At 45.2% G+C, this 71868-nt stretch overlaps 2 protein-coding genes and 1 long non-coding RNA gene across 4 annotated transcripts; 2 read left to right on the plus strand and 1 right to left on the minus strand.

Moving 5' to 3' along the window:
* Positions 1-23947: 23947 nt before the first annotated feature.
* AKR1B1 (aldo-keto reductase family 1 member B) lies at positions 23948-42349 on the minus strand. The gene is made up of 10 exons (XM_006042327.4): positions 42192-42349; positions 32335-32502; positions 31552-31668; positions 30370-30447; positions 29937-30059; positions 29349-29455; positions 28949-29030; positions 28331-28414; positions 26403-26485; positions 23948-24368 (listed from the first exon to the last, which is right to left on the minus strand). The coding sequence occupies exons 1-10, from the start codon at positions 42255-42257 to the stop codon at positions 24326-24328; spliced, it is 951 nt and encodes a 316-aa protein (XP_006042389.1). The 5' UTR covers positions 42258-42349; the 3' UTR covers positions 23948-24325.
* Positions 37514-38217, plus strand: LOC102392661 (C-type lectin domain family 4 member A-like). The gene has a single exon (XM_025291550.2). The coding sequence runs from the start codon at positions 37514-37516 to the stop codon at positions 38126-38128; it is 615 nt and encodes a 204-aa protein (XP_025147335.2). The 3' UTR covers positions 38129-38217.
* LOC112586544 lies at positions 41717-52613 on the plus strand. Of its 2 annotated transcripts, XR_003111045.3 has the most exons (4): positions 41717-41962; positions 47409-47611; positions 51989-52210; positions 52554-52613. It is a non-coding gene; the product is annotated as an uncharacterized LOC112586544 (long non-coding RNA). The 2 variants fall into 2 exon arrangements; XR_006552938.2 differs by lacking the exon at positions 52554-52613 and having other exon boundaries at positions 47409-47836; positions 51989-52498.
* Positions 52614-71868: the final 19255 nt, after the last annotated feature.

Raw genomic sequence — 71868 nt, forward strand, 5'->3', positions numbered from 1 at the left:
AGGAGCAGAGAGGAAATTCCTTGCTCTTGGGATGTTGGAGTGGATGCTTTCTATATGGATGTTGTTTTGGGGGTGTGGGTGTTTTTTATTATTGAGTTAAAAGAGATCTTTATCCAGGATGCAAGTTGCTTACCATGTAATTTGTAAATACTTCCTCCTGCTATGTGGGTTGTTTTTCACTTTATTTTATGATCAGAGTCTACATGGATGTTTGATTCATTTCCAGTCAAGGGCTGACCCTGGAGTTGCAGGGAACTCCTAAACCAAGGGGAACAGTAGCATCTAGGGTTCACTGTAGTGCTTGGTACATAGTGTGATGTAATGACTGCCGGCAGTTCAGACACAGGCTGGGGGAGCCGGCACTGGGCCCAGACCAGGAAGATAGGGAGGCACGCACCAAAGCCCAGTTCCAGCCTGGGGGCAGCCCAACCCAGGTCCATTTGGACCCAGAGATCCAGGCGGGTTCCATCGTGGAAGGAGGACCAGAGGTTGGGGATGGGGTGGAGGGGTCCACTGTGTAGGTTGCTTTCTCCTTGGCTCTCAGGTTTGTTCCTGGATGGCAGTTAGGCTTGGAGAACATTTTCCAAGTGTGGCTCCCATGCCCCGACCTCCATCAGCATCAGCACCATCTGATTCCAGAGCTGCACTCGGATTTCTGGGAGGAGCCCTGGAGCTTGAAAAACACTGGGTTCTAGGGGTTCATAATTCCCTCTTTTTTCCCCACTTTTCTTCCTCCCAGTAAATGCTGGTTCTAAGAACACAGGAAGAAGAGTAGGTTGCAGAGGGAAGATAATGTTTGGCTTTAAAGGGGTTTGCAGACATGGTGCTAGTGGTAAAGAACCTGCTTGCCAATGCAGGAGATGTAAGAGATGCGGGTTTGATCCCTGAGTCAGGAAGATCCCCTAGAGGAGGGAATGGCAACTCACTCCAGTATTCTTGCTTGGAGAATCCCATCATTCTGGTGGGCTACAGTCCGTGGGGTTGCAGAGAGTCAGACACAACTGAAGAAACTTTGCATGCATGCCCTTAACAGGCAGTGAGGTAGTAAAAGCTAGAGTTTAGAGAATCCCAGGGACAGGGGAGCCTGTTGGGCTGCCATCGGACACGACTGACGAGACTTAGCAGCAGCAGCAGCAGAGCTCAGAGAAGCCATTGGGCTAGGATGGGTCTAGAGATGTAAGCATGTAACTGCAAGAATGATTTGAAAAAATTGTATGTGATTTTGTCTTTTGTCTTCTTGAGTCTACGACCTTTTCACACAGTCTGCCTAAGGCAGCCGCATGTCTGGTTAGAGATAGAATTTGTTACAGAAGGATTGCCTAAAGAAAGGCCAGGTTGACATTCAACTTTTGACACTTGATATAGGAGGATGTGGCAGGACAAGAGTCTTCAAGCCAAGACAGTGCCTTGATGTAGGATTTGCCAGATGCTTTCAGTTCAGTTCAGTTCAGTTCAGTCGCTCAGTTGTGTCCAACTCTTTGCGACCCCATGAATTGCAGCACACCAGGCCTCCCTGTCCATCACCAACTCCCAGAGTTTACTCAAACTCATGTCCGTTGAGTCGGTGATGCCATCCAGCCATCTCATCCTCTGTTGTCCCCTTCTCCTCCTGCCCCCAATCCCTCCCAGTATCAGAGTCTTTTCCAATGAGTCAACTCTTCGCATGAGGTGGCCAAAGTATTGGAGTTTCAGCTTTAGCATCAGTCCTCCCAGTGAACACCCAGGACTGATCTCCTTTAGAATGGACTGGTTGGATCTCCTTGTGGTCCAAGGGACTCTCAAGAGTCTTCTCCAACACCGCAGTTCAAAAGCATCAATTCTTTGGCACTCAGCTTTCTTCACAATCCAACTCTCACATCCATACATGACCACTGGAAAAACCATAGCCTTGACTAGACGGACTTTTGTTGGCAAAGTAATATCTCTGCTTTTGAATATGCTATCTAGGTTGGTCATAACTTTCCTTCCAAGGAGTAAGCGTCTTTTAATTTCATGGCTGCAGTCACCATCTGCAGTGATTTTGGAGCCCAAAAAATAAAGTCTGACACTGTTTCCCCATTTATTTCCCATGATTTGATGGGACCAGATGCCATGATCTTCATTTTCTGAATGCTGAGCTTTAAGCCAACTTTTTCACTCTCCTCTTTCACTTTCATCAAGAGGCTTTTTAGTTCCTCTTCACTTTCTGCCATATTCCCTCTTTTCCATGCTGGCTCATCAACAGTGAGGCTCCTGCCTTGTCTATAAGGCTCAGGTGGAAATCTAAAGGAACAGTAAATATGACAGAAGGGAGGTATAGGAAAGGCATGTCCTCCTGCTGTCTTCTGGATCTGGAGACTTAAGGGAAGAGGAGAAGATGGGAGAGGTAGGATGGGGTGGGAGAACGAGGATTCCCCAGCCAGTGACAGTTAAGATAGGACCCTGTCATCCAATGACCTCGCCAGGCTCCAAATGAGCAGAACTCAAGTGAGACAGCAGATATTCAAGATCTGAGGCCATACAAGCATATAGGAGGCCAGCAAAGGGCATCGTCCTGGAGAGCAAGGGACCCTGCTGGAGAGCTGGGCCAGCATACCACAGGCCAAGGGCCTATTCTCCCAGCAGAAATAGGCCAGGCTAGCTGAAAAAGTGAGCATTTTAGACCAGGAAAGACTGAAGACACCTAACGGGCTTTTTGAGTTATCCCACCTGATTAAACTTCATCAGTGACAGGTCTCATTGAAAATTGCATTTTTGAAAATACTTTTGATTTGTTTATTATGTATTTATGGCTGCACTGGGTCTTCATTGCTGTGCGTGGGTTTTCTCTAGTTGTGGCAAGTGGGAGCTACCCTCTAGTTGCGGAGCGCTGACTTCTCATTGCCGTGACTTCTCATTGCAGTGACTTCTCTTGTGGAACACGGGCTCTAGAACTCAGGATCAGTAGTTGTGGCACACGAGCTTCATTGCTCCTTGGCATGTGGGATCTTCCTGGACCAGGGATCAAACCCATGTCCCCTGCATTGGCAGGTGGGTTCTTAACTACTGGATCAATAGACAAGTCCCAAAATTCCATTCTTAATCCTGCACATCCAAGGGGTTCAGTGCAGTCACTCAGTCATGTCCGGCTCTTTGCGACCCCATGAACTGCACCACACCAGGCCTCCCTGTCCATCACCAACTCCCGGAGTCCACCCAAACCCATGTCCATAGAGTTGATGATGCCGTCCAGCCATCTCATCCTCTGTTGTCCCTTTCTCCTCCTGCCCTCAATCTTTCCTAGAATCAGGGTCTTTTCAAATGAGTCAGCTCTTTGCATCAGGTGGCCAAAGTATTGGAGCTTCAGCCTCAACATCAGTCCTTCCAATGAACACTCAGGACTGGTTTCCTTTAGGATGGACTGGTTAGATCTCCTTGCGGTCCAAGAGACTCTCAAGAGTCTTCTCAAAAACCACAGTTGAAAAGCATCAATTCTTCCGTGCCCAGCTCTCTTTATAGTCCAACTCTCACATCCATACATGACTACTGGAAAAACCATAGCCTTGACTAGACGAACCTTTGTTGGCAAAATAATGTCTCTGCTTTTTAATATGCTGTCTAGGTTGGTCATAACTTTCCTTCCAAGGAGTAAGCATCTTTTAATTTCATGGCTGCAATCACCATCTGCAGTGATTTTGGAGCCCCCCAAAATAAAGTCAGCCACTGTTTCCCCATCTATCTGCCATGAAGTGATACGACCAGATGCCATGATCTTAGTTTTCTAATGTTGAGCTTTAAGCCAACTTTTCCACTCTCCTCTTTCATCAAGAGGCTCTTTAGCTCTTCTTCACTTTCTGCCATAAGGGTGGTGTCATCTACATATCTGAGGTTATTGATATTTCTCCTGGCAATCTTGATTCCAGCTTGTGCTTCTTCCAGCCCAGCGTTTCTCATGGTGTACTCTGCATAGAAGTTAAATAAGCAGGGTGACAATATACAGCCTTGAGATACTCCTTTTCCTATTTGCAACCAGTCTGTTCCATGTCCAGTTCTAACTGTTTCTTCCTGATCTGCATATAGATTTCTCAAGAGGCAGGTCAGGTGGTCTGGTATTCCCATCTCTTTCAGAATTTTCCATAGTTTATTGTGATCCACACAGTCAAAGGCTTTGGCATAGTCAATAAAGCAGAAATAGATGTTTTTCTGGAACTCTTTTGCTTTTTCGATGATCCAGCAGATGTTGGCAATTTGATCTCTGGTTCCTCTGCCTTTTCTAAAACCAGCTTGAACATCTGGAAGTTCATGGTTCACATATTGCTGAAGCCTGGCTTGGAGAATTTTGAGCATTACTTTACTAGCGTGTGAGATGAGTGCAATTGTGTGGTAGTTTGAGCATTCTTTGGCATTGCCTTTCTTTGGGATTGGAATGAAAACTGACCTTTTCCAGTCCTGTGGCCACTGCTGAGTTTTCCAAATTTGCTGGCATATTGAGTGCAGCATTTTCACAGTGTCATCTTTCAGGATTTGAAAGAGCTCAACTGGAATTCCATCACCTCCACTAACTTTGTTTGTAGTGATGCTTCCTAAGGCCCACTTGACTTCACATTCCAGGATGTCTGGCTCTAGGTGAGTGATCACACCATCGTTATTATCTGGGTTGTGAAGATCATTTTTGTACAGTTCTTCTGTGTAATCTTGCCACCTCTTCTTAATATCTTCTGCTTCTGTTAGGTCACTACCATTTCTGTCCTTTATTGAGCCCATCTGTGCATGAAATGTTCCCTTTGGATCATGTGGCTCAGATCATGAACTCCTTATTGCCAAATTCAGACTGAAATTGAAGAAAGTGGAGAAAACCACTAGACCATTCAGATATGACCTAAATCAAATCCCTTATGGACTATACAGTGGAAGTGAGAAATAGATTTAAGGGACTAGATCTGATAGACAGAGTGCCTGATGAACTATGGATGGAGGTTCGTGACATTGTACAGGAGACAGGAATCAAGAAAAAGAAATACAAAAAAGCAAAATGGCTGTCTGATGAGGCTTTACAAACAGCTGTGAAAAAAAAGAAGCAAAAAGCAAAGAGAAAAGGAAATATATACCCATTTGAATGCAGAGTTCCAAAGAATAGTAAAGAGAGATAAGAAAGCCTTCCTCAGCAATCAATGCAAAGAAATAGAGGAAAACAACAGAATGGGAAAGACTAGAGATCTCTTCAAGAAAATTAGAGATACCAAGGGAACATTTCATGCAAAGATGGGCTCATCCAAGGGGTAGCATGAGTTAAATATCCAATTCCATGGAGGTGTCATTAGGTGATAGTAGAAGTTCTGAGAATAATTGGATGTAGCCAAGGATTGTGAATAGAATGGAAACAGTGGGCTGAAGGAACAGAAAAGGTGGTTAAAGATATGACAGAGAAATCAGAGAGAGGCTGGAATGCCTAGAATATGGGTTATAGGCTGATGATGTTGAACAGTGCAACTCAATGTTGCAAAAGCAAGGGAGGATGGTCATTCGATCTGACCATCAGGAGATCAAGATGACATTTCAGAGGCCAAGTTGAGAGTAGTGATGGGAAAGAAAGGTAAATCACTGGTGTTAAGGGGTGATGAAATGAAAATAGCCAGGGTCAGTGTTTCCTTTGAGGGAAACACTTCCTTTGTTAATGGGGTAGGCAAGTAAGAATACATCAGATGACCATATGAGAGGATAGCGAGAATGGGAGGGAGTAAGAGGACTTGGGTGTGACTATAGGTAGAAAGAGGATACAGTCAATGCAAGAGGATTAAAGATGCTAGAAGAAAAAAATGAGGACACTGGAGTGATGGCTGAGCAGGACATTGTGTGGAGAAGATGAGAAAGGTGATCAGGAAAACAAGATGGAGAGAATGACCAGGTTGAAGGAGCAGGGACCTCTCTCTCCAGGAAAGAAGACAAGTGAAGACACAGGTGTTCTCAGATGGAGACGAGGGTTTATTAATACACGAGACATGTCCCCATCTCCATCTCCCTTTACTAACTAAAAAGCAAGGTCATCTATAGATGAGGCCATCCAACTGGGGAGACATCAATGATGAAGAAATGGGGGGACAAGAAATGGGAGATGCATCTGCCCACTGGGTGCGTGGGCTTTGGCTTTAGGTCCGCTTCTCATAAGAGGAGAGGCAATGCTTATGCAGTGGGTTAGGCTTCTGACAACTGCCAGTGAGAACAGTGGGATCTGAGAAATGGAGGAGCCAAAGGAAGCAGGCCTTTCCTGAGAAGAATTTCTGAAGCTTTGTCAGCTTCATTCCTTGTTCACATAATTTTTATTAATGATTTTTACTCATTACCCAAATCATATTGCCAAAACAATCACAGGATTTCTCTTAAAGCAGGATTTTACTTTTCCATGTTTCTTCCTAGTCTTTAATCCTAATGGTTTTGTGACTTTTATGTGGTTCTAACCAGATCATAGATTTCAACGGATTGTATTTACTGAAAAACAGCCACAGCAGCATTTGGAGTCTTGCATGCTTGTTTGGAAACTGGTCCCTCTCCCATGACAAGGTAGAGTCTCTTTTCCTTCTCCTTTGAAACCACCAGATGGGACTTTGTGACTGTCTCCATGAATGGAGAAGGAGTTAATGCTGCATCATTACCAAAGCCAGGGCATGCAAGGTGAGTTGACTTCTGCCAGGCTTCCTCTCTGGGAACTGTTCACCCTGGGAGCCCAGATATCATGTTCTGAAAGAGCTCAGGCCACCCGTAGGTATTTCAGCCAAGAGATCCAGCTGAGGCCTCGGCTGATGGCCAGTGTCCATCGCCAGTCACGTGATGGAATGAGCCATCCATCGTGTCCTGTTTGAATTCCTAATCCATAATAAATGGTTGTTTCATGCCACTAGGTTTCAGGGTAATTTTTTATGCAGTCATAGTAACTGGAACTTTGATAACTTTTGCATTTGTTAGCATGAGCATCTACTCACGTTGCTTCATAATCATAATTATCATTTTATTGGCTGAAAAATATTTTGAATTGATGCAGAATAGCTAATGTAAATACGGTGCTATTCTTGGCTATTTAGACTGCTTCTCATTTTTTTACTACTTAGGTACTGATATAAAAAGTTGTTGCGTAGAGATTTTCCTTTTTCTTTGAGCTGCTTCACTGGGACAAATTCCCAGAAGTGAAATTACTTTTGGGTACAAACATTTTTATGACTCCACACATGTACCACCAAATTGCTTCTCAAAACTGCAGCGATAGATTCTACCCTCCATTGTGTTTGGCAGTTTCAGTACATAAAACCGCCTCAAATTCATTTTGAATTAAAGTGGGGTATAAATAACTGCATTAAAGAAAAACCTTTACTCTAACGCCATTAATTTAATCAGTGAAATTGTGTTTATCACTGCTTTGTAATTTGTATATCTTGGGTGAGTACAGAGGCTGAGATTTTGCTCAATTTAAAAATGGTTTTGCCATATTTTAAAAATTGCAAAGAATTATTTTATACATAAAAAATCTTTGTATATTCTTTACCCAATAACGTATTTATAAGAGCACTTGAGATCACTGTTTCTTCAGCTGCAAGTCACAATTCATTAGTAGATTATGAAACTGATTAAGTGGCTTGTGACCAGCATTAAGGGCTTCCCAACTGCTATTGGTGAAGAATCTGCCAGCCAATGCAGGAGACACAGGAAACATAGGTTCCATCCCTGGAGTAGGAAATGGCACCCCATTCCAGTATTCTTGCCTAGAAAGTTCTATGGGCAGAGGAGCCTGGCAGCTATAGTCTGGCATGCTGCAGTCCATGGGGTCACAAAGAGTCAGATACAACTTAGCAACTGAACAACAACAAAAAGAATAGAACAGAATAAAAATACAATAAAATTACATAAAAATAAAAATGCCACTCCACACATGATGAGTTTTCTGTGTGTGAAAATTTTTGTTTTAATGTCCATAGTGGGTTATGATGTAAAATGTTTTTTCTTAGTGGAGGAGGCGACCAAAGTGTTTTTAAAAATTGGCCTTATAAAACCATATTTATTAATCCCTTTTCACATTGACATGAACATTTCCAAAGCTATATCTTCTCTTTTTATTTTGAATTTTCTTCCTTTTTTACCACTTCAATTTTTTATGCACTCAGGCCCAGCAGTCTTCCGTCATTTCTTATTTCAGTTGAAAGCAGAAATTCATCTTGTTTCCACGAAGGTGATAAATGATCCATCCCATTTTTTTTGTCAACTCAATTTATACTGAAGCATTCTCCAGACACCCCCGAACTTATAAAAATTCATGTCGGCTCAGCAAAACCCGAATGAAATGCTTGGACACAAATGCTATTACAGAGTGGGCAAATCGAGAAGATGTGATAAACCTGAGAACATGTAGCCCTGGTCTCACTTCCAGCTGTCAGAGTTTTCACTGCATCAGCAACATGAGTTCTGGCACAAATGCTACATTAGCACACGTGCTCACAATCACCCAAAGATAGCTACAGAATGGTGGAAGAAAGATGAAGAGGAAGCAGAGCAGAAGATTCCAGAACACTCAGAAACACTCTGAATAATAAAGAGAGATGAGTTTGGGAACAGAATGGTTAGAGACTAATAAAATGATAATCATAATAATTGCTAGCCTGTATTACGTACTGAGTGGTGCTGCTGCTGCTGCTACGTCGCTTCAGTTGTGTCCGACTCTGTGCGACCCCATAGACGGCAGCCCACCAGGCTCTGCCATCCATGGGATTCTCCAGGCAAGAGCACTGGAATGGGTTGCCATTGCCTTCTCCGCTGAGTGGCGCTAGTGGTAAACAACTCGCTTGCCAATGCAGGAGAGTTAAGAGACTCGAGTTCAATACCTGGGCTTGGAAGATCCCCTGGAGAAGGGGATGGCAACCCACTCCAGTATTCTTGCCTGGAGAATTCCATGGACAGAAAAACCTGGTGGGCTTCATGTCCATAGGATCTCAAATAGTTGGACACAAGTGAAGTGACTTAGCACACATGAACATCACATATTGACCAGGCTCATTGATTCCTCACCACCACCTATGAGGCTTATCATTATTTCCATTCCTCAGATGAGAAAAGTACAGTCCATAAAGCTACATAACTTAGCCAGGGCTACGTGACTTAGCCAGGGCTACGTGACTTAGCCAGGGCTACGTGACTTACCCAAGGCTACTTGGTTTGGTAATCAGTGCCCGAAATTTCAACTTCAAGCCCATGTTCTTGATCCTTGCCTCTCCTACAGGAGCCCTCGGTTGCAATCAAAGGAAAATGGTGAATGCCTGGGGAGAGATCCTTATAATTTAGGAGTCTTAAAGGAACACGTCTACTGCTCACTATCCAGATTCCTCCTTCTCTGGAGAATGTCTTTCAAATAACTGGATCTTGTCACCTAGAAAAAAGGCTGCTTCTACCTTACACTGTGCTGGAGGTAAACAAGACTAATCTGCCGTGTTCCATCTGTTATTTTGCCGGTTTCCTTTCAGGTAGTGAGATTTCCTAATGTTACAAGGTCTCAAAGTGAAGAACAAGGCTTGGAGCACAGACACAGCAGTCAGTATACGTGTGGGTTTGTGACTCAGCTCCACTTCCTTCTCGCTGTGTGATGCTGGCCAAGTTTTCCTCATTTATAAGATGAGGATAATAATACCAATTGTTGTTGTTGTTTAGTCATTCAGTCTTGTCCAATTCTTTGCGACCCCATGGTCCGCAGCATGTCAACCTTCCCTGTCCTTCACTATCTCCCGGAGTTTGCTCACACTCACGTCTATTGAGTCGGTGATGCCATCCAACCATCTAATCCTCTTGCCATTTCAACCCCTTCTCCTCCTGCCCTCAGTCTTTCCCAACATCAGGGTCAGTCCCTACCAATTAGGACAGACAGTGCTTGGTCCACAGTAAGGGGTACATTTGTATAATTTGTAATATATTTATATATTGTAATTATTTATTTTGAATTCAGTATACTTTATATTCCCTAGAGGAGGAAATGGCAACCCACTCCAGTATTCTTGCCAGGAGAATCCCATGGACAGGGGAGCCTGGCGGGCTATAACCCATAGGGTCACAAAGAGTCAGACATGACTGAGCAAAGGAGCTTGCATGCATGCATACTTTATATTAGTTATATTTTATTTTCTGGTTGGATTTTAGGAGATAATTTACCTTTATCAGCAGCATATTTATAGATAGGGTGAGTTTTTATGTTGATGTAAGTTACATTTAATCACATGGCATTTTCTTATCTAATTCCTTGTTTTCCAGAATGCGTGCTATTTGGGTGGGGCGACCTTACATCTCAGTTTGCACTTGTCCTGACATAATTATTAATAGTGCCACCTTTCAACTCAAAAGTTGAAAGTGTCCGGTTTATAAAATAAGTCACGTGGTCATCCTATTTAGAGAACTGCAGTTGTTCCTATATCTCTGGTCACTGCTATGTTATATGATCTGGGTCAGAAGCCCCAAAGCCTGGCATAAAATCAAGGGCAGCAATCCTAATCATTTTGCATGCCAGGACCCCTTGGCATCCTGCAGAAGCCTTTGGACCCCTGTCTAAGAATTCTTTAATACATAACATTAAATGTACAGGATTACAAAGAAATTCCATAATTTTGAAAGAATGCTAATCAAAATATTGAAAAAACAAATTTGTGATATAGTCACAAATATGTTTTAAAATTAATGATTAAGTAATATCAATAACCTCAGATATACAGATGACACCACCCTTATGGTAGAAAGCAAAGAGGAACTAAAGGGTCTCTTGATGAAAGTGAAAGAGCAAAATGAAAAAGCCAGCTTAAAACTCAACATTCAAAAAACTAAGATCATGGCATCTGGTCCCACCACTTCATGGCAAATAGATAGGGAAACAATGGAAACATTGAGAGACTTTATTTTCTTGGGCTCCAAAATCACTGTAGATAGTGACTGCAGCCATGAAATTAAAAGACACTTCCTCCTGGCAGAAAAGCTATGACAAACCTAGACAGCATATTAAAAAGCAGAAATATTACTTTAACTGACAAAGGTCTGTCTAGTCAAAGCTATGGTTTTTCCAGTAGTCATGAATGGATGTGAGGGTTGAACCATAAAGAAAGCTAAAAATCGATGCTTTTGAACTGTGGTGTTGGAGAAGGCTCTTGAGAGTCCTTTGGACTGCAAGGAGATCAAACCAGTCAATCCTAAAGGAAATCAATCCTGAACATTCATTGGAAGGACTGATGCTGAAGCTGAAGCTCCAAATACTTTGGCCACCTGATGGGAAGAACTGACTCATTGAAAAAGACCCTGATGCTGGGAAAGGTTGAAGGCAGGAGGAGAAGGGGACGACAGAGGATGAGATGGTTGGATGGCATCACCGACTTGATGGACATGAGTTTGAGCAAACTCCATGAGATGATGATGGACAGGGAAGCCTGACATGCTGCAGTCCATGGGGTCCCAAAGAGTTGGACATGACTTGAGCAACTGAACTGAACTAAGTAACAGGACTAATGACAGGTGTAGTAACTATTATAATTTTATTTTGAGATATCTGTAACAATGGTGACATGATATAGAAATGCCTGTGATTTCTGTTGGCAACAAAATCACAGCTACCATTTCTGTTTGCTTTCTATATTCACAATAGAGTGTAATTTTTTTCCCCATCCAAGTTCACAGACCTCTTGGATTCTATCCAGAGCTCCCGTGGGCCCCACCTTAAGATCTCCTGGACTCAGGTGGATGTTTATGGCCAGCAGGAGGGATACAAATTGCACAAAGAACAGGAAGGAAGGAAGAGACTGTAAAAGTTGTGGGTGTGGTGATGGGGAGAAAGCTGTGTGGGAGGTTGTCAGGATGTGGACAGACAGAATAAAAAGGAATGTGGGTCTATGGCTTGTCATTTTTGACAGAATATGAGAAAGGTGAGCCTATTCAAGATAGAGCCTGCTGGAAACAAGAATTTGCAGAATGGCTTGGAACGTGGACTTTGAAGTCTGACACCACTGGCTCTGAATCCAAACCCTGCCATTTAACAGCATGCATTCTGCTTGAGCTATTTATTTGTCCTGTGACTCAGTTTCTCCTCTGTTTAAATATCAATATTACTACAATTGATGCTTTTGAACTGTGGTGTTGGAGAAGACTCTTGAGAGTCCCTTGAACTGCAAGGAGATCCAACCAGTCCATTCTGAAGGAGATCAGTCCTGGGTGTTCATTGGAAGGACTGATGTTGAAGCTGAAACTCCAATATTTTGGCCACCTCATGCGAAGAGTTGACTCATGGGAAAAGACCCTGATGCTGGGAGGGATTGGGGGCAGGAGGAGAAGGGGACGACAGAGGATGAGATGGCTGGATGGCATCACGGACTCGATGGACGTGAGTTTGAGTGAACTCCAGGAGTTGGTGATGGACGGGAAGGCCTGGCGTGCTGCGATTCATGGGGTCGCAAAGAGTCGGACACGATTGAGTGACTGAACTGACTGACTGACTGACCTACCTCTCAGAATCACTTTGAGGATTAAATCAGATAATGTATGTAAAAAGCTTAGTATAGTGCCTGATACGCTTTTATAAGTTCCCCACTGATAGTATCGGCCAGAGTACTATGGCTATTGGGCATCCCAGGTGGTACAGTGGTAAAGAATCTGCCTGCCAATGCAGGAGATGCAAGAAACACAAGTTTGACCCCTGGGTCGGGAAGATCTGTGGAGGAGGAAATGGCAACCCACCCCAGTATTCTTGCAATTGTTCCTGTGAAGGTCTACCAGCCAGCAGTAAACAAGGGCTCCCCAGTCACCAGGGGTTATTAATACTAAAATGTGTCTTGACTCGTGTGGCCAATAGGGGGCAGCAAGCATCACACAACAGCCTAAGCTTAGGAAGAAAAGAAAATGCAGCGGGGAGTATGGATGGAGCTTTCCCTCTGCTCACAGGCAATGAACTAGAGGAACTAGTTTCCTTCTGCACCACCCACCCAGCTCCGTTTGGCCCACAGTGCCTAGAGGGGTATCCAATCCTTGTTTTAGGATCAAGCCCACCCAGACCACTGAAGCACTGTCAGGAATGTTCTGGGGGAGGCTGCAGGCCAGCGATTGGGCTGAGACCAGAGGTTTAGATGTGCCCCCATGCTATTCAAGCAGCATTTTAATATAACTGAGGGATGTGGGTGCTGGGTCTGGGGAATTCTGGGTACAACGTCAATTCACTCTCACATGAAAATTGTTCAGTCGTGTCCAACTCTTTGCAACTCCAGGGACTATACAGTCCATGGAATTCTCCAGGCCAGAATACTGGAGCAGGTAGCCTTTCCCTTTGCCAGGGGATCTTCCCAACCCAGGGATCAAACCCAGGTCTCCCACACTGCAGGCGGATTCTTTACCAGCTGAGCCATAAAAACTTCCACCTGTCCTCCAGGTAGTCCCAGGGGCATCAACAGGGCTACACAGGCTGTGCCCAATTTAGGAACATCAACCTAGAACTTATTTCTTATTTCTTCCTTATTTCTCTGTGAGGAAGTTATTGCCTTATGTTACCCTGTACAGGAAATCACCTGGAAACTTGTGAAATAGAGCTCCCATGCACACATAGAAAAAAGTCATCCCTACTATAGCAGCAGAAAGTTGGCAAGTTGTAGGCGCCAAGGTCTTATCTCTTTACCCTTTGAAACCTTTCTCCAGTATATCCAAGAAAAGGGATGCAACTAAACAGGATGATGGTAGGAACATGGTATGTGAAATAGGCAAGCTGAAGTATCATTTGAAAATGCTTCCTCAGACTTTGTGGCTCAGTGGTAAAGAACCCGCCTGCCAGTGCAGGTGATTCAAGCTCAGTCCCTGGGTCGAGAGGATCCCCTGGAGAAGGAAATGGCAACCCACTCCAGTATTCTTGCCTGGGAAATCCCACGGACAGAGGAGCCTGGCAGGCAACAGTCCATGGGGGTCGCAAAGCACAACTGAGCAACTGAACAAAAACAAGACATAGAAAACAAACTTATGGCTACCAAAGGGGAAAGGGTGGGGGGATAAATTAGGAAATTGGGATTAACAGATACACACTACTATGTACTATGTATATAGGCTTTCCCAGCCTGGTAGGCTGCAGTCCATGGGGTCGCAAAGAGTCAGACACTGAGCGGCTTCACTTTCACTTTTCACTTTCATGCATTGGGGAAGGAAACGGCAACCCACTCCAGTGTTCTTGCCTGGAGAATCCCAGGGACGGGGGAGCCTGGTGGGCTGCCGTCTATGGGGTCACACAGAGTCGGACACGACTGAAGCGACTTAGCAGCAGCAGCATACATACAGTAACAGTCCATGGGATTGCAAAGAGTTGGACGCAACTGAGCACCCATGCACTGCAGTACTATATATAAAGTGAACAAAAAGGACCAACTGTATAGCACAGGGAACTATATTTCAAACTCTAGTAATAACCTATAATGGAAAAGAATCTGAAAAATATATATAACTGAATCACTTTGCTGTACACCCGAAACATTGTAAATCAACTTATACTTCAATAAAAATAATAATTTTTTAAAAAAGGCTTCCATCCTCCAAGTGACAGGAATTGGTTGTGGATCTATGCCTTGAGGATGGAGTGCTCTCCCTCTCTGTGCCCCTTAGCATGTGCCACAGAGCTGAACATGAAATGAGGAATCTAAGAATTCTTACTGAAAGGTACTAAAATTGGTGAATGGGCAGAGAGACCCCAAGAGATACAATCTGGTTTTCCACAGAATGATGTTTAATCTTGGTGATCTTTTTTCCTAAGGATCAGAACCCTTCTCTGCACATGAAATCTTACAATTCCAACAAACAAAACAGATAAAAAGGAATTTGCTCCAGTTGAGGTGAGAAGGAGAGAGGAGATCTAGACACCCCTTCCCAACTCTCAGCCCAGGTGCACAAATCCAGACTTCCTCCAAATGCAGTTTGGACCCCTTGGCTTTGCACCCCACTTGGCTTTGCAGTCAGTCTAGCCTCTAGTCCAAATGAGGCCACAGATTGAGAGTTGGGGGTTTCCAAAATAATGTTTTCCGGCTAAGAGGACACCAGTGTAGGTGAGCTAGGGAAAAAAGAACACTGGATGAACAACCGAAGACATGAGTTCTAATCCTGACTGTCCCACCCATTGGCTGGCTTGTCTTGATGGAGTCACTTGGTCCGTTCTGGACAAAGAAGGCTGTGACCATGTGACCTCTGAAAGCCCTAGCAGAGCTGACATGCTTGTCCGAACCTGCTGACTCATGGTGACTGAGAGGGAAGTCCACATAATTCTCCTTGGGTCCCAGGTCCAAGCTGGAGGCCTCTGCTGCCGACCCAGGAGAAGCCCTGCAGCAGGCGTTAAGTCCTCTGCTGTTCCCCTCCTCATCCTGCGCTGGGCCTCTGTGCTCTCCCCGCCATACTGAGCCGGGGGGCCTGTCCCCTGTGGTTTGTGTTCCTGTCTCTGCTCCTCCATGACCCTGGGCTCCAGTTCCACAGAAGCATGTCGACTTCTGTCCTGGGGCCTCAGGCTGACTTGCCCTCCAGGGTCCCAGCTTTAATCCATATACCCTGAGAATTCTCTTCCAAAATCTACTGTCTCTTGCCTGACCGTACCTCACTTTTCAGTACCACTGCAACGATTCCTGAACTGCAACTCTTGCATAGTTTGCTTATCACTAGTGAATGGCTGTGTTATCTACACAGCACAGAAAATCACAAACACGATAGGAGAGAACAGAAATTTTGAAAGGATAATTCTATTAAAAGAATCTGATATCTTTTGTTCAATAACTGCAGTTTGGTGCTCTAGGTTTTCGTGTGTGTAGAGTTAAGACAGCAACAGAAACAATCATAAAAATTAGTTTCAGTGAAATTCAGTGGAAAGATCACAGAATGAGGAGGAGGAAACATTGGCTAGATATTTGGCACATCAATGAATGTTTTTTGATTTAAGTTCATCTGCAAAATGAGAATTGTGGTGCATGTCTAACAGGTTTGTTGTAAGGATCACATGAGATCATGTGTTGATTCAGCAAACATTTACTTTTATTTGAAGTGCATATCCAAAAAAGTATATAAAATCTGTGTATATTATTTAAAGAAGCAAACTAAGCAAATATGTTCTAGAACCCAGGTTAAGAAATCAGTGGTACATTAGAAGCCCTTGGTCGGTTCCTCCCTGATTGCAAAATTCACCCCAAATCCCACCCTTTTTTTGGTCATAAGTTTAGTTTTCATTTTTCCCCGAGACTGTCTTTCCTCCCCAGCTCTACTGATATATCATTAATGTATAACTTGGGTTAAGTTTAAGGTGAACAATGTGATGATTCAATGTATGTATACATTGAGAAATACCTACCACAATAAGGTTAGTTAACACATCCTTCGCCTCATGTAATTACCCTTTTGTTGTTGTTATGGTGAGAACATTAAAGCTCTATTTTCTCTTTCAAGTATACAATACGGTATCATTAACTAGAGTCACCGTACTGTACATTATGTCCCCAGAACTAAAGGAAGTTTGTACCCTTTGACCAGTGTCTTCCCATCTCCCTCATCCCCGGTAACCACCACTCTACTCTCTGTGTCTACGACTTCATTGTTTCCTGATTCCACGTTAAGCAGACCATCTTCCTTTGTCTGACTTACTTCACTTAGCTTAATGCCCTCAAGGTCCATCCATGTTCTTGTAAATGTCAGGGTTTCCTTCTTTCTCATCAGATCAGATCAGTCGCTCAGTCGTGTCTGACTCTTTGCGACCCCATGAATCGCAGCACGCCAGGCCTCCCTGTCCATCACCAACTCCCGGAGTTCACTCAGACTCACGTCCATCGAGTCAGTGATGCCATCCAGCCATCTTATCCTCTGTCGTCCCCTTCTCCTCCTGCCCCCAATCCCTCCCAGCATCAGAGTCTTTTCCAATGAGTCAACTCTTCGCATGAGGTGGCCAAAGTACTGGAGTTTCAGCTTTAGCATCATTCCTTCCAAAGAAATCCCAGGGCTGATCTCCTTCAGAATGGACTGGTTGGATCTCCTTGCAGTCCAAGGGACTCTCAAGAGTCTTCTCCAACACCACAGTTCAAAAGCATCAATTCTTCGGCGCTCAGTCTTCTTCACAGTCCAACTCTCACATCCATACATGACCACAGGAAAAACCATAGCCTTGACTAGACGGACCTTTGTTGGCAAAGTAATATCTCTGCTTTTGAATATACTATCTAGGTTGGTCATAACTTTCCTTCCAAGGAGTAAGCGTCTTTTAATTTCATGGCTGCAATCACCATCTGCAGTGATTTTGGAGCCCAGAAAAATAAAAGTCTGACACTGTTTCCACTGTTTCCCCATCTATTTCCCATGAAGTAATGGGACCGGATGCCATGATCTTCATTTTCTGAATGTTGAGCTTTAAGCCAACTTTTTCACTCTCCACTTTCACTTTCATCAAGAGGCTTTTGAGTTCTTCACTTTCTGCCATAAGGGTGGTGTCATCTGCATATCTGAGGTTATTGATATTTCTCCCGGCAATCTTGATTCCAGCTTGTGTTTCTTCCAGTCTAGCGTTTCTCATGATGTACTCTGCATATAAGTTAAATAAACAGGGTGACAATATACAGCCTTGATGAACTCCTTTTCCTGTTTGGAACCAGTCTGTTGTAATAGTATTCCATTAATGTATATTAATCTGGAGGAGGAAATGACAATCCACTCCAGTATTCTTGCCTGGAAAATTCCATGGACAGAAGGGCCTGATGGGCTACAGTCCATGGGATTGCAAAGAGTTGGACATGACTGAGCAACTGAGCCCAGTGAACAGTGTATATTAATATACTGTTGAATCTGCCAGCCAATGCAGGAGATGTGGGTTCAATCCCCATATGGGAAGATCCCCTGGAGAAGGAAAATGGCAATCCACTGCAGTATTCTTGCCTGGAAAATCCCATGGACAGAGGAGCCTGGCAGATTACCATCCATGGGGTCGCAAAGAGTCAGACACGACTTAGTGACTAAATAACAACAATAATTGATACATGAATATATTTAAATAATATATCAATAATCAATATCAATAAAGATATTACTTTTTCCATTCAACCATTGGCTTTCCCTGGTGGCTCAGATGGTAAAGCGTCTGCCTACAATGCAGGAGACCCGGGTTTGATCCCTGGGTCTGGAAGATCCTCTGGAGAAGGAAATGGCAACCCACTCTTGCCTGGAAAATCCCATGGATGGAAGAGCCTGGTAGGCTACAGTCCATGCGGTCACGAAGATTCAGACACAACCGAGCGACTCTACTTCTTCAACCATTGGTAGACACTTAGGCTGTTTCCATGTCTTGGCCATTAGGAATAAAGCTACAATGGACTTGAGTTAGCAGATATCTCTTTGAGATAGTCATTTCATCTCCTTCAGGAAGTATACCAGAAACTAATAAAACATTGTAAATCAACTGTATTTCAATAAATTTTTAAAAACTTGCATTGTGAGCTTTGACTGGTCTCTTCACCTCTCTGATCCTCAGAGATTTTTGCTGTAAAACCAAAAGTTTGCTTGGCTGGAAATGCCAATCTGATCATATATTCTTTTGAAATATGTGCATGTTTGTTGTTACTTCTGAGGGCTTCCCTGGTTCTACACAATATGCAGTTCTAGGTTTTAACTTGTGGGAACCAGCCTCCATGGTGTCATTGGGGTTGACTTTTGGTGGAAATGATGGTGTCTGACTTCTGAGTTTAGATAATGAAGACCTGTGGCTTCCCCTTTGTGCCCTCTTGGGTCACTCACATCAGGGAGAGTCAGCCACCATGTCATGAGCAGCAGATTTATGGAAAGGGGCATGTGGGGAGAAACTAAGGCCTCCTGCCAATAGCCAGTACTGACTTGCAGTGGCTGAGTGCTCCATCTTGGAACTAGACCCTGCAGCCTCAGTCAAGCCTTAGCATGATGAGTCACAGCTGTTGTATGTACTAAGCGATTCCTCCATCCAAAACCACCCAGCTCAGCCCCTCTGAAATTCCTGGACTCTAGCAACTAACTGTGTGAAATAAATGTTAAATGTGAGGTTGCTCAGTTGTGTCCAACTCTTTGAGACCACGTGGACTGTAGCCTACCACACTCCTCCGTACATGGGATTTTCCAGGCAAGAGTATTTGAGTGGGTTGCCATTTCCTTCTCCAGAGGATCTTCCCAACCCAGGGATAGAACCCAGTTTTCCCTCATTGTAGGCAGAGGCTTTACCGTCTGAGCCACCAGGGAAGTCAAGTGAAAGTTGTTCCGTTGTGTCTGACTCTCTGCAACCCCATGGACTGTATAGTTCAATGGAATTCTCCAGGCCAGAATACTGGAGTGGGTAGCCTTTCCCTTCTCCAGGGGATCTGTCTTCCCAACCCAGGGATCAAATCCAGGTCTCCCGCATTGCAGGTGGATTCTTTACCAGCTGAGCCACAGGGAAGCCCAAGAATACTGGAGTGGGTAGCCTATCCCTTCTCCAGAGGATCTTCCCGATCCAGGAATCGAACCAGGGTCTCCTGCATTGCAGGCGGATTCTTTACCAACAGAGCTAGAAATAAATATTATAGTTTGTTGTTTAAAACACACACACACACACACACACACAAGTTGAATCCCAAGGCTTAGAAACTGTGTTCCAGGGCCCTCACGGCTGGGGCTGTGTGTAGGCGGGGGTAATAACTGATTCGGTTCCCAGACTCCTCCCTCACTTAAACCACAGCAGCTCTCTTCTTATCTAGTGTATATATTGAGGATAGAGAGAGGGTTTATTTTAGAGAAAGGAGCCTACTGCCAAAAACAGGTTGGAAAACCCTGGGTTATTTGATCTCCAATGCTCTGTGATTCCATCAGTACAGGAAAAAAAAATAACTTCTTAAAACACGTGGGCAGCATTTTCTTCATGGCTCACTCTTCTTGCCAGGAAGCACAGTCCTTGAGGCTGGAAGCGGAAGTTCACACTGTGCTGCTCACAGATAAAGGTACCAGGAGTGGCCCTTTCTGTGCCTGAAGCTGGACTGAGTCCAGGCAGTAGAGAAAGAGCTGGTCGTGCAGAGCGAACAGCCTCACTCGGGACACAGCTCCAACCCCTGGGGCACCATCCTCAAACCGGGGAGGTGGGGTGCCGGGGGCTTGCTTCTGTTGCAAAATATAGTTACAATAATAATAATGATATTAACAACATCACGTTAACATTAATTAACATGCTAAAGCTGAAACTCCAACACTTTGGCCACCTGATTAGAAGAACTGACTCCTTGGAAAAGACCCTGATGCTGGGAAAGATTGAAGGTAGGAGGAGAAGGGGGCAACAGAGGATGAGATGGTTGGATGGCATCACCGACTCGATGGACATGAGTTTGAGCAAGCTCCGGGAGTTGGTGATGGACGGGGAAGCCTGGCGTGCTGCAGTCCATGGGGTCCCAAAGAGTTGGACATGACTGAGCGACTGAACTGAACATCAACGATGATGACTAGCATGTATCAAGGGCTGTGTGCAAAGGCTGGGAGGTAAGTTTCACATTCACAGTCTTAATCCTCCTGACTGCTAGGAGGGCAGCACTTGTAGATTGGAGGAATAGAGGTGAGTTGTGGGTTAGGAAGGGCAGAGCTGCAGTGAAGACTCGGTCCATCCAGGACTTCCCCGGTGGTCCGGTGGTAAAGAGTCTGCCTGCCAATGCAGGGGACACAGGCTCCATCCCTGGTCTGGGAAGATCCCACAAGTTGCGGGGGAACTAAGCCCGCACCACAACTCCTGAGCCTGTGCTCTAAGGCCTGCGAGCTGCAACTGGAGAACAGCCCCTGCTTGCCACAACTAGCAAAAACCCACGTGCAGCGACGAAGACTCAATGCCACCAAACATGATAAAATAAATTTTAAAAATAATAAAGCCAAACTTATTTAAAAAATACAAAGACACTGTCTATATTTATACAACTCTGCTACCTCTCATGTATTTTGGGCCACTAGTCAGAACTGAGCAGCCCCTCTTTGGTCTAAAATACACTGATTTCACTCTAGGTTTTCACTGCTAGTTATTATAAGCTCTTCATGCGTTAACTCACTTGCACACACAGCTGCCATCACCAAGTGCCCACTCTGTGCCCAGGCACGGTTCTAGGCACTGCGGACAGGAGGGCAAGGGAAACCAACACAGGTGCTCCCTCGGGCTTAGCTGAGAGTTGGGCTGGAGGACCTGAGAAGCCAAACTCGGGGGAAGAAAAGAAAAGAGGCTCCCCTTGGGGATCCTGAGCCCCACAACTTCCTTGCAGCACAGCTGGAAAATGCCATCAAGGGTCAGAAAGACTAAGCGTGACCCAGAGCTGGACCCTAGGAGCCATGAACCCCCAAAGAGCCCCTCGCCAAAGCCTTGCCGGGCTGAGCCCAACATTGACTCAGAAGCCCAACTTGTTTCTCCTGGAGGGGGAACCCCCAGGACTCTGCCAGACGCTGCACTGAAACAGCTCATTTGGGAATTGTGTCCACATGAAGGATGTTGTGTTGAGAAACGTGAAATCCTAGACCTTCAACCGTGCGGTCTGCATTCAACCTGTGCCACTATTGTTCAGGGCAGGTTTTCAAGCACATCTTAATCACCCACGCGATTCAAATTCTGTTCCATCTTTCAGCTGGCCTCATTATCTGAACAATTCTACTCTTTGCCTGAACTTTGTTTTGGTCCAACTCTAAACCCGTGAATATATTTCAGGGCCCCAACAGAGCTCCACAAAGCAAAGACCTGCACCATTGTTCTGTAACTGCCACTAATTTGGCCTCTGAAGTGTTTGGGACCAGGGGTTTACCTGAGTCCTGAGGCTGGGCTGCAACCCGCCTGGGGATGGGTGAGAGGAGGGAGGTGGGGCGAGAAGCAGCATCTCTGTCCATGGAGACCCTCTGGTGTCTATTAGCTTGGGTCTTATGCTGCAAATACTCTATTTTATCTTCAACATGCAGACCCAGTCGTTCAGGATAGGTTTTGATCCCCCTCCTCATCTGATCCCCCTCCTCATCCTCCACACCAGCCAAGTGAGGGTTCTTAGATACAATTGGAAAAGAAAAAAAAAAAAAAGTGAAGTTGCTCACTCCTGTCCAACTCTTTGCGACCCCATGGACTGTAGCCTGCCAGGCTCCTCCACCCATGGAATTTTCCAGGCTAGAGTACTGGAGTGGGTTGCCATTTCCTTCTCTTGGGGATCTTCCCAGCCCAGGGATCGAACCCAGGTCTCCCACATTGCAGGCAGACTCTTTACCATCCGAGCCACCAGGGAAACCAGATACAAGTCGAGGTAGGTTAGAAAGCAGGGAGGGGGACCAGCAGAGGGAATTTTATCTGGTTTGTGCTCCTGGTTGGCTTCTAAATGGTCTTGTTTTGAATGTGTTTTTAAGTAGGGACCTAGAAGGCAGGCATCTGATTTTAAATCTTACTAGCGATGACCCCAAAGCTTTCCCAGAGAGCACTTAAGCCAGCTCTTGCTACCTGGAGAAACAGGGTTTGCGAACTAGTTCTCAGAGGACTTGCCATAACCGTTTATAAAATGATAGTCTGCTCTTGGTGGCTGGGAAGATCCCTTGGAGGGCATGTGCACCCACTTCAGTATTCTTGTCCAGAAAATTCCATGGACAGAGGAGCCTGGTGGGGTCACAAGAGTTGGACATGGCTGAACGACACACACACTGTTCTTGGTGATTGGAGGGTGACACAAGAGGTTTGCAGTTCAACTTGGGATAAGGTGGGACCTGCCTACCAAGCAGGGGGAACACAGTGACGGGTAGGTTTCAGTAAGTGAGGGATCCAGGTGCAGGGCTGCCAGCTGGTGAGCTGGTGGGCCCCCCACCTGGATCCACCCCAGCCACTCAGGGGCCGGACTGTTCTCCTGCATCCCTGAGTGAGACCCAGCAACCAATGCTGCCGAACTAAATGCCATCCATCTGACACATTGATCACCTGCAAAGCAGTTCTCACCAAATGAAAGTGGCTAGTCATCCAGTAAACAGAGCCAGGAGCAAAGCAAAGCAACTTGTCTTTATAAAACTTGAAGTCAACATTTGTCTACCCGATCTCCTTCTTGGCCTTTGTCATTTTGATCAGTTAAGTTAGGGTTAGTCGCTCAGTCGTGTCTGCCTCTTTGCGACCCCCTGGACTGCAGCACTCCAGGCTTCCCTGTCCTTCACTATCTCCTGCAGTTTGCTCAAATTCATGTCCATTGAGTCAATGATGCCATCCAACCATCTCATCCTCTGTTGTTCCCTTCTCCTCCCGCCTTAAATCTTTCCCAACATCAGGGTCTTTTCCAATGAGTTGGCTCTCCTGAAAGCTTTCTTTCATTTCTATCACTAGAAGATATAGTGAGAAGGTAGCCATCTACCTGCCATAGAGGGCCCTCATAAGAACTCAACCATGCTGGCACCCTGATTTCTGACTTCAGATCTCTAGAACTGTGAGAAATACATTTGTTAAACCACCCAGTCTCTGGTTTTTTGTTATAGTGGCCCCAGCTACCAATTACTGCTGCTTTTCTTCCCTCTGCCCCAGACTTTGAGCTTCCTGAGAGCAGTCTCTCATGAATGGTGCTGTTTAGTAACCACAGGACTTTGGCTTTCAAAAGTAGGAGAAAAAACCAAGTACATCTGTGAAATTACAAACGGGTTTGCGTCCTGGTTTGGTCCTAGAGCTTTGGCTCTCAGCTTGGCTGCACAAGGGTCACCCTGGGGTCCTGCAAACTCCTGATGTCCTGGCTACACCTGGACCAATTAGATAAGTTTCCAGGGATGAGGACCAGCATGCTCGCGTTCAAAGCCCCCTGGGTGTCTGATGTGCAGTCAGATGTCCAGCCCCCTAAAGCCAAGTGGGTGTAGTACTGAGGTCCTAAGTGCTAAGATGCTAAGTCTTTCCTCCTGTTGTGGAGTGGAGCTATATGGTATCTGGGGAGGAGGGTCGAGGGGCACAGAAGGCAGTATACTGTTTCAACAAACGGAAACAAAAGAGACAGCATCAAACTCATAAGAGCACTTTTTATTTGAGGCAAAGAAAAGTCTAGCTGAAAGGATTACAGTTCCAAGCAATCAAAACCCCACTGTTAGAGGCACTATTCTGATTTTGTGAATTCAATTTAGAAAAGAGTATTTGGGTTGCCTCTTCCCCAGATCCACAGACTAGAAGGGCAAAGGAAAACTGAAGAGACTTCTACTCATCTACTGATTCTGCTCTTTGGACCCGACACCAAGCTGGCCGAGCCCTCGCTGGTTTGTCTAGAAGTCGCTGACCCACCACTGAGGGACACGGGCCAAATTACGCTACACACAAGAAAAGTGAGGTGGGAGATGGCAGGTCACCTGGGCAAGGGCAGGCACCCGCAGCTTCAAAACTCCTTCAAAACTCCTCGTGAAAGGGGTAATCCCTGTGGGAGGCACAGCTGTCAGGAGGAAATAGGAACACATTAGCCTTTCCTGGCTGAGATTGCTACCGTAACCAATTTCAAATAGAAATGATGTCTTGAGTATTGTACATTAACGCATATACACGGAATCTAGAAAAATGGTACTGATGAACCTGGTAGAAAATGGATTTGTGGGTACAGCGGAGGAAAGTGAGAGTGGAACAAACGGAGAAAGTAGCACTGGCATATACACACACACACACACACACACACACACACACACACTATCATGTGTAAAACAAAAAGTCAGTGGGAAGTTGCTAAATAACACAGGGAGCCCAGCCTGGCGCTCTGTGATGACCTGGAGGGGTGGGGTTGGGGGAGGGCAGGGAGCCTCGAGGGAAGGGATATATATACATACAAAACTATGACTGATTCTTATTGGCGTACCGCACAAACCAACACAAAATTGTAAAACAATTTTCCACCAATTAAAAAACAAAGCAGACTCACTGATACACAGAACACACATAACACAGCAAGTGCTTGGAACACAGGGGGCAAGAGGCCACTGTCATCTCCAGAAGTCTCCCAGGGCCAGTGGGAGCGGAAGTGAACAACTAAAGATTTGCTATAGGAAACACAGGGAGAGAGGACAGGCTGGACGTTGAGCTGGGGGTGGAAAGATACAAGAGTTGTTTGCCAAGGTTCACAGTCCTATGGCCTGAGTTGGAGGTATATAGTGTTGGAAAGCCTGGCTGGGAGGAGTGTGAAAGGCCTCAGGGTGAACCCTGCTTGGGGAAAACAGCTCTTTCCTAATCCATTACACATCGGTGGCCTCCAGCAGCTGCCCTGCCACACGCTGTGTCAGCAGCTGGAAGGGGAAAGGAAACTGAATGATGAGCGGTTCTCAAAGGAGAACAAGGATGGAACCTGGTGACTGATTCACTTCTCTCATCTCTCTCCTTTGCCCAAGAGATCAAACAAGACTTTAATGTCTAAAGGGTCAGTGCCATTAACACATACGGGGACCTCAGAGAGGGCCAGTGGTAAACTCGCCTGTGGCCACAGCGTGGCAGCCACACGCTCACAGGCGAGAGTTGTTAACCAAGAAGCAAACCTGGGGACACCTGCCGGAGGAGTGGGGGGACCACCAGGGGTGCCAGCTAGGAGCTGGAGAGAGAGGAAGGGCTGGAAAGACAGCTAGCACCCAGGCTGGCCTGAGCGAATGCTCAAACTCTGCTTAGGATGGTAACTACCAGAGGGGAAAGAGAAGAACGGTGAGGTCGGACAATACAAAGAGGGACAGGGCAGGTTCTTAGTCTCCATGTAAAACGGGGAGAGTCTCCTTGAAAGCAGGAAATGTGTTTTAAATTTTCCTGAGTTAATGTAGTGGAACGAAAAGGAAAAAGAAAATAAAACCAAACCCTACTTCCTTGTCGTCTCCTTCCAAACTACAAATCAGAGGGAACATAAGGAACCAGCTCATGTCTACTGGAAGGGTCCAGTGGCTCCCCTGTCAGAGCTGGGGTGCTGGTGGGCCCCGAGCACATAGTCTTCCAACCAAAACCCTGAGTCCTTATGGATAAAGAGTCACGGGGAAATTCTTCCAGGAAGGTGGGGCAGGAGCCACCTGGAATCATCTGGTTTCATATGAGCCACTTAATTTTGAAAAGGAAAAGTTAATATATCTAGATGGGTGGGACAGGGTAGGAGGGAGGGGATATATATAGACATAGCTGATTTACTTCCTTGTACAGCAGAAACTAATGTAATATTATGAAGCAACTATACCCCAGCTTAAAAAAAAAAAGGAGCTGTTTGGCCCCCAGGTTACTGCAGGTTAGGCCAACAGTGCGCAGGGCGAGGAGAGACTGGGGCAGGGCGCCGGGCATTTCCCCGGAGCTGAGTGCGGCTCAGCTGATGTGCTGTAAATGCTCCCTGCTGCACACAGAGAAGGCCAGGTAACGTGAGCAAGCCAGAGCTGCTGCATGAGCAGGACCTGGGTGGTAAGGCCTCTGGCAGTTATTCTTTCGTCTGCATCCCTCCAGGGGCTCTCCCGGCACTCACCTCACCAAGGCACAGGCCCTCCAGTCCCTGTTGTAGCTGAGCAAGGTGCTCATATCCTCCTTGTCCAGTTCAAAGTCAAAGACCTAAAAAGAAAACAAAACAGAAACCACAATCCGATAAAGCTCTGTAAAGAGCTATCCAACACAGGTAAGGGCTTCCCTGGTGACTCAGTGGCAAAGAATCTGCCTGCCCATGCAGGAGACTCAGGTTCGATCCCTGGGTCGGAAAGATCCCCCGGAGAAGGAAATGGCAACCCACTCCAGTATTCTTGTTTGGAGAATCCCATGGACAAAGGAGCCTAGTGGGCTACAGACCATGGGGTCGCAAAACAGTCAGACATGACTTAGCAACAACAAAATCCAACACAGAATATGAAAGCATATGATCAGCTCCAGGCAGGACCTCTGGTGAGATGTTGCCTGCTATGCGGATGAGCAGGAAGGTAGACTAAACTCAGAGAAAGTTTATTACATGGCCACTCAGAACGCACATGTTTTGTCTGGGTATGATATGAACGATGAAAATAGACCTTTGCCTTCCAGATCCTCCAGGCAAAATGATACTTCTTTTTTTTTCTATTTGGTTCACTTCAAAACCTCTGCCCAGGGAATTCCCTGGCAGGCCAGTGGTTAAGACTCTCTGCTTCCACTGCAGGGGGCGAGGGTTTGATCCCTAGTCAGGAAGCTAAGATCCCACATGCCATGTGGCCTGGAAGCTTAAAAATGAGGGAGGGGGACGTATGCACACCTATGGCTGATGTGTGGCAGAGACCAACACAATATTGTAAAGCAAGTATCCTCCAACTGGGCTTCCCTGATGGCTCAGATGGTAAAGAATCTGCTTGCAGTGTGGGAGACCAAGTATCAATCCCTGGGTTGGGAAGATCCCCTGGAGAAGGGCATGGCTACCCACTCCAGTATTCTTGCCTGGAAAATCCTATGGACAGAGGAATGTAGGAGGCTACTGTTCATTGGGTCCAAAGGGTCGGACACGGCTGAGCAACTAACACATCCTCCAATTAAAAGTAAATAGGTTTGAAAAATAACAAAAAGTGGGTCCTTAAAAAAAATTTTTAATGAAAATGTTTCTTTTCCAACGCTTTTAAAAAATAAAACAGGAAACAAAAAAATCCATCTCTAGCAGGGTATGTGTTTCTCATGCTATTTTACCACTTTATCTATCTCCTCCACCCTGCCCAGGCCCCAGGCGGCCAGCAGCTCGTGTTACAGACGCAGCCCCCGACCAGTGGAACAGGAGTGATCAGTCGCTCTCCCTGCAAAGAGAGTCACAGGAACCAGGGCTTGGGTGAAGACCGAGAGCTGCTTGCCTCAGGGTGAGCAGAGGCTCAGGGGCACTGGGACCCTCCTGGTGAGCTCGTCTCCTGGCCCGGCCCCCGACACTGGTGCGGGAGGCAGGCAGGTGGGCGGGAGGGGCTGTGGTGTCAGAAGGCCTCCTCGGCTCTGGCAGGTGCCCAGAGGACCGCACAGGACACCACACTGGAGCCCTGCAAGGTCTCTGCAGGCCACGGAGCTGTCAGCACAGCAGTGTTTCCTGAGTGCTTACACAGTACCAGGTGCTGTGTGCATCTTATTTCATCTTCGTGATAACCCTTGAAATAGGTTATCAATTTTACAGATGGGGAAACTGAGCCCTGATGCAAATCCGGGCAGCATCACTCAAGAGCAACATTTCTCAGGCAAATGACAAGTCCCTGAGAAGTCCCAGCACAGGTGTGTGCACATACAACGAGGCCCAGGGCCCGCCCTGGCACAGCATGCCACCCACGAGGAACCAGTGTCCTGTGTCTACAGTGGGCTTCCTGTCTGAGCGGAGATGGCGCGGGGCCCACACATGACCATCCAGAGGCCTGGTAAAAAGCTGGCCCCTCCTCCACCGAGGGGGCCCCGGGGCAACCAGCCAGGACTTACCTGGAAGTTCTCAGCAATGCGTTCAGGAGTCACTGACTTGGGGATCACGATCAGGTTCCTCTGCATGGGGAATCGGATCAGCACCTGTGCAAAGAGATGTCAAGTGCGTACATCCATCAGGAGCTCTGCACTTTCCACTCGCCCAATCTGACCCCCAGCCCGGCCCACACCGTAAGAGAGAAACCCCAGAACTTCACAGTGAGGAGACCAGCTCAGGGGTGATGCCTCATGCCCTGCAAGGAGGAAGGGAGGCGCTCAGGTCCCAACCCCCGGCCTAGCTCTCAGCCTCCGTGTCTCTCTGTATGTTACTCCCTGTCTAGGAGCTCCCGCTAGCCTTTGGGAGCACACAGCTGAGCCCTTCTGCAAGCAGAGATGGGCTTTCCTGAACAAGGGCGAGTGTGGACCCTCATAGTAGCCTTCAGAGGTAGCGGGGCAGGTCTGATCATCCCCAGCCCCATATGGTCTTCTAAGGGTCCTCTGTGCCCTTTCTACCACGCTTCAGGACCCAAGCCATACGTCTGGGGAGGGCTGACTGGGCTTGCTCCTCCAGGCTCACGGGAACCACCACAAATGCAGGACGTTCTGGGAACAGTCACGAGAGCCTGGAAACGGCCGTACCTGGGCTGCGGTTTTATTGTGCTTGTCTGCAATCACTTTGATCCTGGGGTCCTCCAGTATGGAAGGGTCCTCGGGCTTGGCCCTGGAGATAGACAGCAAGATGGTCTGCGTGAGCGACCACTGCTCAAGGCAGCCATGACCCTAATCCTAAGGCCCACTGACCTCAGAGGGCAGCCCGCCAGTCTTCTCCTGACTCAGAGCTCAGTTATCAACTCACAACCCTTTGGGGAAAAAAGGAGGCATCCTGCTACTAAAAATGCCAACCAGGAAACCCAACAGGAGGCTCCCAGGAGATCTGCTGATCACCTTGGAAGCACTCTCCTTGATGCTGGACTTTCCTTTTTCAGCCATTTCTAATCTCTGCCAACAGATAAGAGAACACAATCCCATGGAGACTCACCAGGGCCTGTCGGGAGAGCCGAGGGGACTATAGGCAGTCACCACAATGCCTTTGGAGTTGCAGTACTGGATTAACTTCTCCTGAGTGAGGTATGGGTGGCACTCGATCTGCGGATACACACAGGAGGGTTGATGCTGCCCGTGGGCACGGGCCACACCGGAAGTCCTCCCTGGCTAAGACTCCTCCCTCCAGACAGAAAGTTATGGGCAACCCGCGTCCCATCTCCTGGCTGGGCAGTGACAAGTCTTGCTTCCCAGCTAGTGTTCTTGACATTAAGGATCCTAGTCTTGTTACCATGGCCATGGGCCTCGAGGGTTTTTCTGGCTTTGGCCATTTATCAACTGACAGGTCTGAGGATGTCAATGTCTGCACACAGCTCGTCTCAAGACTCTGAGTCATCACAAGCTAGGCTCAAATCACTTTCTCTCCTGCAAGTTTCACTCAGATGTGGCACCGTCTTTTCTGAGCCATAACTCAAGCCAGCACCCAGGGATCTACCTCCCGGGTGGTGTGGATAACAAGGAAGTGCTAGCATCTGAGTGTCACAGAACAGTCTCCCATGCACACCAGCTCCCCTGCTGACATTACCTGGTTAACCGCCGGCTTGTATTTTAAGCCAGGTTTGTTTAAGATCTTCTCCACTTGGAGATGGTTGAAGTTGGAGACTCCAATAGCTTTCACCAGCCCTTCGTCCACCAGCTCTTCCATGGCCTAGAACCAAAGAGGGTCTGCTTGCTGCTGACATGTACCCAGAAGGACAAGGACCAGAAGCACCTTTTGTACCAGCCAGCTTAACAGGTCATGCCCTTATTATTCAGTGCCAGAAAGTCAGATCTTTGGGAAGACAAGAGGCATCGAGACAAAAGCCAGGACGGCTTTAATGAGGCAGGAAGAGCCACAGCAGTGACAGAATAACAATCATGGTGAAAGAAATGGTAGAGCAGGTCATTCACGCCTGGTCCCTTACGAGGAGGCCGGGGAGTCAGCAAGAAAGGGGAGGCCAAGCCAGGGGCCGCCTTACCGTCCAGGTATCCACGAAATCTTTCTCACTGGGAATCACGTTGCCGTCCTCATCCAAGGGGAAGGAGTCTTTCCCAGGCTGCGGTAAGAATCAAAAACAATCACAGACCTGCAGAGATGTGCTGGGGCAGACGCACTGTGGAAAGCAAAGTTCTAAAACAATTACTCTAAGCTGCAACAGCTGTCTGTTTGCAGAGGATAATCAAAGGCAAATTCATATCATTGGGAAAAAGAAATAGACAGCTCCTGAAGCCTCTAGACCCCTTTTCTATCAGATGGGTGGGCACTGACCATTGTGTGGAGATGGACAATTCTTGGTCAGTGAGATGAAGCCTGCCATGGACGGGGGTGTGTGGATAGCAGGGGACCCAGGGCCCATGTTCTGGCTGGACCCAAGCCTACAAAACCACCACCTCGCTGAGCCTTGCCAGCTTATTGTGAAAAAAACAAAGGATGTAAGTCAAGCCCAGATACACCACAGTGCAATAAAATAAGAGCTTCAGGGTAAAACCCACATGCTTTCACACTGGTTGATGAAGCAGAAAACTGAGCCTGTGGCTAGAATGGAGGTTAAGGATGGAATAACTCTAGAGTTCTTTTCTGTCAAGAGGTAGGTTGCCGAGGTTTATCAAGCTTCCACAGGATGTCATATGTATGGAATATGGGAAAACGCATGCATTAAGTGCAGGGTGCAGGCGTGTGTATATGTGTGTGTGTGTGTGTGTGTGCGTGTGCGTGTGTATATGTGTGCATGTGTGTGTGCGTGTGTATATATGTGTGCGCGTGTGTATATATGCGTGTGTGTGTGTATGTGTGCGTGTGTGTGTGTGTATGTGAAGGTGCCTGAAGTGGTGGGGAGTGGTGGCAGCTGATGACGCCGCCTTATGGGCAGGAGTGTCATCTTAGCTGTGTTCACTGTTGCAAAGGTTGAAATTACCCAATTACCAAATAACAAAGAGTGGTGCTCCTCCAACTCAAACGTGCACGTGAGCCACCCTTGGTTTGGGTCCGAGGGCTGGGTGGGGCCTGAGGCAGACTTCTAACAAACTCCAAGGCGAGGCCACTGCTGCTGGTCTAGGGACCGCACCTCGAGTGCAGTGGCAGGGACACACACAGAGGGTCTATCCGCTTGCAACCTGCTAACAGCAGAGGGCGATGCCACTGGCGACCCCTGAGCCCCTACCTTGAAGCCCGTGGGCCAGTGGATGAGGTAGAGGTCCAGGTAGTCCAGCTTCAAGTCGCTGAGCGTCTTCTGGCAGGCACCTTTCACCAGGTCCTTGTCGTGATACGTGCACCACAGCTGAAGCCAGGGAGGGAACACGTCTTAGCCTGCAGGCCGGGAGCCAGATGGCTCGGGGACAGGGGACTCGCTTTCTGCACCCACAACCCACAGACTTCACCATGATGCTGTCAATGGTGGGGACAGAGATTCTATTGCACACGTGAATCCTACCTTCCCAAAGGAAGGGAGGATAATCAGGTCAAGGAACCCTTTCAGGAGGACCAAACTGAAGGCACAAAATGGAATGGGCAGGTTGGCAAGCCAGCCCCAGGCCCTGAACATAGTTCCCACCAGGCTGGTCTTCGTGGGGCCAGCCTCACCCTCCCACCCGGTATCTCTTGGATACCACCAAGAGAGCTCAATCTGCAGAGGGGAACCAAGTCCTGTCCTCAGAGATAACCCTCTGGAAAGAGGATGCTAACCCAAAGCCTCAGCCTCATCAGCAAGGGGCTCCAGCCAACGAGTCCCGTGGAATGAGCATCCAACAGACAGGCGAGCCCTGGAGCCCATATGGCCTTGGGTGAGGCCTTGAGCCAACACATTTGCCCAGGAAGAACCGCCTGCTGGGTGATAACCCTAGCCATGTTCGGAGACCCCAGAGTGTGGTCTTGGCCCCTAAATGGATGCTGCCCTGGATGAACATGGACGAGAACCCTCCCTTAGGCTCCCCTGCAGGGTGGGTACCTTGCTGACGATGAAGAGGTCCTCACGCTTCACCACCTTCTCCTGCAGCTTTGCCTGGAGGGCCAAACCCACCTCGTTCTCATTCTGGTACACGTGGGCACAGTCAATGTGACGGTACCCAAGGTCAATCGCCACCTTCACAGCCTCCGTCACTTTGCCTGGAGGGGACTGAAAGAAACAGGAAATGGAACACAAGGGGATAAGACCAAAAATGAAACAAAACACAGTCTGCACACAAGCCAGGAGGAAGGGAACCCAGGCTTCTCAGTGGCTCTTGCTCCTTCAAGGCCCCCGCAAAGCCAGGCCACCCGAGGTGAGATGCCACAGTGCTTCACTTTAGGAAAATCTGACCACCCTTTACTAGCAGCACAGATCACCTTAACTAGATGGACCAAAGCCCCTCGCTTCCTTGTTTGTTCAGCATCTGTTGATTTACAAATCACTGTGGTGGTAGAGAAGACTCTTGAGAGTCCCTTGGACTGCAAGGAGATCCAACCAGTCTATCCTAAAGGATATCAGTCCTGAATATTCATTGGAAGGACTGATGCTGAAGCTGAAGCTCCAATACTTTGACCACCTGATGCAAAGAACTGACTCACTTCTGCTGGTAAAGATTGAAGGCGGGAGGAGAAGGGGACAACAGAGGATGAAATGGTTGGATGGCATCACCAACTTGATGGACATGAGTTTAAGCAAGCTCTGGGAGTTGGTGATGGACAGGAAAGCCTGGAGTGCTGCAGTCCATGGAGTCACAAAGAGTCGGACACGACTGAGCGACTTAAGTGAACTGTATAAACAAAAGCCCCCACTATCTCAATGTTAGTTCCTAAGACAATGAGGGATACCACTGCTTTCAAACAACTCAAAATACTTCAAAATCACTGTTAAATATTCATTCCAATTACTGTTTAGTTCTCGAGTTTTGTCAGTGAACGCCTATGACTTATTTTATCCTTTTACAAGTGGATTCTGGTATTGGTCATCACTTGTTTTTATGCAGTTTGGGGAGTATCAAAATCAAAAACGACTGCTGCAGGTTCAAAGGCCTGTGCTCAAATCTCGCTGTGTAGGAATCTGCTTTAAGAGGTGGAGGTGGGAGGTGGCCGCTCAAAGGCACTTAGCGGACAGAAAGGAGTTGACAGGAGGGGGAAATGGGATTCATGGAAGACCACCATATGGTTTGTGGTCAGAGCTGCATAAAGACTGAACGCTGCCCCTGCTTGGACCATGTGTGCATCTGGGTGAGCAGGAAGGCACAGAAGCACCCCGCCATCCAGCACCCAGCCCGACTGCGCACACACCATCTGCACAACACTCCTGTTTGGACCAGAGAGGTGGAAAACAAACATGTGCATGGGACCGTTGGGTGAATAGGGCGCATTCCTCCGGAGAGCTGGGGTAGAAAAAAATGAGCAGGGAACTCCCCGGGGGCCATGAGCAGCTGCAGACATCTGCTGTTTTGATATCAGCTGTTGCGAACAGAGGAAGGCGGAGGAATGCAAGATCGAGCCATGAGCTCGCCCAGATCGCTCGCCACCATGGAGGGAGCGGGGTGGGCAGACAGGCGATGCTGACCTCGGGTGTGACATCAGACATCTTCAGACGACCTGGCCATTGCCTAGGTCCCCAAAGGACCCAAGCTGTTCCTGCAGTTTTCCCCGCCCTTCACGGTGAGAAGAACAGGGCAGGGAACCTCTGCATAGCCAGAAATGCCACAGCGTCCCTGGGGCCCCCTGTCGCTGATGAGAGCAGGGCACACCCCTTCCCAGGAGAGAGAGCCAGGTGGAATATGGAGACCCAGGAAGGGGACTCCAGCATGCCATCAACTTTCTTCAGGCTTGAAGGCACCCTGGCTGGACTTTCTCTGTGGGGCCCTGAACTGTGCTGACCTAGCAGCTCACCGCCCTCAACCCCGGGCAGAGGGCAGGCATCTTTCCAAGGCCCGGCCACGCACTGCATCTGCCACGGCGACTGGTACAGGGCCCGAGATGTAATCCCAGCAGGCCCACAAGATTCCACCTTTGGACTTCAGCTGGCACTCTCAGGACACAGTTTCATTCTGCTGGCAACTCTGTGCGGGGAGCACGTGTGCCGGGAGGTGCTAGACAGAAGTGGGGTTTGAGGGGCAGATGAAGAGTGGAGGAGAGACAGCTCCGGGTCACATGCTTCATTGCCCTGGATCTGGTACTCCTGACATCCTCTAAGTCAGTGACTCCCCACCCCCAACACATTTTCTTTCCTGCTTAAGATTAAATTGGTTATTTGGTTCCTTGGGACCAAAAGAGTGCCGAGTAGAATAATCAAGGCTGCTGAACAATGGACCCAAAACTGGAAAAAAAAAAAAAAGTTCTTATGATGCTTGTATAGATGAGCCAAGGACAGAAATGACCTACAAGAGGTCACCAAGAAGCTGTGGCTCCCTGACCCTTGCCCGGACAGAGAAGACTGATTAGTTGGGAAGCATGTGCTGAGAAGCTGAGTCCAAACTGCTTTCAAAAGACAATGAGGAGCAGAAGCAAGGACTGTTGGGCATTTACGAATTAAATACGTACAAGCTGTGGCAATCCATAAGAGGACTACAGCAAACGGATACGACATGCTGGCTTCCCCTCTCCAGACACACCTTTGCAGTAATGGGAGGGAAGGCTGTCTGGGGCCTCCAGCCCTGTGTGCAGTGGGGACAACGGCTCTCACCTGTGCTGGGTGGGCCAGGGCCAGCCCGGGGACAGGCATGAGGTTACTAGGAGGCTTGTGCCAGGGCAGGTCCTGTCACAAATGGAACCTGACCCACGCGGTGTGCAGCGCACAAAGGCTCAGAGAGAAAATAACAACAGCTCCCACTTAGTACGGATCAATCTTCCTTAGTTTTAAGTGTATCATTGAATTGCATCTCCACCACAACCCTGGTTACCCGTGATCTCTGGATTAGGGAACGAAGGTGCGGAGTTTACGAAACTGGCCCGTGATTGAGCAGTGAGAAAGAGATGTCGGGGTTTGAACACTGGCACCAGGACCTGAGGGCCAGCCTTGGCTCAGAGGTCTGTCCTTGGAGGAAGGGAGACACTGGTCAGGGAGAGGACAAGTCACCCGGGCTTGGAAAACCATCCTCCGAGATGAAAATGTACTGGAATCCACAAACTTCGTTCAGTACTAATTACCCAGAACCCTCCCCCGAAGGACACTAAACTAACTTTCCTCATCACTAATGAAGCAGCCACTTTAAGATCTGGTGGGGAAAAAAAAAAAAAAGGCTCAATAAACTTGGGAATGCCAACACACGATTACACCATCTTCTCACCCCCTGGCCACACTGAAAACTGCAAACACAAGGCAGGGGTCCAGACTGAGACCTTGAAAAGAGGATAAATCATGAAAATATGTTTCTATACATCTTACAAGAAATCCACAGAAAACCAGTAGAGGAAACACCCAAGTTATAAATAGCCAAATTATACAAATCATATAGGCGAAATCATGTTTGAAACTCACTTCTGCCACCAATCTGTCCTGTGACTTGGGCACATCTGCCCATGCCCATCCCCTCAGAACTTAGAGCTCTGAGCTTGAGCAGCAACTGGACAACGTTCTAGCTGATGGTACCAAGTGACATCGCTGACGTCTCTACCTGAGACCCCCCAGTCAGTTCCACAAATTGGGCCTATTTCCTTTTCATGTAACACTCCAGGCCAGGCAGTCCCAACTCGAGTAATTACTATCTGTGTCTCTCTCTCTCCTCTCAAAACCCAATCATCTTCCGCTCTGCATGGAGCTCGTGCTGCTAGTTACCTTAATATCCCTCCCTCTATTCCCTCTGCAAGTCAGAAACAAACAAACAAACAAACAAACAACAAAAATACTCCAGCTCCAAACTTGGAGAAGGGAAATGGCAATCCATTCCAGTATTCTTGCCTGGAGAATTCCATGGACAAAGGAACCTGGCAGGCTACAAAGTCCATCAAAAACAGTATATCAGACACTGACTCCTTTGTAGTTTTAACATGCAGATGTCTGGAAACAGAGGACTGTGTTCTTTCTGACTTTTTAAAAATACTTTCTTCAGTTAGCAGGTATCACTTTTGTAATGAAGAGGGGGGATAGGAATAAAGGAAATTTCACTTTGAGGGGAAAAAAACCTGGGTAAGAAGTTTAACAGTGTGCCAATGATAAACTAGGAGCAAAAAATAGGTAACCATAACTTCTGATGTAAACTTTGATAAAGAAACAGGGCGTCAACCTCTAAGGCCTTGAAAAGTAACACATCAGAAGAACATTGTCACTGAAAAGCATTGTTTAACCTCTTCTGATTAAACCAGCTTCACTTCAGAGAAGCTCAACCTACATTAAAAAAAAAACAAAAACTAACCTTACTTTTTAATTATCGGTTTTGTTCAAAATATTAGTGATGTCATGATATAATTTTCTGCTTCTCATTGTATATAAAGCATTTCAACTACATGTATGCTCAACAGATGTTTGTGACCTAATTTCTCAAAATGTATTCCAACTTCCAGTTAATTTATTTAGAATCTTCTGGAAGATTTTGCAAACTTTTTCTGTTAAGTGGCCAGACAGAAAATATTTTAGGCCTTGTGGGCCAAACAGTCTCATCACACCTGCTCAACTCTGCTGCTGCAAAAACAATATGTAAAGGAGTGAGATGTGTTCTAATAAAACTTTGCTTATAAAAATGTGCTGCGGTTTACTAACCCCTGGGGGTTACTGGAAAAGCACACAAAGTAATGGGCATTAGGCAACAGTCCCTGTCTTGATTTGTCCTATTTACAAATAACATTCTCGTTTGCAATTCAGCACCTTAATAACCAAAAGGTGAGACTTCCTTGAGATTCAGTGGTTAAGACTCTGCTCTTCCGGGGCCTTGTTCACCGAAACTTGGTCTCTCCATGTCGCGCTCTCTCTCAAATTCTGGCTGAGTCTCCATCTGGAGCGCGGAACCCGCCATGCTTGCTAATTATGCCTGGGCTTCTAAGATCCGACCGGGGAGGCCTCAGTGTCTCCTTTCCTTCAGGAGAACGGAAGGACGTCTGCGGCCTACGGTCTCTGTTCTCAGCTAGTTGTGTGATAAGAAGTATGAGAAGTTACCATCGTGCTTGCGTTTCATTTTAAGTGGTTTTAAGGAAGAGACGGATAGGATTCTTTGACAAGAACAGAAGATCGCAGCATGACTTCAGAGGTCACTTATGCTGAAGTGAAGTTTAATAAACCCAAGTCGTCAGGTACCGAAGCAGAGCCTCCTGCAGCTCCCAAAGAGACCAAACTTCACCAAAGTGGCCATAGTTTTTCCAAGCTACTTCTTACCTCATTGCTGATACTTCTGCTACTATTAGCAATCTCATTTTTGATCGCTTTTATCTTTTTTTTTCAAAAATGTTCTTATGTTCATAAAGAAGAAAAGGCTATAAGAGAACTCACTCACACAGAATTGGAATGTGTGAAAGAAAATTCGACCCTAGAAGGGAAAGACTGGAGCTGCTGCCCAAAGAATTGGGGGCCATTTAGTTCTAACTGCTACTTTATTCCTAATGAAGCTAATTCTTGGAATGCAAGTGAGAAGGAATGCTTGAGAATGAACGCTCACCTGCTGGTGATCAACACCAAAGCTGAGCAGGATTTCGTCACCCAGAAACTGAAAACTGACTTTGCTTATTATGTGGGCCTGTCAGACAGGACGTTAACAACGGGAGAAAGACACTGGCAATGGGTTGATCAGACACCATACAACGAAAGTGCCACATTCTGGCATGAAGGTGAACCCAACAATCCTAAAGAGTGTTGAGTTATGCTAAATGCTCCTTCAAGAAAATGGGGCTGGAATGATTGTTCTTGTAATGAGTTTCACAAGTTTATTTGCAAGATGATGAAGATCTACTTATAAAATGGAACATTCTCCATGACCATGAGGTTGAATCGGTATCCTACACCATAGAGATAGCTAATATATTCTTGTTATTCATATGTCTTGTTTAAGGATCTTAATAGAACTTTCCAGAAGGTTGTGCACACATTCATTCATTTATTCATTCACGAAATTTAAGGAGAGCAAAATTTGCCACTCCCAAATGTTTTTTTGGCATGTGCATTATTTCAAGCTGAAAATATTAGTCAGTGCTAGAACTTTACTTTCCATCTTTTTGTAAATGTCATTCATAGCCTATTTTCTTTCATCTTCGAGTACCAGCAATTATTTGTATGTTATAGATTTTATGTAAGATTTGTGTCTAAAGAGTGAGATTAAAATGAAGAAGTATCCAGCTGTGTACCAATTAACAGACAGAATTGTGAAAATAATAAAACAGCTGTTATAAAGCACTAAAAAAAAAAAAAAAAAGACTCTGCTCTTCCAATAAAGGGGCACTGGTTCGATCCCTGGTCAGGGAACTAAGATCCCACATGTCATGTGATACAGCCCAAAAGCAGACAAATAGAAACCCTCCCAAAACAAAACAAAATAAAGGTATCCTGATATTGAACGTAAAGATATTCTGGAGACTGAAAGGGTTTATGCTCCAGTTTAATCAATGGACAATAAGGTCCGGGGAAACCTGAGCAAGCTGGGCCAGCTTGCCTGCCCTGTGCTTATACACGATGCCCGTATCCATCGATTTTGTACCAAGAAGTCTTCAAGTCTGCCACACTCATAGGACTCCAATAGAATAAGCATCTGGGAGAATCCAGAGAATGACAGTCTTTCACCTCAACAGAGGTGTTTTTATTGCTTGGTGCAGATAAGCCAACCTCATTTGGCTCATGTTCAATTATGCCCAAATCTACAGTTTAATAATGTAAAACATAATTTCATATGATAAAGAGCAGACTGCCGAAGAAGGATCTTTTTCGTTGCCTTATCACATGAAAACAGTCCATTTTGGCTATTTTTTTACACCAAAGCTCACAACCAGGTCTGGCCACAAACACAAACCAACAAGAAAACTGAGATTAACTTTCTCTCCAGCTGTCCTAAATTACACCACTGTCTCCACTTGGTTGTAATGGGGGTGGCCCAGGGCTGGCCCTGCGCAGGCAGGACTTATTTAAGTATCTTTGCTCTTGAAGAGCTGCAGGTGGAGGCCTGCAGGGAGATGAAGCAGGTGAACAGAAAGACAAGCTACTGGTTTAGCTCCAACTCTTCTAGCCAGGGATCCCAGGCCGGCAAGAGCTTGGCCTGAGTTCTTTCTCAGCATTTTCTCCTAAAGGAAGTGTTCGTCAACCTCAAAGAGGCAAAAACTGGTTTGTTGGGGGCAAAAACAAAAACACTTAACTTATAAAATGTTCTGTGGCCTGTCAAAGGGTCACAGGACACACACAGATGTACTGTCTATCTGTGATGTTGAATTTTCATTGGGTGGGGGACATTTAGGGGGAAATGTCTCAAAGGTTCGTGGGTGTGGGCAGAAGACGATGGAAAAGCAGAGGAGAAAACTGTCCTCCACTCCTAGGCTTGGAGTATGTAGGTAAGTTACAACGGCCATTTACATTCAAAAAGTTTCCAGCTAGTTCCACACATTTATCAGCAACAGGACACTGGTCAGCATCAGAAGTAATCTGTTTTAGCCGCTTCCTGGGAATACAATACCCGTGGCTTATTTACTGTCCACTGGGGAAGGCAAGCCTGCCAAGGGGAAATGGCCTCTAAGCCACATGGGCTTGGAGGCATAGGTGTTCTCGCAGTGGACTGAAACCGTCACCTCCAAGGAGAGGAAGGGGTAGTCTGAGGACCTTCAAAGTAACTGACTGGAGACTCCCAGAGCCCTGCCAAGGGTCCGAAGGATACAACTGAGCCACCATGATACGGAAGATGCATGGGAACCAAGAACTGCCCTCACTCCCAGGGCGTCCCCCAGTTCTCACAAAGATAAGCAAATGGTATTTGGGTCACCCCATTTTTGTCCAGCATCTGTGAAAATATATATTTTACACATACAGGGGAAAGGTATCAAACACTATTCGTATACTTCTCCTTATAAAGAAGGAAATCTACTCCAAGCCCATACTTAAACCATTTATCTCCCTGTCACCTCCCCTACCGTGCCTCTACAAGGTTCCAAACAACTTCAACTCCTCACCCACTCCCCCAAATCTGAAATTATCTTACTTCTTCATATTAATTCAACATGTTATCCTCAGGATACCTACCATTTTCCAGGCTCTGTGAGCAGTTCTGTGAATAGTTTGTGACCAAGTCAGACGCTACCCTTACACTCAACGAACTTACTGGAGTGAATGATCTAAACATACCAATTTATAGAGCTATCTTAACTAAATATACATCCTTGGGGGTAGGTTTTAAGAGCTCAAGCAAATGATAAAGCCCTAGTTTTAAATCAACTTTTACTCCTTATTTAACCCGAGAGTACTGATTTTGAAACAATGGACCTAAGGTCCCAGTTTTTGAAACCACAAACTTGTAAGGCTCAGCGAGGAGGTGGTTTTGTTCCAGTGACACGTGTCTGTCTCTGTGCTGCCTCAGAAACTGTAATTTGCCACTGCCAAGAAAGTGTCTGTTCACATCCATTCCAAGAGAATAACCTGCGACAGACCGAATTTTACTTGGTACGATGGTCATAATTCAATTACACCCTTAGAGCCACCTCTGGATTTTTGGAAGGAAACACAAGGCACATATAACTGATTCCTTTGTCCAAGAAATACTTTTCCTGGGAGGCAACTCCACGACAGTGAACGTTTACAAGATTTCAGCTGCTGATTTTAGGGTACAGATAAATACCATCTTCTGTCTCTTTCAGACCATTTCAAGGTGCCTTTAATCTCTATAATGTTTTCTTTCCTTATCTTTTCTTTCCTTAGTGTGCAAATGGCTAATGCCCAGTCCTATATTTAAAATTCCTGGAAAACCCGAATCATAGCAGTAGAATGTAATGTACAAAATACCCCAAGCTAACTTACAAACGGTTTAAAATTTGGGGGTTTTGCTTCGGCGTCCGTAACATCATTCGGTGATCCCCAACTGTCAGATACTCAAGACTACCATTTTTACTCCTAACCTTTTCCTGGGGACGCTGTGAAGAGGCTCCAGAGGTGCCGAGGTTTCAGGAGGCAGTTTTAACTACAGATGCCAGCCCTCAGTTTTGCATGGGCGGGAACCTCCCTTCACCACCCGCACCCCCGCAGATTCCTTCGTCCAGCACAGGACACTCCGAGGGGCACGCCGGCCTCCGGGAGTTCAGCGACCAGCGCGTTTGGAGACAGTGTAAATAAAAAGGTCCTAGGCACGCTCGTGCCGCCTAATTCAATTACCTGCAGACTCCAGGGTTACCTTGGGATACTTATTCCTGAGGGAGCAAAGCCGGAAACGGTTAAGGATCAACTATTGCGAAGAAAGACAAAAGGCGCGGGGGCCCGCAGGTGCGGTTAGGCAGGGACGCCGGCGCCCCACGCCCCACGCCTCTTATTTGCTCCATCTCTGGGAACGCCCCTCCTGGACCTTCATCCACCGAGCCACAGCGACGGAGACATGGGAAAATTTCCCTTCGATCGGCGCCCTCTAGTTGCCTTTCCAGCTGAGATCGGATTCCAGCGGATCGCATGCACGAGGAGTTATGGGGTCGGCCACCCCGCGAGCCGTTCTCAAGCACCCCTTCCCCACCCCACCGTAAGTCCCCCGGCCCGAGACCGAGGCGAGCGCCCCGCCCGCCTCAGCGCCCGGGCTCCCGAACCTCAGGCCCAGATCTTGCCGGTACCCGACCAGCCCGAGCGTGGCTCCCTCGAGGCCTGGTGTCCTCCGCGGGGGGCGCTGCTCAGGGTCACTCTCTGTCTCTTCCCGCCCCAGGCCGCGCCGAGCACTTAAGCGAGCCCCGGAGCACGCTCGCCAGGGTACTTACCTTCCAGGTGCCCAGCCCCAAGATAGGCATCTTGGCGCCGGTGTAGAGCACGATGTGGTTGGCCATGACTACTTGAGCTCCGCTGACCGGGATCAGAGAACCGTGCCGAGGAGGCTCAGCGCGGTTCTTTAAATAGCGGGTGAGACAGGCCGAAGGGGCGGGTATGATGGGAGTCTGGCTCGGCAAGCGCAGCTTCTGATTGGACGCCCCGGCAATCAGGATGCCGCACGTCTGTTAGCCCGAGGGGCTCTGCGAGGACGTGCCTCCTGCTAGGTCCTAGCGGCTCCGGATTCCTTTTGAGTGGGTGGTTTACCCACCCCCCCACCCCCAACGCCCCGCAGCGAGCTCCACCAGCAGGTGTGGCGCGTGGAAATGCGAATGCTTTAGCAAAAGTAACAGAATTCCCATAAATAATAGCCTGGAAAGGAGTTTTGGTTTCTTTTCTTTTTTTTTTTTTTTGAGAGCGCAAAAGGATAAGTTTATTTATCAAGCCCATTAGCATGGTTTTTTGGGAATTTGACCAAAGCCAGGACTTTAATTTGTAGGAACACACTGATGAGATGGTTGGCTGGCATCACCGACTCAATGGACATGAGTTTGAGTAAACTCAAGGAGTTGGCGATGGACAGGGAGGCCTGGCGTGCTGCAGTCCATGGGTCGCCAAGAGTCAGACACGACTGAAAGACTGAACTGAACTGACTACTACTGCTGGAGTTTAGCGCCCTTTGCTCTTAGTAAGGTGCACCCTAGAGAAATGGTTTGCATCTTGTTGCAGAACATCAGCTTGAGATTTAGGTGAGCCTGAGTGAACTCCGGAAGTTGGTGACGGACAGGGAGGCCTGGCGTGCTGCGATTCATGGGGTCGCAAAGACTCCGACACGACTGAGCGACTGAACTGAACTGAACTGAGCCTGTAGAAGGAGGTAGCAACCCACTCCAGTGTTCTTGCCTGGAGAATCCCAGGGACGGAGGAGCCTGGTGGGCTGCCGTCTATGGGGTCACACAGAGTCAGACACGACTGAAGTGACGCAGCAGCAGCAGCCTGTATGTAGCCTCCTAGGGCTATCTTCACACTCCGCCCTAGATGTAAGCTGTTTGTACATACTGAATGTAATTCAGCAACCCTTTCTCCTAAAGCCAGCCTCTCTTGAGGTTAGGAATCCCTGATGAGCTTAACCCAAAACACGCAGAGGACACTGAATCTTTAGAAAGGAAGGCTCTATGGAGGCAGCACATTTCATACACAGTAACTTAGCAAAGCTCTCTAGATGAATAAGACAGAAACCCACAAAAGAAAAGATAACTTTAATATTGTAGCTTCAAGTATGCCAAATTAGGAGGAGTTAGATGAATTGGGCTTCCCAGGTGGCGCTAGTGGTAAATAACTTGCCTGCAATGCAAGAGACAAAAAAGATGTGGGTTCAGTCCCTGAAAGATCCCCTGGAGGAGGTAATGGCCACCCACTCCAATATTCTTTCCTGGAGAATCCCATGGACAGAGGAACCTAGTAGGCTATCTAGTCCATAGGGTCGCACAGAGTTGGACATGACTGAAGGGACTTAGCAGCAGCCGCTGCAGCAGCAGGTAATGAGTTAATCAATCCTAATTGGCGATCCTAACACATTCTTTCCCAGGATAACCAAAGGAAAGTTGCTGGAAGAGCTTTGTGGACAATTTTGGTTTCTTTTGAACAACCCCTTTCCATGATACCATACTCTACCTCAACCTTGCTCTTTCTGCTCTATCTCCCTTTAATATTTCCCCTAATTATGTGAGATCGGGAACTACATTTGCCTGGGGATGACTCAGAACCCAGACCTCTCTGAATTCCATTCTGGTGATTTTCCTTTCAGTGCCTTTTAAAAAGTGCCCTGCCCCCCCACCCCCCAGGAAAAAAATGTGTACAAAACACTGGGCCAGAGATTTTTCCATTTGACTTTTACAGAAACTGTTGTGGGTAGGCAAATTCTGATACTATTTGTCCCCCAATAATAGCAATTTCATTTGAGCCCTACAGCTAGGAACCTGGTTTGTGATAAAATAGCAATAGTCATACCAGTCTTCATGCATGAATCTGTTGGCATAGAGGTTGCTGTCCTAAGGGCTAGTCTCATAGAGAGAAATTATACACCTGGAGTGAGCAGGTTGGTATACACAGAAGGGTCATCTGCTAGGGACATACATTCAATATGAATGGCTTGTTGTGGTTTCTTTGATGATTGAGTTTAACAGTTGACTGCGTGAAGGCATAACTGGCTAAAAATGGAGTGTTCTGACTGGGCTAGCAAATGTACAAAGTCAGACCTGTGGATCTTCTATGGCAATAGCTGTACTACAGTGGGGACATACTGTTGTCATAATCGCTTTACTGCTCTGTTACGTTTGTAATCTTTGTAAAATGCTGTGGTGCACGTATCAAAATTATGTTTTAAAAAAACCGTCAATGGAATTCTCCTAAGAAACCTTCTAGTAATCCCTAGCAAGAGCAATAAGAACTTTAAAGGACTCTAAACCAATAATCCTGTCATGAGAACCAGTCATCTCATTCTGAGGGAATAATTTAGAAGGAAAACACGCATACATGCACACAGACACCTCACTATAAGTGTAGGGCTGGGACTGGGCAAGTGAGGCACTTAGGTGAAAAATTGCAGCCTGAATGTGGATACTTCCTTAATTTTTATACCCTTGGCATTTCACTTGAATCACCCTAGTCCACACACACACGTATGTTGGAAAAACAGTTCTATACACATAATGGAAAACTATAAATATCCAACAATAGCAAGAGACACGGTGTAGCCATTAAGGGAAGACAGGGGGTTTCCTGGTAGCTCAGTGGTAAAGAATCCACCTTGCAATGCAAGCGACACTGGTTCAGTCCCTGGTCTGGGAAGATTCCACATGCCTCGGAGCAATTAAGCCCTAATGTGTGCGCCGCAACTGCTGAGCCTGTGCTCTAGAGTTGGAGAGCCGCAAATGCTGAGCCTGAGAGCCGCACCTATGGAAGCCCACACCCCCAGAGCCTGTGCTCTGCACCAAGAGAAGCCACTGCAATGAGAAGCCCATGCGTGGCAACAAAGAGCAGCCCCTGCTGTCTGCAACTAGAGAAAGCCCACGTGCAGCAACGAAGAGCCACCACAGCCAAACAATAACATTAACAAATCTTTAGAATGAAGACAATCTAGATATAGAGAAAAATATATACGAAATAACCCTAAGGTTACCATAGAAAACAAAGTCATAGATAGGACATGGTTACAAACATGAAAAAAATAATGTGACATATGGATAAAATTAGGAAGAAGCCGAAAGTAAGGGTAATACTGTTTGTCAGATTATTTAATTAGTAAACATTTTTTTTATGCAATTAAAAGACAATTTCCTATTAACTCTCCAATTTCTGTAGGATAAAACTTAAACTCTTTAGCTTGGCACTCAAGGTCCTGTGAAATCTGGTATAACTCTGTAAATATATGAGAAACTACCAAATTGTACACTTAAAACGGTGAATGTTATGGCATGTGAATTATATCTACGTAAAGCGTGATCATCAAGCACACGGAGGTTACATGTGACCTGTCTGCACAGGTTAGTTGAGGTGAAGGGAGGCAGTGGGCTCTAGTCACACAATCCCTCAAGGACCCAGGCTACAGCTTCCACCACCTCGTTCACAGATTGCCCCAACCCAAGTCTTCAGGGTTTGCCTCAGGAGAGTCAAAGAGCACCGAACAATCACAAATGAGCGATGAATTGTTTAGGCCTGGAAGTGGCACTCGTCCCTTCCATCTACAATCTTGGCCAGACCTAGTTGCAAGGTCCTGTTTGTCTTCACTGAGATGGGCAAGCGTCATCTTCTCGTGTGCAGAGGAGAACAGAATACAGAAGAATACAGTGATAAACAAAGTGTATTCCACGAGGACAAATAACTATTGAGCCCATATCATGTCTCAGGCACTGCTTCAGTCACTTTGTGAGTGGATACTTGTGTGCTAAGTCACTTCAGTCGTGTCTGACTCTTTGTGACCCTATGAACTGCAGCCCGCCAGGTGAATCCATGGGATTCACCAGGCAAGGGTACTACAGTGGGTTGCCATGCCCTCCTCCAGGGGATCTTCCTGACCCAGGGTTCATACATTATATGCAGGTGCTGCTGCTGACAGGAATAATATAATAGCTCATTTCTGTGCCTGGCACTATTCTACAAACATTGTATGCATTAAATCATTTAATCTTCACAACTACTCTTCACAGTGGGTAGTATTAGTCATCGATTTTACACATGAGGAAACTGAGGCATAGAGAAGGGGGGAAATATTGCTAAGGTCTCATAGCAAGTTGAGGGCTTCACAGGTGGCGCTAGTGGTAAAGAATCTGCCTGCCAGTGCGGGAAACACTAGAGACGAGGGTTTGATCCCTGGGTCCGGAAGTTCCCCTGGAGGAGGAAACGGCAACCTATTCCAATATTCCTGCCTGAAAATTCCCATGGACAGAGGAGCCTGGAGGGCTTCAGTCCACAGACTCACAAAGAGTCTGGCATGACTAAGCACGAATGTATAACAAGTGGCATGGTCAAGATTTAAACCCAAGGAGTTTGACTATAGCACCTGAACTCTTCACTGATACGCAGGTGGCTTTCAAGTCATTTTACTGTGACTCACAGTAAGGAATAGATTACATTTGTTGACTGAAAAAAAAAATGCACAACCTAAAAGTTGAGAATTATGTTTTATTTGGCAGACTTCCTAAGAATTTATGCCTGAGAGTCAGCCTCTTAGATTGCCCCGAGGGACTGCTCCTAAGGAAGAAGCTAGCATACTAGGAGTTTTTGCAACAAAGATCAGATGGAGGGATCAGTAAAAGATTACTGTTAATTAAAGGAAACCAGGTATCTCAAGCTAAGGAATTTAGCAATTTTCTTTGTATGGGAAGATGCAAGGCTCCGGCTCATTGAAATCATTCCTTTGATATGCACCTCAGCTATCTTTGGTCAGTATCCTGGTTTTTTTCCATCCTGAATCCCTTCAAGGTACACCGTTGAGGGGTGGCTGCAGGGGCTGATGGCTTGCTGGCCACAAATTCTTTTTTTTTTAATCGATATGGCAGGTGAAAAAGCTGACATATGTGTATATATAACAGAAACAAAAGACCTACAAAAAATTTCATCCTTATTATGTGTGGCATACTCTGATAGTGCATATTGTTTTATTTTTCTAGTATTGATTGCAACCATGATTCACTCCCAGTTCCGTGATGAATGATTTTGTGATCCACTCTTGGGTCATGGTCTCCAGTTTGGAAAACTCTGCCCTCCATCCACACCGTGGCCTCACCACAACTCCTCATTTCAGGTAGCAGGAGAACTGTGATAACCAGACACTGCACACCTGACCAGAGCAGCGCCCAGAGAAATCCACAGGGTGAGCATTCCCAACAGGCCAGCAAAGGTGTCTTTCTCCCACTTCTGCACACTTCATCCTTCGGTACCCTTGGAGGAGCAATCATCATTTTGGAATGAGAATACCTGAGACTGGCCCTCTAGAAGTGGGAAGCAAGGAAAGGCAAAAGAGAAAGTGTGGAGGTCACGGGAAAAAGACAGAGACTTCAGCCCGTGTCACAGCATGGGCTCACGGAATGGGCTGGACGTAAGAGACTCAGGGAACTGGTCTGATGGAGGGCTCCTGTCAATACTTAATTGTGTTTGTTTACAAATGAGGTTTAGATGGTAAACAACATTGGAAGAACTGTCAATATTAACCTTTCTCATAGATATTGTCGGAGAAGGCAATGGCACCCCACTCCAGTACTTTTGCCTGGAAGATCCCATGGACAGAGAAGCCTGGTGGGCTGCAGTCCATGGGGTTGCTAGAGTCGGACACGACTGAGTGACTTCACTTTCACTTTTCACTTTCATGCATTGGAGAAGGAAATGGCAACCCACTCCAGTGTTCTTGCCTGGAGAATCCCAGGGACAGGGGAGCCTGGTGGGCTGCCCTCTATGGGGTCGCACAGAGTCGGACATGACTGAAGCGACGCAGCAGCAGCAGCAGCAGCATAGATATTGCAGGATAACAAAAAAAAAAAAAAGAGAGAGAGAGAGAAAGAGAGACAAACATCATGTCACCCTTAGCACAGTTCAATCAATTCTTGTGAATAGTAATATCCATGTGAGAAGTGAAGGTGTTAGTTGCTCACTTGTGTCCAACTCTTTGCGACCCCAGGGACTGTAGCCCACCAGGCTCCTCTGTCCATGGAATTTCCCAGGCATGAATACTGGAGTGTGTAGCCATTCCCTTCTCCAGGGGATCTTCTCTCCAACCCAGGGATCGAGCCCAGGTCTCCTGTACGGCAGGCAAATTCGTTACCATCTGAGCCACCAGGGAAGCCCAGTAATATCCATGGGTGCCTCCTGTGTATCAGGTGCTTCAAATTCATTTTCTGATTTGATCCGTATGGCCTCCTGGCCAAGACAACTGACTGTATTCCTTTCTCATTTGGGGCATCAAAGAAACTTGAGATTTGGTAATATTAATTTTGCAAGGCCAACAAGTTAGTAAGTGGCCTTCTTTTAAAATTTTGATATTTTTGTTCATCATGGATTTTTTTGGCATTAATATAGATTTTTAAAAATATTGCATTAAAATATAATCTATCTCGGTTACTAAAATTTTTGGTGCTCTCCTCCCCTTAAATTCTGTGTAGAGGCAAATTTCCCCCTCACCTCACATTGCCTAAGAGCATCCAAATAGGAAGGAACCAACTCCCAGAGGTGGGGTTACTTGCACAGAGCATTCATTATCCTCCCCGTGAGCATTCATGCTGTCTACACTCTTAGAGTGCATGTGTGGGAGCACGTGAGGGCCTGTGCGGCCTTCAGCACAATTTCCCGTCCCTGCAGCTGTAACGCCACCCTTTTTCTTCGCCTCAAAAAGCCTAAGAGAAAGGAGATGAGTGAGGGAGGCACTGTAAGAAATGCCTAAGACATTAAAGAATTCTTTATCCTGGGGTGTGGTGGCTCTGTGGCTGAGAACCTCTGCTGCCCATGGCTTCTCTTTTCTGAGTGAGAGGACTCAGGATGCTTGTGGCAAAAGGAGAGACTTAACTCATACATCATTGCCAGCTGAGGGAATGAATGGGCCTCGTATGCAAATAAATGTCTCCTGCACTCCGATTTAGGAATGGATTACTAGTGAGATTGAGGGGGTCTCCTGAGGTGGGGATGGAGGGTATCAGGTCAGTGATTCTACAGAATTGATAACACAGGTGTTGGTATCTTCAGGAAGTGTGTCATTCCCCATGAGCATGGATTTGGATGAGGTGATTGATAACTTCCTGGCTGCCTGCCCCTGTTTCATCCTCAGTGCGTACTTTTGCTCAGAAAATCTTCTAGAAGAAAAGATCTCTGTGCACAGATAAAGCACATGTAGTATTAGCAAGTTTGGCATCTTTATGGGAAAGGTATATTCAGTCAACAACTTCATTCACTTATACTGTAGGTATTTACTGAATATTTAATGTCAACCCACTCCAGTACTCTTTGCCTGGGAAATCCCATGGATAGAGGAGCCTGGCGGGCTACAGTCCATGGGGTAGCAGAGAGTCGGACACAACTGAGTGACTAACACTTTCACTTCACTTTCCATGCCAATAAGTACTGTTTTAGGTTCTGTGATTACAAAGATAAACAGGACAGTCTCTGGTCATATGCAGCTTCCTCTTTAGCCTGGAAGAGATAGTAAACATACCTAAAGGCAAGCTAATGTAATATCCAGCTGCTGCTGCTAAGTCGCTTCAGTCGTGTCCAACTCTGTGTGACCCCATGGACAGCAGCCCACCAGGCCCCTCCGTCCACGGGATTTTCCAGGCAAGAGTACTGGAGTGGGTTGCCATTGCCTTCTCCAATATCCAGCTAGATAATGATAAGCCATGTGATGAAAATAAAGGAGGTGATCAGGATAAATAAGAGGGCTAGGTTGACAGTCTGGACAAGGAAGATAGAAAGTGAGGTGAGCCATGTGCATACTTAGAGAGACACATTCCAGCAGGTGAGAAGACGCCTCCATGGACCTTGAGAGAAGTTGAGTTGTTTTGTGTGTATGAGGAGTGGCGGAGAAGCAAGGAAAGATGGTGACTCTTCTTATTTGCTGAAGAAGACACCCCAAATACCTAGGCAGCAGTAGGAGCTTATCATTTAATGACACTCTTGCTATTTCTTCCGTACCTTTGTTTTGGTAGTTTCAAGATGCTATAATTTGTGCTTTCTTTACTTTTGTGGGGGCTTCCCAGGTGATGCTAGTGGTAAAGAACCCGCCTGCCAACATGTGTTCAATCCCTGGGTTGGGAAGATCCCCTGGAGGAGGGCACAGCAACCCACTCCAGTATTCTTGCCTGGAAAATCCCATGGACAGTGGAAGGCTATAGTCCATGGGGTTGCAAAGAGTTGGACGTGACTAAGGCCACAGACATGCACGTTACTTGGGTGGGATGTTCCAGAATGTGCCAACCACCAGACCCCTAAAATTTATTTCCCACCCTCTGGAGGACATGCTTCATTCTAAGGTCTCCAATGTACTAGCCATTTCTTGCCAGGGGCGGTGCTCAGACAGTCCAATTAGTGTGCTGTGTTTGGTATAGTGGATCCATGTGGGATGTCCTGAGGTCCAGATATCTTTGGACTATGACAAAAGACAAAACAATTAACTTAATCCTGGGGAAAACCTGTAAATGCATACTATTGTCCATTCTGTCTAAATGGAAAAAGCCTTTGATTCTCCTTATTGGTGGGAACAGAAAAACTCTATTTGCCAGGTAAACATAAATGCAACAATTATTGCGATAGACCATGGAATCTAAGCCAGATAAAGAGGGAATCAAGGATGAAGGGATGTTGACTGTCTAGTGAAGGTGGAGGTGAGGGACAGAGAAATGAGATAAGATTAGTCAGTAAGAGGTCTTAATGGTGCCAAAGAATTGATGAAGTATGAGTGTTAGAGGAAATAAATGGGATAAGAGGTATTGGTCAGGATTTGATGCTTAAATTTGAGATTTAATGGTAGTAGGTTTATTGGTAAGTAACAGTTGGAGAAGGCAATGGCACCCCACTCCAGTACTCTTCCCTGGAAAATCCCATGGATGGAGGAGCCTGGTAGGCTGCAGTCCATGAGTTGCTAAGAGTCTGACACGACTGAGTGACTTCCCTTTCACTTTTCACTTTCATGCATTGGAGAAGGAAATGGCAACCCACTCCAGTGTTCTTGCCTGGAGAATCCCAGGGATGGGGGACCCTGGTGGGCTGCCGTCTATGGGGTCGCACAGAGTTGGACACGACTGAAGCGACTTAGCAGCAACGGTAAAGAGGGGGAAATTTCATAACAATTGAAGGGGGTCAACTAACTGAGATATTAGAATTATATGGATATTGAAGATTATCTAGAATAGTTACAGAAGCCCTAGAGAAACATGGAAGAGTGACCCTGAGGTCAGTAGAAGGGATCATGGAGCTTAGAATTTGATGCCATGTGCTGCACAGTATATGAGATGTTGAGAGAGGAAAATAACTAAAAGCTGCAATATGCCAGGAGTGTATTTTCTTTTTTTTTTTTTATAGGCAAGTTGAAAATTTTTATTTATTTATTTATTTTTTTAATTTAATTTTATTTTTAAACTTTACATAATTGTATTAGTTTTGCCAAATGTCAAAATGAATCCGCCACAGGTATACATGTGTTCCCCATCCTGAACCCTCCTCCTTCCTCCCTCCCTATTCCATCCCTCTGGGAGTGTATTTTCAATTTTAGGCTCAGTGGAATGAAGATTGGCAGAGAAAAACGGCACCCTCTTAAGAGAGCTCCGGGAGTTTGTGATGGACAGGGAAACCCCGGCCTGCAGCAGTCCATGAGTTCGCAAAGAATTGGACACGACTGAGCGACTGAACTGAACTGCACTAAAGGGAGCTGCAGAGGAAGCCTTCTCCTCTAGGGGGCGCATGTTTTCACGTACAGCCAATTCATGACCCCAAGGTTAGGGAGAAGAGACGGATGGTAAAGAGCAAGGGGTTTTGGCTGTGAGTCTTGTTGGCAATAGTTCGCTGATAATGTCCAATAACCAGTTAGTTGTCTTGGCAGGGGGTGGCAGAGGTGGGGGATGCGGGTAGCAGAGGAGTTCTGATTTGCAGTGATTGCCAGTTTATGTAGATTAAAGAGATGGGAATACCAGACCACCTGACCTGCCTCTTGAGAAACCTATATGCAGGTCAGGAAGCAACAGTTAGAACTGGACATGGAACAGCAAACTGGTTCCAAATAGGAAAAGGAATACGACAAGGCTGTATATCGTCACCCTGCTTATTTTACTTCTATGCAGAGTACATCATGAGAAACGCTGGGCTGGAAGAAGCCCAAACTGGAATCAAGATTGCCGGGAGAAATATCAATAACCTCAGATATGCAGATGACACCACCCTTATGGCAGAAAGTTAAGAGGAACTCAAAAGCCTCTTGATGAAAGTGAAAGAGGAGAGTGAAAAAGTTGGTTTAAAGCTCAACATTCAGAAACAAAGATCATGGCATCTGGTCCCATCATTTCATGGGAAATAGATGGGGAAACAGTGGAAACAGTGTCAGACTTTATTTTTTTGGGCTCCAAAATCACTGCAGATGGTGATTGCAGCCATGAAATTAAAAGACGCTTACTTCTTGGAAGGAAAGTTATGACCAACCTAGATCGCATATTGAAAAGCAGAGATATTACTTTGCCAACAAAGGTCCATCTAGTCAAGGCTATGGTTTTCCCAGTGGTCATGTATGGATGTGAGAGTTGGACTGTGAAGAAAGCTGAGCGCCAAAGAATTGATGCTTTTGAACTGTGGTGTTGGAGAAGACTCTTGAGAGTCCCTTGGACTGCAAGGAGATCCAACCAGTCCATCCTAAAGGAGATCAGTCCTGGGTGTTCATTGGAAGGACTGATGCTAAAGCTGAAACTCCAGTACTTTGGCCACCTCATGCGAAGAGTTGACTCATTGGAAAAGACTCTGATGCTGGGAGGGATTGGGGGCAGGAGGAGAAGGGGACGACAGAGGATGAGATGGCTGGATGGCATCACCGACTCGATGGATGTGAGTTTGAGTGAACTCCGGGAGTTGGTGATGGACAGGGAGGCCTCGAGTGCTGCAGTTCATGGGGTCACAAACAGTCGGACACGACTGAGCGACTGAAATGAACTGAACTGAACTGAACTGAACTGAAATTCTCCCCACTCCACACCGTCCCACCTCTTTCAAACTGCCTCAACCTCCAGGGCCAAGATCAGGGTGAGCCCAGGGAGGCATTCGCCTCAGGCTCGACGTTTCTCGCAGAGCCAAAAAAAAAAAAAAAACCTCAGTAATCATGATGCATACCATTTTAACACTTAAAAAAAAAAAGGAATAAATTCATTAACCAAATGGATATGATGATTTCATAGACTGATCACAAGGTTGAAAGAGTTAGAATGACGGGTAGGGAGTGCCTGGGGGCGGGGGAGGGCCCCACATTTCATTGTAATTTTTGAGGACTCTGCGAAAATCCTGAAAGAACTCTTGTCTGCTGCTGCAGGCATCATCAGTTTCATCAGAATCAGGGCTTTGAATGCCTGTTTGAATCACAAGATTTTGTTTAGAAATGGGAACACAGTCCCAAGAAACTCACGGACTTTGCAGAGGCAGCACATGCTGAAACTTGAGGCAGTTTTTTTTTTTTTCTTTTGTTAAAAGAAAAGGAAATCCCATTGTCAACACAATTTGCCAAGCTTCCACATTTATGAGAGTGAATGAGTTATAAATCTTTGTACATGTTAAAATGTTATTTCTGAGAAAGAAATACATTTTTAATGCAATAAAAAACCATTATATATGTACAATTAGGAGAATATATTTTTGTGTGCATCTTTTCAGGGAAGGCTTCCAAGCTTCTTTTAAGATCCTCATATAGTCTAGTCAAAGCTATGGTTTTTAGTCATGTATGGATGCGAGAGTTGGACTATAAAGAAAGCTGAGGGCCGAACTGCAGGGAGATCCAACCAGTCCATCCTAAAGGAAGTCAGTCCTGAATATTCATTGGAAGGACTGATGCTGAAACTGAAACTCTAATAGTTCGGCCACCTGATGCGAAGAACTGACTCAGTTGAAAAGACCTTGATGCTGGGAAAGATTGAAGGCAGGAGGAGAAGGGGACGATAGAGAATGAGTTGGTTGGATGGCATCACCAACTCAATGGACATGAGTTTGAGTAAACTCCAGGAGCTGGTGATGGATAGGGAGGCCTGGTGTGCTGCAGCCCATGGGGTCCCAAAGAGTTGGACACGACTGAGTGACTGAACTGAACTGATGGATTTCTAACTTCCTCAAAAGTTAACAGAGGGCTTGTTGTTGTTCAGTCACTAAGTCATGTCCCACTCTTTTGTGACCCCTTGGAATGTAGCCTGCTAGGCTCTTCTGTCCATGGGATTTCCCAGGCAAGAACACTGGAGTGGGTTGTCATGCCCTCCTCCAGGGGATCTTCCCAGCACAAGGATCAAACCCATGTCTCCTGCATTAGCAGGTGGATTCTTTACCACTGAGCCACATGGGAAGCCTTATAGAGGGCACTGTCCATAAAATGTAAAATGACTGATATTTACACTATAAATCCATTGACTGCAGCTTGTCTATACATACATGCAACTTGTTTCATATATATACATGAAACTTCTTAAGGAAAAATGTTTTCTGAAATTCTGAGATTTGTTTCAATTATGAATGTAGAAAAATCACCAGCAGGTGACAAGTAACCAGGAAGGGTTAATTTTGAATTCACACTGGATCCTCTCTGTGACTTTAACCCTCATCTTGCTGCTTTTGTTATTATAGGCATACAGAATATCCTGCTTCAGGGAGATAAACTGACCCTGCCCACCTGTGAAGGACTGTGACATTCTTAATTCTTTGTGCGGTAAATGGCGCAGAGCCCCTAGTCTGCTGCTTACCAGCGTGGCCTAGAAATTCACTTTTGGGGAGGCCAGCATCAAAGATAGATGTGGCATCTTTGTTTGTTGATATGACAGGAGATATTCCATTTCACACCACCCATGAAAATGACTGTTAAGGAAGTGAAACTAAGACATCCCCCTGCATGAAGCTTGCCATTCTAGGGACATTTGCAAGGACTGAATAGTCTTTTTACTTTGTTTCCTCACCTTCCCCCATCTCTTATCCATAAAAGAACCTAGCATCTAGGTCCCAACAAGATGGTTGTTTTGAGGTGCTAGCCTGCCATCTTCTTGGTCATTCGGCTCCTGAATAAAATCCCTTCCTTGTCTTAACACCCCATCTCGGATTTATTGGCCTGTTGCACAGCGAGCAGAGCAAGCTTGAACTTGGTAACACAGGTTTTATAGGAAGTAAAATTATAGTTGAGAAAAGGTTCTAATTCCATGCCAATCAAGCAAAGGGAATTGAGTTTTCTAAGAGAACATTTGGTAAACCTAACAACTAAATAAATTGTTAAGGGTATACCTTTCCTTCTTTTCCTTTCTGTAGCCTGGAATGTAGATATATGAGACCTGGAGCTCAAGCAGCCAGCTGGAATCATGAGACAGCCTGGATAAAGCAGCAGGAGAGAAGGAGCCTAGGTTCTTTTAACGGTACAGCTGTCATGTCCGTCCTGGACTGTCTTCCTTCAGTCTTCTCTTTGGGGACTTCCCTGGTAGTCCAGTGATCAAGACACTGCATTTGCACTGCAGGGGCATGGGTCCCATCGCTGCCTGGGGAACTAAGATCCCACCTGCCCCACAGGGTGGTCAGAACAATAGGAAAAAATCTTTTTCATGATAGAAAGATATCATGCTTATTTATGCTCCTGTTTGCCACAAACTCTGCACAGATGTTCTTACTTATGCGTCATACTCACCTCAAGAGGTGAGTATTGTTAAACCAGTTTTATAGATGAGGAAACCAAGACCTACAGAGGTTGAGTAGGTGGCAGGTTGAGTTAGGCAGTCTGGTCCCAGAACCAGTGTTCTTACTCTGTGCCAGGCATCATTACAAGCCTATTAATATAAGTAATCCCCACAGGAAATTCAGAAGACAGTTACTATTAATAATAATTCCCTCAATTTGTAAAAGAAGAAATTGAGGCATGGGGAGGTTAAAAGGTACCATAGATTACAGCGAGGAAGATGGAACCTGGTAGAAGGCAGGTATCTGACTCTGGGATTCGAGGCCAACACTGCAATACAGCCTTCCTTAGAGGGCTGCTTCTGTCCAGCCGACGAATATCAGTCATCTGGTCACCTGATTTACGGCCATGTACCCAGAGCTGACCCTGACTTAACTCTGGTATTGAAGAAGCATCAGCTTTGTAGCACTGCCAATGCCAAAACTACATATAGGCATTGATTTTTAAAAGGCTGAAACAAAAGTCAATATTTGCAAAAAAAAGAGAAAAACTTTCTTCAGTAGTCATTTACAAAAATCTCAAAGAGAGTTACCTTTGTAACAAAACCTAGAAAGATATTTACCCGGGGACTTCCCCTGGCGGTCAAGTAGAGTGGGTTTGATCTTGGTCAGGGAACTAAGATCCTGTTTGCTGCACAGTGTAGCCAAAACAGGAAAAAAAAAAAAAAAAAGAGAGAGAGAGAGAGATTTACTCCAACCATAATCTGATTTAATGCACCCAAACACAAAAGTTGGATTTATCTATTTTAAAAGTATCAGAACTTGCTTGACAATCAAACACTTATCTGACGTTCAGAAAAAAATGGCATATTGCATGTTCCTAGCATGGAAATGCCTGTGCAATCAAAAGTCAAAGTAATCATCAACATGTATTCATCACATTCTATTGGAGTCTGAGGGTGACTGCTTTTCACTTCCTGGGGTGAGAATAAATTGAGCCAGAGCTATAAGAATCAGATACATGGAACCCAAATATCAGCTTTGTTTCTGACAAGGCTGAGCTGGAGAATAGGGTTTGAACTTTGCAACCAGGCTCCACCATGTGCCCTCCCCTGAACTTCTGATTAAATGTTCCTACCAGAGCCATGCAAACCTGGACCACTGTGTCCAGAGGTTGGTCATTTACCTGGTGGAAAATGCATACAATCCAAAGACAGGTTTTCTTTGAGACACAAAGGGAGAGATAGAAGATCTGGAAAAGGCTGTCCCAAACAGGCACAATTCAAATTCAGGAAAAGTCCTGGATTCACTGAAGAAGTCACTCCACCACCCACAAGGAAGAGCAAGTGAAGCCGGTGGAGGTGAAAGGGAATGAATGGTGTCTTGTCCTCTAAAAAAGTTCCCAGAGAGCAGGTTGTCCTACTTTATGGGGGCAGGGTAGAACCTAGAGAAATACAACAAACAGGTCCTGCTAAGATGACTCAAGTGAAAGGCAGTGTGTTAAGAGTTTTACATGACAAGGTGACGGGGAGTGAACTGGTCTGACTCTGGCTGCAGAAGCCCATATTGCATGGGTATTCCCAGTGCATGGAGAGCAGTCACCAGGGTTCATCTCGTCGAAGGAGTGTCCCACGTGCGTCATTGTTCAATCACATTCTCTCTACCCTTAAAGTGGCTATCTGGGCAAAGATGTCAAAAAATGAAGGAGGAGTGTGTGAAGTCACCTTCTCTGTGCAGCTATTGACACCCAGATTTTACTAATCCAGCCTGCAGGTGGGTATTAACGCTACCTTACAGGTGAGGTCTTTTAAGGCTCAGAGGGGTTAAGGGACCTGCCCCTGACCATATAAAGCTAAATGGAGGATGGAACCCAGATGGAATACTTTAGAAAGTCCCTTTACTTTCTCTCTTATCTCACTGCCAAGGAGAAAATGATCTACGAAGAGCTTGAACCAGGTTGAGGAGTAGAACATGAATGATCTGTACCTTAAGACCTTTCAGGAAGAGTGTTTATAAGATCTATAAATAGAGAAGGCTCATGGTGAGGGATCTATGAATATGTAATAAGTTTATTAATAGAACTTCTTCCTTTTTCTAGCTGATTTAAGTGTTCAGAGCAGAAATTGCTTTCTCTTTCTTGTGAAATCTTCAGAAAGAAAGCTCATAACTATGTAATAGTCTTGAATACCAGGTAACAGGGAGAATGCGTATCTGTCAGCTGTGCATCTCGACAACTTTTTCTTGTGGTTAAAGGTTGGGGGCCTTGTGTTTCAGTTACAAGTTCTCAATGGGCCAAGAAGGGTTTAGGACAAGAAGTTTTGTGGAGCTGGAAGAGGTGATAATGACGGGTGACAGTGAAAGATGCATGTAGACATCATTTGTCAGAACTTGAGTGGGGGCAGTTCTTTGATTTTTCTTTATTTAAAAATACACACTTCGAGTAACATTTAAATAATGATGGTTTATTAATTTAAGAAAGAGTTAAGCTTTTACAGGAAGCAGGAAGCACATGCATTGCCATGGTCTTTGCTAGAGGCAGTTCATACTTTATCCTCTTTAATCCTTAAAAGAAGCAGCAAAAGTACGTTGCAATCTTTTTATTGTTTAGTACATGAAGATCCTTAGGCTCAAGAGATTAACTAAACTAAGTACTCAAGTCCAAAACCCAAACTCCTTTCAACATAAAAGAATACATTCCAACAACTAATATTCTTAAAATGCTATTGAGTTACAATGAGCAATTCACATATATTGTCCTCTTAAAAGTCTTTCCCAGACCCCTCTGAGCCAGGCTTTGTTATGCTCGCTTTGCAGGTGAAAAAGCCAAAGCTCAGAAAAAGTTACTTCTTACTGACAGTAAATACCAGAGTTGGAATTCAAATGCAGGTCTTCTGACACACCATCTCAATTTCTGCCCAGGACAATGCCACTGAGATCAGAGACACATTCCTTTTCACCCACAGGGAGCGTTTCTGTTTGAGTCATGACCTCACAGACAGAACAAAGCTGGCTGCCTAAAGACAGACTGGGGGATTCTCATGCTTAGACTTTGAAAATCTAAATCTGAAAGTGATGAATAACACCATTATCTTAAAAAAACCAAACACCTTATGAACAATTATGGGTGGCAGCTCCAGAGTGCAGCTAAAGGGGACTAGAACCTTTGGCAACCATCTCTGTATGAGTCAGTGTTCTAGTACAGAACCAATAGTGTATATATATTTCTCCCAATAGATACATACATACATATATACATACATATACAGACATGCATTCTTTCTCTGTCTCTCTCTGTCTTGCTGTCTCTGTTTCTCTCTGTGTGTGTCTCTCTCTCTCCATATATATATATATATATACACACACACACACACACACACATAATCTTTCTTTTCCTCTTTCTATATATATCATATATATCATCTCTTTTAATCCTCACAAGAACCTGTAAAACTAGGCTATAATGTCCCTATATCTCTCTTTTTGCTCATTAGCAGGATGCTTTAGCAGGATCAATAGAGAGAATTTATATAGAGAGATCTCATTTAATCCTCACAAGGGTATCTATCCATCAAATATTTATATCTACATTTACCTAGATATAGATGTCCATGCATGGCTAAGTTGTTTTAATCACGTCCAACTCTTTGTGACCCTATGGACGGTAGCCCACCAGGTTCCTCTGTCCATGGAATTCTCCAGGCAAGAATACTGGAGTGGGTTGTCATGCCCTCCTCCAGATGATCTTCCAGACCCAGGGATCAAACCCAGGTCTCTTATGTCTTGTGCATTGGCAGGCAGGTTCTTTACCACTCATGCCACCTGGGAAGCCCTAAAAGTAGATGAGAGGGGTTTATTATAAGGAATTGGCTCATGTGATTATGGAGACTGCATGGAAGTCCCAAGATCTGCAGTCTGCAAGCTGGAGACTTGGGAAAGCTGGTGCTGTAGATTCCAGGCAGAGGACAAGACTGGCATCCCAGCTCCAGCATTCAGGTAGGTAGAATTCTTTCTTGCTCTGCCCTTTTTTATTTTTCTACTCAGGTCTTTAACTGATTGGATGCAGCCCACCCTCATTTGGGAGGGCAATCTGCTTTACTCAGTCCACCAATTCAAATGTAATCTCTGGATGAGATTACCCAAAATAATGTTGATCAAATATCTGGGTACCCCATGGCCTAGTCAAGTTAAAATTGAATATAAAATTAATGATCGTGTTACCTAACCAATGACACTGACATTAAGAAAGAGAACTGACATCTTTTTTTTTCTTTTTTTTAAATTTTATTTTATTTTTAAACTTTACATAACTGTATTAGTTTTGCCAAATATCAAAATGAATCCGCCACAGGTATACATGTGTTCCCCATTCTGAACCCTCCTCCCTCCTCCCTCCCCATTCCATCCCTCTGGGTCGTCCCAGTGCACCAGCCCCAAGCATCCAGTATCGTGCATCGAACCTGGACTGGCAACTCGTTTCATACATGATATTTTACATGTTTCAATGCCATTCTCCCAAATCTTCCCACCCTCTCCCTCTCTCACAGAGTCCATAAGACTGTTCTATACATCAGTGTCTCTTTTGCTGTCTCGTACACAGGGTTATTGTTACCATCTTTCTAAATTCGATATATATGCGTTAGTATACTGTATTGGTGTTTTTCTTTCTGGCTTACTTCACTCTGTATAATAGGCTCCAGTTTCATCCACCTCATTAGAACTGATTCAAATGTATTCTTTTTAATGGCTGAGTAATACTCCATTGTGTATATGTACCACAGCTTTCTTATCCATTCATCTGCTGATGGACATCTAGGTTGCTTCCATGTCCTGGCTATTATAAACAGTGCTGCGATGAACATTGGGGTACACGTGTCTCTTTCCCTTCTGGTTTCCTCAGTGTGTATGCCCAGCAGTGGGATTGCTAGATCATAAGGCAGGTCTATTTCCAGTTTTTTAAGGAATCTCCACACTGAGAACTGACATCTACCACATATAGCTCATGGCTCTTATGAGAGGCAGGCTGACTGGACAATCATTATATTTATAAAATCTAGACATTTGCCCCAAGCCCATAAGTTCTTTTTCTCTCTCACTCTTACTATTTGTTCTTTTCACACATCTCCTGTATTAAGCTGCTCCATAATTCCACTTGGCAGCACTTGTCTGTCAACTGAATAAAAGGCACACAATGTAAGAATTGTGAGTTAAGTTTGATTTGGTGTCCTTACAGATGACTAAGGGCTTCCCAGGTGGCGCTAGTGGTAAAGAACCCATCTGCCAGTGCAGGAGACACAAGAGATGCGGATTCAATCCCTGGGTGGGGAAGATCCCCTGGAGGAAGGCATGACAACCCACTCCAGTATTCTTGCTTGGAGAATCCCATGGACAGAGGAGCCTGGTGGGCTATATAGTCCATGGGATCACAAACAGTCAAACACCACTGAAGTGTCTTAACACGCACGCACAGAGGACCTCTTAGATAGCCCTGAGGAACAGCTCTGAAGAATTAAGGGTGAAGCCAAGATAAATAGCAATTTTTTTCTTTTTTGCTGGAAAAAAAACATGTAGCCAAACATCAAAAAACTACTGTTAATTACAAAGAATAGGCATCTCAAGTTAATGATTTTAGTGCTTTTTTATGTAAAGGGAAGATGTAAGAACCTAGGGTCATTTGACATTTTTCCCTAGATACGCATCTTAACTATCTGGGGGCTGGTATATCCAAAGCACAGAATGCTTCCTGTTTTTCTCCATTCTGAATTCCTTTCAGGGGAACTGCAGTGGCTAATGGCTTGAACCTTGCAGAACTGGAATGGTAGGCAATGTTTTTTTCTTTACCTGTCCAACTAAAAACAAGTTTTACTGACAGCAACAGTTTGAAAAGTAAGGAAGTACAAGGGGCTGGGACCCAGGAGGCTTGAGTTTGGATTCTAGGTTTGCATCTTACTAGCTAAAATAAGATAGAACCGTAGTAATGTATAAATATTCAGCTTTTTAAAATACAGAAATGTCGTGTGACTCAGCGAGAAAAAGGAACAAAATTATGCTATTTGCAGAGCTGTGGATGGACCTATAGTCTGTCATACAGCGTGAAGTAAGTCAGAAAGAGAAAAACAAATATTGTCTATTAACACATGTAGGTGGAATCTAGAAAAATGGTACAGATGAACCTATTTGCAAAGCAGAAATATAGACACAGGCACAGAGAACAAACGTATGGACACCAAGGAGGGAAAGGGGTGGGATAGATGGGGACACTTGGGGGTTGACAAATACATATTACTATGTTTAAAATAGGTAACTATTGAGAACGGATTGTATAGAACAGGAAACTCTACTCAGTGCTCTGTGGTGACCTTACTAGGAAGGAAATCCAAAGAAGAGGGTTCTATATGTAGACATGTGGCTGATTCCCTTTGCTGCACAGCAGAAACTAACGCAACGTCCTAAAGCAACTATACACCAATCAAAAAATAAACAAAATACAAAAATGTCAAGCTCATGTGGTTTAACGTAATAATGATAGAGGAAGCGAGCAACACCTACTATCTCATGTAGCTCTTCCAAAGCCTTTGTGAAATAGGTTTCTCATCACGTACATTCTACTGATGAAGAGACAGAAGTTCAGAGAGTGTAACCAAGGCCACAAAGCTGTTGTGTGACTGAACTGAGATTTCTAAACAGGTTCTCCTTGTTTCCAGAGCCAACACTCTTCCAGGCTTCTCTTGCCCTTTATGTGTATCACTTAAGCATGCTAGGCCTCAGGCATTATCTTTTTATTTATCCTATGCAAGAAGAAACTCAGGGTTTTCTTTTTGTCCATCAGTATTAACAAAAGAGGAAGACCATACCAATTATCAGAATTCATAAGTAATGAAATAAAGGTTAAAGTAGGTCAGGCAGGCAATGAAAAGAGTAAAACTAAAGGGTAAAATCTGGCTGCATGCAAGAGAGTATTACTTGTGAAAGTAATAATGATGCATATGAATGTGTGATGCCGTCTGTACTTGAGTCATTGCGTGCATGCTAAGTTGCTTCAGTCGTGTCTGACTCTGTGCAACCCTATGGACTGTAGCCTGCCAGGCTCCTCTCTCCATGGAATTTTCCAGGCAAGAATACTGGAGTGGGTTGCCATGTCCTCCTTCAGGAGATCTTCCTGACCCAGGGATCGAATCCATCTCTTAGGTCTCTTGTACTGGCAGGCGGGTTCCTTACCATTAGAGCCACCTGGGAAGCCCAACTTATGTTAGTGAAAATAAGGGTGTCATTTTCAATGACTACAGTCTATAAATTGTTATAAACAATATAGAGAAATAATGGATTCCTTTCTAGGTTGTTATTTAGCTCTGTGTTTCACTCAGATTACAGCTTTCTTGTCTATGTAGAAAATGGAGCTGAAGACCAATCTTCCCCCTCTCACTCACTAGAAGAAGGAATTTTGCAAAGCAATGAGTGTAACATGAGAGGGAGACCTGACCTTCAGCCTCAATGGCTGGGACTGTATCCTTCCTGGAATTCAAGGCTTGGGGGAATCCCAATGAAGGCCTGCCTTTGCCTTGGCCAGTCTATGGGTCCTTCCACTTGGGGTTGGCAGGGTAGTAAGGAGCCCTCTTCCCAATCCCATGTCTGCCCCAGCTGAGACAAAGCACCATAAAAAATGTATGTCTCCTCCCCTTGTACTCCCTAGACCCTCTTCCAAGGCTGCCCACATGGCAGCTGCACTAAGCAGATGAAACATAGCAGTTAGGGGCTCTGGAGGTTATGGATTCACAAGTACTCGAGACAGAACCCAGAACCCAGGAAGGCTGGCAGGGGTTCCCAGAGATGATGGTGGAAATGAGAGACATGGGAAAACCTTTTTTTCCTTCCATAATAAGAAACATCATGATCAACCTGTGAATGCCTTTCTTGCCTGACATGCCTCCCCAGCCTCAGGTAACTCTATGGAGGGAAAGGGCAGGGGGCTATTCATGGATCTCAGATCACATAAAATGGAGTCTACTCTCTGTCCTTGGATCGAGTCTTCTTTTTTTTTACAAAAAAGATCTCCTGGACTTTATTAGACATTGTCAACAAAGCTTTTTTCTAAATTAAAAAAAAAAAAAGTGCTACCAAATAGAAGGTTGAAAGAAATCATTTAGTCTAGAACCAGGACTCCTGGTAATGAAGCATGGGTCCATTGTTCTGCCTGTGAAGATACACTTCCTTATAATTAACATAGGACTTGTCTTGAACACCTGAATTCTTCCCGTTTGATACCCAGCGGGTGACTCCTTTACAATACTGGTCTAATTTTAACATTTTAAATGACTTCTTTCTTGGATCGATTCTTAACATCCAAAATCAATTGTCTATAGGTGGGAGATGGCTATTATACTTTAGGTGGAAAAAACAGAGTAATATTTCAAATATCTATTTTAAAATAAGATTCTATTTGTCTCCTGCCTGGAAACCAGAAGCAAGAGAAAGACAGCTTGGACAGGGAGTCACTCTCATGACACTTAAAGTTTAAACTGATTGGATGTTTTCCATTTCTCTCATGCATCTGCTTAGTCTGTAATGCAACAAGGAAACCACCACAGGGGTTGAAAACACAGTAAAACCATAGAGGTGTGTGTAGTGGCAGGCTTACGTCAATGAAACCAAACCAGTTCAACCAACATGAGTTGAACTGTGTACCAGCCACCTGCTTAGAGCAAAGGTACAGAACTGTGACATGATGGGGGAAGGGCAGGAAGGATGCAGAGGAGGGGGGATGGGAAAGTTTTCACAGAGTGGGTCTTATTTGGAGTAGGTTTTGAAGTTGAGCAACATCCCCAGTGGCTCAGCAGGTAAAGTACCCGCTTGCGATGCAGGAGATATGGGTTCAATCTCTGGGTTGGGAAGATCCTTTGGAGGAGGACATGGCAACCCACTCCAGTATTCTTGCTGGGAAAATCCCATGGACAGAGAAGCCTGATAGGCTATGGCGCATGGGGTCGCAAAGAGTCAGATATTACTGAAGCAACTGAGCACACAGCATCATACAGAGAGTTTAGGAAGGACATTCTAAGAAATGGTTACCTTGACATGAATGAGGATGCTGAATCCAAAAAATGGCAAGTATCTTGGCATCGATAGTTGGGGAGGCAATGGGAAAAGAAAAGAGACAGAGAATGTGGCCAGAAATGTAGAGACCATGTCCAGACCATGAACATCTTGTTGTTTTTCAGTCACTCAGTCGTATCTGACTCTTTGCAACCCCATGGACTCTAGCAAGCCAGGCTTCCCTGTCCTTCACCGTCTCCCAGGACTTGTTCAAACTCATGTCCACTCAGTTGGTGATGCCATCCAACCATCTCATCCTCTGTCATCCCTTCTCCTCCTGCCTTCAATCTTTCCCAGCATCAGGGTCTTTTCCAGTGAGTCGGATCTTCGAATCAGGTGGCCAAAGTATTGGAGCTTCAGCCTCAGCATCAGTCCTTCCAACAAATATTCAGGATTGGTTTCCTTAAGGATTGACTGGTTTGATCTCCTTGCAGTCCAAGGACTCTCAAGAGTCTTCTCCAACACCACAATTCAAAAGCATCAATTCTTTGTTGCTCAGCTTTCTTTATAGTCCAACTCTCACATCCATACGTGACTACTGGAAAAACCATAGCTTTGACTAGATGGACTTTTGTAGGTAAAGTAATATCTCTGCTTTTTAATATGCTTTCTACATTGGTTACCAGACCACCTGACCGGACTCTTGAGAAACCTATATGCAGGTCAGGAACAGTTAGAACTGGACATGGAACAACAGGTTCCAAATAGGAAAAGGAGTTCAAGGTTGTATATTGTCACCCTGCTTATTTAACTTATATGCAGTGTACATCATGAGAAATGCTGGGCTGGATGAAGCACAAGCTGGAATCAAGATTGCCGGGAGAAATATCAATAACCTCAGATATGCAGATGACATCACCCTTATGGCAGACAGTAAGGAGGAACTAAAAAGCCTCTTGATGAAAGTGAAAGAAGAGAGTGAAAAAGTTGGCTTAAAGCTCAACATTCAGAAAATGAAGATCATGGCATCTGGTCCCATCACTTCATAGCAAATAGATGGGGAAACAGTGTCAGACTTTATTTTTTGGGCTCCAAAATCACTGCAGATGGTGATTGCAGCCATGAAATTAAAAGATGCTTACTCCTTGGAAGGAAAGTTATGACCAACCTAGATAGCATATTGAAAAGCAAAGACATTTCTTTGCCAACAAAGGTTCGTCTAGTCAAGGCTATGGTTTTCCCAGTGGTCATGTATGGATGTGAGAGTTGGACTGTGAAGAAAGCTGAGCACTGAAGAATTGATGCTTTTGAACTGTGGTGTTGGAGAAGACTCTTGAGAGTCCCTTGGACTGCAAGGAGATCCAACCAGTCCATTCTAAAGGAGATCAGCCCTGGGTGTTCTTTGGAAGGAGTGACACAAAAGCTGAAACTCCAGTACTTTGGCCACCTCATGCAAAGAGTTGACTCATTGGAAAAGACTCTGATGCTGGGAGGGATTGGGGGCAGGAGGAGAAGGGGACGACAGAGGATGAGATGGCTGGATGGCATCACCGACTCGATGGATGTGAGTTTGAGTGAACTCCAGGAGTTGGTGATGGACAGGGAGGCCTGGCGTGCTGCGATTCATGGGGTCACAAAGAGTCGGACACGACAGTGACTGAACTGAACTGAACATTGGTTATAGATTTTCTTCCAAGGAGCAAACATCTTTTAGTTTCATGCCTGCAGTTACCATCTGCAGTGATTTTAGAGCCCAAGAAAATAGTCTGTCACTGTTTCCATTGTTTCCCTATCTATTTGCCATGAAGTGATGGGACTGGATGCCATGATCTTGGTTTTTTGAATGCTGAGTTTTAAGCCAGCTTTTAACACTTTCCTCTTTCACCTTCATCAAGAAGCTCTTTAGTTCCTCTTCACTTTGTGCCATAAGGGTGGTGTCATCTGTGTATCTGAATTTATTGGTATTTCTCCCGACAATCTTAATTCTGGCTTCTGCTTCATCCAGTCCAGCATTTCACATGATGTACTCTGCATATAAGTTAAATAAGCAGGTGACAATATACAGCCTTGACGTACTCCTTTCCCAATTTGGAACCAGTCTGTTGTTCCATGTCCAGTTTTTTCTTGACCTGCATACAGATTTCTCAGGAGGCAGGTAAGGTGGTCTGGTATTCCCATCTCTTGAAGAGTTTTCCACAGTTTGTTGTAACCCACAGTCAAGGGCTTCAGTGTAGTCAATGAAGCGGAAGTAGATGTTTTTCTGGAACTCTCGTGCTTGTTCTATGATCCAACAGATGTTGGCAATTTGACCTCTGGTTCCTCTACCTTTTCTAAATCCAGCTTAAACATCTGGAAGCTCTTGGTTCATGTACTGTTGAAGCCTGGCTTGGAGAATTTTGAGCATTACTTTGCTAGCAAGTGAAATGAGTGCAATTGTGCGGTAGTTTGTTTTATCCTCAAAATCTTGAACTTGCTGGATCCACCAGTCCTAGTCTGTTATCTCCTAATTCTTCCCCAGTTCTAATCAAGCTCCACCTCTGCCTGCTTCTCCTTTGAGAGAGCAGACATCAAGAATCTCAATAAATATTCCAGTTTTGCCTGCCCCCCTGAGATGCTAATGAGACTCCCCGGAGGTAGCATTCTCCCTTACTTCCTTCTGGTCAGCATCCTCTTATCAGCAGGTTGTTTTGGTATTATCTGGGGGACTAGCATTCCAAAGAAGAGTTTCCCTTAAATTAGTAGAAATATGAAGGTTTGAGCTGGAAAAGTTTATGTGGGAAGAACTTTTAAACAATTGAATTAATGGATGGGCAGCCTTATCAAGGAATCAGACCACAGAAGTAGGAAAAAAAATCAGATGACTAGGTAAAAAAAGAAAGTGCGAGATACATGGAAACAGAAATTTGCTAGCAACAAATGAGAAAAAGCAAATGAGTTTAGGAAGTTAGATCTTTTTGAGAAATGATTAGTCAACTTCATCTTTTACTAAACAAATATCGCAGTTATCATCTAATTACTAAGAATAAGCTGTGGGCTAGGCAATAAATTTGGCTTATTTTGAGAATAAAAGGAATATTACAGCAGTACTAAAAACTCCTGGTGGCTCAGTGGTAAGAATCCACCTGCCAACGCAGGAGACACAGGTTCAATCCCTGGGCCGGGAAAATCCCCCGGAGAAGGAAATGGCAATGTACTCCAGTGCTTTTGCTTGGGAGGTCCCATGGAAAGAGGAGCCCGGTGGGCTACAGTCCATGGGGTCGCCAAAGAGTTGGACATGATTCAGCAATAAACAACAACAATGATTGAAAATTAGAGCAATGAATTTTGTTTGGCTATTGTGGCTTTGTAATATGGTACCACAAAAGCAAATATTTAGACTGATTGATTTAATAGGGTCAGTGGGCTAAGCTTTTATTGTTTATAAATTGGCACAGTATTTTACTCTCAATCTGCCAGAAGTTTAACACATAGTGTGTAAGTACATGTTTTTGCAGATTTATAAAAATAGAAATGTTGCTTTGCATAAGAAAATGCATTCTCATAAATATGATCTGAAAATTTTTAGTGTTGTGAAAACGTGTAAGTGTAAATTTAGTTTAAAAAAACATAGTGCAAGCTGGACTGTTCTTATTTGATTACAATTTTAACTTTGTATCTATCTCAACAGGCTTGAAGTATAATTGTTATAAAGCTCATGTGGAACTGAGAAAACTAGGGAATTACTCAGAAATTAAAAATTCACTTTGCTTTTAGATTTAGGAATCAAGAAATTACTCTTTGGACAACGTCAAATTTAAATTTCCTCATAACTGTGTCAACTTTGACATGACACAGTTGTGACATTTTTTTTTAGATAGATTCTTTGCAGACGAATCATTTGAGTTTTTAATAACCAACGATATGATGCTGTCAAGAGGATTGAACTTCTCCTGGTTGAAGATTGATAGATCTTGATTAGGGGGGAAAAAATGAACAGTCCTTTTGTATTTTGATGAATTCACCCATGGATACTTTCTTCCAATCCACTCAGTCCTACACTGAAAGAGGAGCATCTGGCTTATTCATGTAGTATTAGTTCAATAAATTGGGTTGATGTTATTAGACAATAAAAGGGTTAAAGTGTGACTAGCATTGTGCAAGATGTTTCTAAGGGGTTCATGAGGCCAAAACTATTTCAATAATACTTCCAAGATAGCACTTTCCTTTTTTGACTGTTATTTTCTTATAAGCATATGGTGGAGTTGCCAGAGGCTATGTGACATGCAGCATTGCAACAGAGTGAATGCCCAAGATATGAGAATTCAACTGTCTTCTCTTAAAACATACATTACAGAGGTGGTAAAATAAAAAATAATGTTGCTCTTCTCTTTTGTATTGCAAAAGAGCCATTTTCACATAAAATATATGTATAATATGTAATGAGTTTACTATTGTTATTATTATAATTATCTCTGGCCAAATCCTGTGGCTTTTAGAATTCTAGTTCCCCCACCAGGGATTGAATCTGGGGCCAGCACAGTGAGAGCACTGAGTCCTAACCACTGAGCCACCAGGGAATTCCATATTATTGTTATTTTTTAATGAACTAATATATTAATATTTCTTAACTCTCTCAGTTCTAATTTTTAATATAGCAAAGATGAGTTAATATAGCCCACATTAAACTAGAGCTCTTCAGGGTCCTCAATAATTTTTAACAGTACAAAGCGGTCCTGAAACCAAACAGTTGGAGGACTCCTGCCACAGAGTTTTACTTCTACTCAGCATTCAATGAGGAATCATTTTCAGCAACCCTAATCATTAGTCACCCAACCCGGGAAAAGATGCTGAATTCAGAGATTTGGGAGGCAGCTTGCCAATGTGCCAGACAATGGTATTGTCTTAACGTCTGTTTTGCACCCCACAGAACTCCTGGCAGCATCTTCTTTTTGGTCTTTGTGCTTGCAGCCTTGAAAGTTCCATATGACAGTTCTTCAAATTCTGAAGACAGTACCATCTCTTGTACAGTTTGTCTCCAAGCGTATTCCTAGTCCTATCTCTTTTGCGTGTTCTCTGTCTGACTTGATTTCTAATCTGCTCAACAGCACACTTTGGTTTGTCCTGGTCTTAGCACACATAGGAAGAAAAGAGAACTTCTCTGGAAAGGATCTTGCCAGAGCCAAGTGCAATGAGGCAATAGCTTTCTTGATTGGTCATTCTATTGTTTCATACAATTTTTTTTCTTACTGAAATGCTGGCAGCAAACCATTTTTTAAATTATGAATTTCTCCAAGAGTAGGTACCTCCTATGCTGTATTTGGAGAAGGCAATGGCAACCCACTCCAGTACTCTTGCCTGGCAAATCCCATGGATGGAGGAGCCTGGTGGGCTGCCATCTATGGGGTCGCTAGAAGACACGACTGAGCGACTTCACTTTCACTTTTCACTTTCATGCATTGGAGAAGGAAATGGCAACCCACTCCAGTGTTCTTGCCTGGAGAATCCCAGGGACGGAGGAGCCTGGTGGGCTGCTGTCTATGGGGTCGCAGAGTCGGACACGACTGAAGTGACTTAGTAGCAGCAGCAGCAGCATGCTGTGTTTGAGCAACAGAGCCCTTAAACCCTAACCCTCATTCAGACATCATTGGATTTGGTCTCAAATTTTAGCATAGCATATGTTTTATCTTCCCTTAGATGAAAAGTGGCAAAACTTTATTCCATTAGTACTACTTTCTTCCATTTTTGAAATAAGGAATTGAAATATGAAATTTTATTCTGTTTATTTTTTTATAAAACATTTTTATTGAAATATGGTTAATTTACAATATTGTGTTAATTTCAGCTGTACAGCAAAGTGTTCAGTTATATATACATATATGTATATGTATTCTTTTTAATATTCTTTTCCATTATGGTCTATTAACAGGATATTGAATATAGTTCCCTGTGCTACACAGTAGGACCTTATTGTTTGTCCATGCTATATTTGATAGTTTGTATCTGCTAATCCCATACTCCCAATTTATCCCTCCCCAGCCTCCTCTCCCTGGGCAACCACAAATCTGTTATCTGTGTCTGTGAGTCTGTTTCCGTTTCATGGATTAGTTCGTTTGTGACATATTTTGGATTCTCCATATAAGGATATCATATGGTATTTGATTTTTTCTGACTTACTTCACTTTGTATGATAACCTCCGGGTCCATCTATGTGGTTGCAAATGGCATTGTTTCATTCTCTTTATGGCTGAGTAGTATTCCATTGTGTTTCTGGGTCACATCTTTTTATCCATTCATCTGTCAGTGGGCATTTAGGTTGCTTCCATGTCTTGGCTATTGTAAATACTATTGCAGTGAACCTTGAAGTACATGTATGTATAGCTTTTTTCTGGATATATGCCCAGAAATGGGACTGCTGGGTCATATAGCAACTCTAGTTTTAGTTTTTTGAGGAACCTCCACACTGTGTTCCATTGCAGCTGCACCAAATACATTCCCACCAACAGTACAAAAGAGTTCCTTCTCCTTGGGGAGAATGCTTTAGTGAAAAAGATTGAGATGAGCATGGGAATCCATTAAAAGCAGCCCAGTGTGTGACAGTCTCCGGCTGGCAAGGGCTGCTTGGAATACTTATGCAAATTACACTTGATTTCTGGGACATGGGTTCTGCTGCTGCTGCTGCTGCTAAGTCGCTTCAGTCGTGTCTGACTCTGTGCAACCCCATAGACAGCAGCCCACCAGGCTCCCCCATCCCTGGGATTCTCC

This window comes from Bubalus bubalis, chromosome 8 (assembly GCF_019923935.1).
Source record: "Bubalus bubalis isolate 160015118507 breed Murrah chromosome 8, NDDB_SH_1, whole genome shotgun sequence".
Lineage (NCBI taxonomy): Eukaryota > Metazoa > Chordata > Mammalia > Artiodactyla > Bovidae > Bubalus > Bubalus bubalis.

Bases quoted from the DNA above. Each gene is read 5' to 3' on its own strand.
- AKR1B1 (XM_006042327.4), bottom strand. From the start codon at position 42,257: ATGGCCAACCACATCGTGCTCTACACCGGCGCCAAGATGCCTATCTTG. The intron at 30,448-31,551 runs GTAGGGGCTCAG...TTCTTACCGCAG, and splicing joins ACTGGCCCACGGGCTTCAAG to CCTGGGAAAGACTCCTTCCC. The intron at 29,456-29,936 runs GTAATGTCAGCA...GTGTATCCGCAG, and splicing joins ACAAGCCGGCGGTTAACCAG to ATCGAGTGCCACCCATACCT.
- LOC102392661 (XM_025291550.2), top strand. From the start codon at position 37,514: ATGACTTCAGAGGTCACTTATGCTGAAGTGAAGTTTAATAAACCCAAG.